This window comes from Bidens hawaiensis, unplaced genomic scaffold (assembly GCF_021521415.1).
Source record: "Bidens hawaiensis isolate Kalapana, Puna unplaced genomic scaffold, B.hawaiensis_p1.1 tig00042649_1, whole genome shotgun sequence".
Taxonomy (NCBI): Eukaryota; Viridiplantae; Streptophyta; class Magnoliopsida; order Asterales; family Asteraceae; genus Bidens; species Bidens hawaiensis.
In genome coordinates, this window is record NW_027497563.1 from 1,507 (window position 1) to 73,595 (window position 72,089).

At 37.6% G+C, this 72,089-nt stretch overlaps 4 protein-coding genes and 2 pseudogenes across 4 annotated transcripts; 2 read left to right on the forward strand and 4 right to left on the reverse strand.

The window, feature by feature from the left end:
* The first annotated feature begins 17,046 nt into the window (after nt 1-17,046).
* On the forward strand, nt 17,047-20,273 carry LOC143593760 (putative membrane protein At1g16860). The gene is made up of 6 exons (XM_077073279.1): nt 17,047-17,169; nt 17,508-18,186; nt 18,267-18,372; nt 18,963-19,118; nt 19,511-19,722; nt 19,800-20,273. Exons 2-6 carry the CDS (start codon nt 17,585-17,587, stop codon nt 19,990-19,992), a joined length of 1,269 nt encoding a protein of 422 aa, XP_076929394.1. The 5' UTR covers nt 17,047-17,169; nt 17,508-17,584; the 3' UTR covers nt 19,993-20,273.
* Nucleotides 20,274-26,011: 5,738 nt separating this feature from the next.
* Nucleotides 26,012-28,644, forward strand: LOC143593761 (RNA-binding KH domain-containing protein PEPPER-like). The gene is made up of 6 exons (XM_077073280.1): nt 26,012-26,326; nt 27,054-27,297; nt 27,377-27,534; nt 27,615-27,881; nt 27,973-28,167; nt 28,261-28,644. Exons 1-6 carry the CDS (start codon nt 26,072-26,074, stop codon nt 28,474-28,476), a joined length of 1,335 nt encoding a protein of 444 aa, XP_076929395.1. The 5' UTR covers nt 26,012-26,071; the 3' UTR covers nt 28,477-28,644.
* Nucleotides 28,645-29,898: 1,254 nt separating this feature from the next.
* On the reverse strand, nt 29,899-31,767 carry LOC143593756 (pentatricopeptide repeat-containing protein At3g14730 pseudogene; annotated as a pseudogene).
* Nucleotides 31,768-36,054: 4,287 nt separating this feature from the next.
* Nucleotides 36,055-36,741, reverse strand: LOC143593757 (uncharacterized). The gene is made up of 2 exons (XM_077073278.1): nt 36,318-36,741; nt 36,055-36,248 (listed from the first exon to the last, which is right to left on the reverse strand). Exons 1-2 carry the CDS (start codon nt 36,739-36,741, stop codon nt 36,055-36,057), a joined length of 618 nt encoding a protein of 205 aa, XP_076929393.1.
* Nucleotides 36,742-37,008: 267 nt separating this feature from the next.
* Nucleotides 37,009-38,924, reverse strand: LOC143593754 (uncharacterized). The gene is made up of 4 exons (XM_077073277.1): nt 38,585-38,924; nt 38,369-38,449; nt 37,807-37,955; nt 37,009-37,707 (listed from the first exon to the last, which is right to left on the reverse strand). The coding sequence occupies exons 1-4, from the start codon at nt 38,922-38,924 to the stop codon at nt 37,009-37,011; spliced, it is 1,269 nt and encodes a 422-aa protein (XP_076929392.1).
* Nucleotides 38,925-40,822: 1,898 nt separating this feature from the next.
* Nucleotides 40,823-41,470, reverse strand: LOC143593755 (pentatricopeptide repeat-containing protein At3g14730 pseudogene; annotated as a pseudogene).
* Nucleotides 41,471-72,089: the final 30,619 nt, after the last annotated feature.

Sequence of the window (72,089 nt, forward strand, 5' to 3'; positions counted from 1 at the left end):
CAAAGACGAATCAGTAGACGCCACCACATTAAGAGAAAATCAAACTGAAGAAATTATGGCGGCCCAAAACAATGAGCCAGTATGCCAGGCTGACTCTCGAAGGCTATGGCACTAGAGTGGCTCCACCCGAAATCACCGAAAATTTCGAAATCAAATCAAGTAGCATTCATATGGTGGAAAATTCAATTCAATTTCATGGTCTCCTCGACGAAGACCCTCTTTCTCATATATCTTGATTCCTACGAATCTTCGGAATATTTAAAATACAAACTTTTTGAGAAGATCTGATCAAACTCAAACTCTTTCCTTTCTCTCTAATGGGTAGGGATGGCAACGGGCTGGGTTCGGACCGGGTATTGGTAATTCCATGCCCATACCCGTTTGTAAAACCTTGTCCCATACCCGGCCCATTACCCGTTGGGTATTTGTCGGGTAATTACCCATAGGTTTTCGGGCATACCCACGGGTATCGGGTATACCCGTTGGGACTTTCATGTACATTTTTTTAATCATTATATTTATTTTATTCCTTTTATTCATACAAAAATTATTACAAATTTAAATATAATGCACTTCATATATAAAAGTGTGACAATAAATAAATAATATCATTTTAACTTTTATATATATATTTATATATTTTCTTCACAACCTATGAAATATAAAGAATTTTTCGGGTATACAAACCGGGTACATAGTGCGGGTAAACGGGTATGTGATTTTGGGTAATCGGGCCGGGTATCATCTAATCCCATACCCGGGCCGTACCCGCGAAAATTTTTAAAACCTAATCCCATACCCGACCCATACCCATCGGGTTTCGGGTATACCTGTCCCATTTGTTTCGGGTTTCAGGTATACCCGTCGGGCTTGGGCTTTTTTCCATCGCTACTAATGGGTCAAGCCTTAGAATGGATAGAATCTCTTACATCTGGCTCCATCACTACCTGGGACCAGATGGTTGAACAGTTTCTCCTCAAATACTTTCCGCCTGATAAAACTGCCAAATACCGAGCCAACATTACCGGATTCCAGACCGATGATGATGAGTCGTTACACGCAGCATGGGAGAGATACAAAAGTCTTTTGAGAAGATGCCCACATCATGGACTGAGTGTATGGTTACAAGTACAAACTTTCTTTGACGCACAATCCAGTCAAAACAAACAGGCCATCGACCAAATCGCCGGTGGAGACCTGGGATCCAAATCACCTAACGAAGCCTTTGAAGTCCTGGAAAAAGAAAAAAAGAAGAGTTTCGCCTATAACCCACCAAGATCTACACCAACTCACAAAGGAATACACCACGTTAATTCCAACACTCTTGTCACGGCACAGCTTGAAGCCCTTTCTAAGAAATTCGAACAACTTCAAGCCGAACTACCAAAAACCAAGATCACCTGTGACACCTGTGGAGGAACTCACAAGACAACTGACTGCAAACAAGTCATTATGGTTATGGAGGAAGTCGATTTCATCGCTCGTCATAACAACGCTTTCAGTAACAACTACAATCCATGATGGAGAAACCACTCGAATTTCAGCTTGAAGCCCTTTCTAAGAAATTCGAACAACTTCAAGCCGAACTACCAAAAACCAAGATCACCTGTGACACCTGTGGAGGAACTCACAAGACAAGTGACTGCAAACAAGTCATTATGGTTATGGAGGAAGTCGATTTCATCGCTCGTCATAACAACGCTTTCAGTAACAACTACAATCCATGATGGAGAAACCACTCGAATTTCAGTTGGAAGGAAGGAGGTAACACTCAACCCCTACCCGGATTCGAAAAAAGACCGATGAATCAACCCTTCCAGCCTAAACCCCAATTTCAAGATCAAAGTTCCAATAGCCATCAAAACCCAAGCTACTCAAAAATCGAAGAAATGTTAATCCAAATCATGACCAACAAATGAAGCAGAAATGAAGGCCGACTCAAGAGCTGTTGATATCAGCGGAGTATTGGTAAAACATGAAGCCGACCTAAAAAGTCAACAAGCATCATTACAGAATCTAGAAACTCAGATCGGACAAATTGTCCGACAATTATTCGAAAGACCACCGGCACTCTTCCAAGCAACACAATCACCAATACAAATGCAACAGCTAACGTTGTTACACTCAGAAGTGGTACAACCACTGTTGCCTCACCAACTTTAGAACCGGTTACGGAAAATGAGTCCCCTAATAAAACGCAGGAAAGACTAATCCCAACGGGCACCGTACAACCCAAGGAGCCAGTCCGAACTTATATTCCACCTATTCCATACCCTGGACGGCTGAAGCAGGAACGATTGGAAGCTCAGTATGGGAAGTTTTTTAGAACTCTTCAAACAACTCCACATTAACATCCCTTTTATTGAGGCCATCGATCAAATGCCAAAATATGTCAAGTTCCTCAAAGAAGTGCTGACAAACAAAAGGAAACTTGAAGAATTATCACACATCACCTTGAACGAAGAATGCTCTGCAGTCCTCCAGAACAAGCTACCAACAAAGATGACTGACCCAGGGAGTTTTACTATCCCTTGTCTCTTAGGAAATTTGTCTGTTAGCATTGCCCTGGCTGACCTACGGGCTAGTATTAACCCAATGCCATATGCGGTCTTTGCAAAACTAGGGATAGGAAAACCGAATCCCACACGCATGAGCATTTAGTTAGCTGATCGATCTGTTAAATATCCTCAGGGCATTGTTGAAAACATGCTTGTCAAAATTGACAAGTTTTTTTTCCCAGTAGATTTTGTAATACTAGACATTGAGGAACACAAAAGTGTACCTCTGATTTCTGGAAGACCCTTCTTAGCCACTGTAAAGGCTATTATTGACGTTTGCATCTGAAAACTCACTCTCAGGGTCAATGACTAGGCAATCACTTTTGACATAGGAAAATCTATGCAATATCTGCAACATCACGATGACACGTTATATTGTGTCGACATCATAGATTCTATCATAAGTTGCTATGTGCGAGATTCCTCTATCACAAACCCACTATAAACACAAGTCCTAACCGAAACCATCGCCAGACCCATTTTAGAAAACGAAAATCTCAATGCTAACTATCACGAAGCATCAGAAGTAGTATGTGAGATAACCGAATGTAATGAAAAATCAAAACCTTCAATTGAAGAACCACCAACCTTAGAGTTAAAAGAACTTCCAAACCACCTTGAATACGCATTTCTAGAAGAAGACGCTCAACTCCCAGTAATTATTTCATCTCACCTTTCTAAAGAAGAGAAAAACGAACTTCTTCAGGTTTTTAAAAACCATAAGAAGGCTATCGCATGGAAGATCATGGATATCAAGGGCATCAGTCCTACTTTTTGTACTCACAAAATCCTCATGGAGGAAGAATACAAACCCGTGGTCCAATATCAAAGACGTCTAAATCCCAACATGCAAGACGTGGTGAAGAAAAAAGTAATCAAAGTCCTTGATGCCGGATTAGTCCAGTTCAAGTAGTACCCATGAAAGGAGGAATGACAGTTGTAATGAACGAGAAGGATAAGCTAATACCAATGAGAACCATCACAGGCTGGCGAGTTTGCATTGACTATCGGAAGCTTAATGACGCCACAAGAAAATATCATTTTCCACTTCCTTTCATTGATCAAATGCTTGAACGTTTATCTATAAAAATGTTCTACTGTTTTCTTGATGGATTTTCCGGGTACTTCCAAATTCCCATTGCTCCTGAAGATCATGAGAAAACCACTTTTACATGTCCGTATGGAACTTTTGCCTATCGAAGAATGTCGTTTGGACTATGTAATGGTCCACCCGCCTTCCAACGTTGCATGGTGGCCTTGGTTTTAAATTGCGCGCTATATTACGCTGATGCGCTGTTGCGAGGTCTGGGGTGCATTAACTGCTGCGATGCGTTGGGGTTACATGTTGCACCAATATTGCGCTGGATTTCGCATATTGCGGCTTGCATAATGCGCTCTGATGCGCGCAACGTGTAATTAGAGATAGAATCGGACCTTTTCAATTGAAAACTGGGTGGATCTTTTAGTTATGAAAGTTATTACTTATCTAGAGATGATAAAGAAGTCTTGTATAGTCATGGAGGTAGTTGGTAGAAGAAGAATCGGCGTAGAAGGTTGGGAGATGGAGGAGGCGGAAGCTAAAGTGATATATAAACCCTAAAATTGTTATCATCTACTTGTACATCAAGCTTTTTAGTTGTAAATTTGAATTAAAGGCTTTTTACAATTTATTTAATACATTATATATAAAATATATTGGGCCTAACAATCAACAGAAATTTCACTGCTTTTACCCATGTTTCCAAGTTAATAGCTAAATTTTAGTTAGGTAAACAATCAGCAAAACTGATCATTTATGTTTATTTACCCATAATTTTATTTATTGAAAGTTTAAAAGTTAAGATGTTAAAATATCATGTATAGTTATTTTTTTAGAATTATTTTAGTAAAGAACGCATCAGATACGTGATGCGCTCGCATCGCGCATCGAATTTTAGGACATAACGCATCAAAGCGCTTCGCGCTATTTAAAACCAAGATGGTGGCCATCTTTTACGAATTGATCGAACACTTTGTGGAAGTATTCATGGACGAATTCTTAGTCTTTGGAGACTCTTTCGATCATTGCTTAAAAAGCCTTGACAAAATGTTAGCCAGGTATGAGGAAGTAAATCTAGTGCTCAACTGGGAGAAATGTCACTTTATGGTTAAAGAAGGCATCGTTCTCGGCCACAAGATTTCTCAAAAAGGATTAGAAGTTGATAAAGCAAAAATAGAAACTATCTTTAAGCTTCCGCACCCAACTTCAGTAAAGGCCATTAGAAGTTTTCAAGGTCACGCAGGATTTTACCGTCGTTTCATAAAAGACTTCTCCAAAATTGCTATGCCTATGACCAAACTTCTGGAGATGACCAAACTTCTGGAGAAAGACGCACCATTCGTCTTTTCTGAAGAATGTGTGAGTCATTTAACATAATAAAATACAAACTTGTCAACGCACCAATCGTGACTACACCCGATTGGACCCTTCCATTCAAAATAATGTGCGATGCGAGTGACTTTGCAGTTGGAGCCGTACTCGGACAACGTAAAGAAAAGCCCTTTCACCCAATTTACTATGTCAGTAAAACTCTTAACGATGCGCAAGAAAATTACACCAGAACAGAAAAAGAGTTACTAGTAGTAGTCTTTGCCTTTGAAAAATTTAGATCCTACCTAGTTCTTTCCAAAACCATAGTTTACACCGACCATGCCACCATACGTTACCTCTTCAACAAGCAAGATTCCAAACCCAGACTTATCCGATGGATTCTACTACTCCAAGAATTTGAAATTGAAGTTAAGGACAAGAAAGGAGGAGAGAATGTAGCCGCAGACCATCTCTCACGCTTAGAATGCCTAGTTTCAGAAAAACACCACAAGGAAATTATCAATGATAATTTTCCACATGAATTTCTCATGCATATCCAAGAAGTCATGCAGGAGAAGGATGAAAGTCCTGTGTTTGCCGACTTCGCAAACTATCTAGCTTGTAGAATCCTAAGAAAATGGCTATCTCATCAACAACGGAAGAAAATTTTCTCTGATCTTAAGTTCTACTTCTGGGAAGATCCGTACTTGTTTATGATAGGAGACGATCAGGTTGCTCGTATGTGTGTTTCTTGAAAAGAAGCCTTAAAATAAGAGAAATCAAATCTAATAGTTAGTAAAAAAAATAAAAGTTATAGATTTGCACAATTTATAAACAATAATTAAATTAAAAACTTGGATCGTTCTTAGAAACGTACCGTGTCCCCGGCAACGGCACCAAATACTTGATGTGCGTGCGCAGTGTGGTAAAATAGTAAAAGATGGGATATTAGCTTTCGCACAAGATCATGTTTTAAATTTATAAAAGTGATTTCTACTAAGACTAAACACACACAAAATAGGCAAGTGTACCTATCATATATGTAAAATAGTATTGGTAAGAACCAAGTATCGATCCGTGGACATAAATATTTCTAATTATTAACCTTTGTTGTAGTTCAATCATGTAAGATAATCATTTTGGGGTTGATTTTTAAACTTTAATAGAAATACCTATATATAATATATAGGTGACAAGAAGAGAAATTCTAAATGAGTAAATCAATTATATGAAGGTTACCATCTAAGATCAAGAATTCATTCCATTCTTCCTTGATGATTATGATGTAAATATGTGACAAACTTGCCCTAATAATATATGAAATAATAGCCCCTCATTTCTAAGTGAGCATATTCTTTGACATAAAAGAAAGTAGCATGCATATTTTCAAGTCCATCCTTGCTTAATCTCATACTACCACGAGAATGTCAACTTAAGTAGGCAAGTAGATTAGTAAATTAGAAAGATTAGGATTGACTTCCATTTCTCAAATACCAATTCTAACTACTTCGGGTGGTTATAGTTAGTCACACGACCTCCCCTTGGTTGATTTAATTAGGTTATAATTACACATTCCTTTAACATATGATTTCTCTAACTAGCATGATAACCAAAGCAATTGTGTTAACAATGTTATTTCAGAATTACCAACACTAGAAAAATATATCATAACCCATATCTCATCATTTCTAAGTACAATATAAGGATCCATATTTTATCTTGAATAAGTTATCAAGGTATTCTTTTTACCAATTTTGTCTCCAATAACATGAGTGAATCATGAATAATTGTTAATCATCAACCTTGATTTGTTGAATTAAAGTGATAAAACATTTTTCATCAAAGGATAATTGCAAAATAACCATGTACTTTACTAAACTAAATCACATATTTAATATAATCATCAAGTAAAACAAAGCTTCTTCATAGAAATTAGATGGTTATAAACATCAAAAGGGATGAAGGTAACAAACATATGATCAAACTAGAACAATCTAACCAAATGTGGATGAATCTTATTTCTTCAATTATGATGGATGATGATGATTATGATAACCTCCAAGCCTTCAAACTCTTCAAGACCTTAAATATGAGTGTAAAGTGGGTGTTTTTCTAAGAGAAACTCATATAGAACTCTATTCAAGCACACTTGTTGAATGCAACATGGTCCACTATTTATAGGCAGTCTGGGTGATCAGGCACGGCCCCATGTAAAGGAGGCATGCCCCCGTGTCCATCTGTCCTCATCGCATTTAACTGTCAGATCATAGATGATGACTTACCACGGAGGCGTGTTTCATGGGGCACGGCCTCGTGTTTTCGGTGTCTTGTTATATTTTCTTTTGTATTTTCTGAAAGGTGACCACGGCCCCGTGTCCCGCTGTCCAGTATTTTGTCTTTTCTTGTAGATTTTTGTTTACTTGCACAGGAAAGCATGGAGGCGTGTTCCATGAGGCATGGGGGGGCGTATTTCAATGTTTTCTTGGGATTTTTTGATTTTTCTTTGGCTTTTTGTTTGTTTATTCGTTTGAGTTTTGGGTTTACCTGAAAATAAATTTTAACATGATAAGTAGCATTTTGAACTACATTATTTGATAGAATTAAGTAGCAGTTTTTAGAGATTATTTGATGCTAAAAAGATGTATATATTTATATACATCAACCGACATTCTCACTGTTGGTGTATATGACGATGATCTTATCGTGACTGGTTCGAGTCAAGCCGATATTGAGAAATTTAAAAGTCAAATGAAGAATGAATTCGAGGTGCAAGATCTCGGAATGATTTCTTACTATCTGGGCATTGAAGTAACACAAAAGAAGCATGAGATAAAATTGAAACAAGAAGCTTATGCTAATAAAATTTTAATGAGTGCAGATTTAAGCGAGTGCAAACCGAATCGATTTCCTATGGAACATTGGTTGCAAGTGACAAAATATGAAGAAGGAGAACCTGTTGATGCAACCGAATATCAGAGAATAATCGGTAGCTTAAGGTATTTAACACACACAAGGCCCGATTTGAGTTACTAAGTTGGAGTTGCTAGCAGGTTTATGCAAGAACCGAAACAATCCCTTATGCAGATTCTGAAGTATATATTACAATACGTACAAGGCATGAGTGGATATGGTTTAACGTATGGATGTGGTAGTAGAGAGTTGGTTGGTTTTTGTGATAGTAGTTATGGTATGGATCAGTCAGATGGACGAGTACCACCGGAATAACGTTTTATTATGGTGGTGAATTGATCTCATGGCTCTCACATTAACAACAAATCGTAGTCTTGTCGTCATGTGAATCTGAGTAAATTGCGGCAGCAACCGCGCGCTTGTCAGGCTATATGGTTAAGGGGATTGTTAAGCGAGTTGACCGGGCATGAAGAAAGATGATGACGTTACAAGTGGATATAGATCCGCTATTGATTTATGAAGAAATATGTTTTTCATGGGAGAAGTAAGCATATCAATATTAGAGTTCACTTCATTCGTGAAGGTATTGTATGTGGTGAAGTCCAAGTTGAGCACATTAGTGGAGAGAAACAAAAGTCAGATATTTTTTAAAAAGCGCTACCGGAGTTAAAGTTTGAAGATATGAGAAAATTGCTCGGGATTGAAGATCTGTAAGGAACGAATCCATATTAAGCGGTGAATGATATATTTAATCCCGATTCGTTAAAGATAAACCTAGGGGTGGCTAGGTCGATCTTAAAGGGAGGATAAGGAGAAGATCAAACAAAGTTATCTTTTATTTAAAGTTTATTTATGTCTATCTTTTTAATTTTATTACTCTCCTAGTTCAAGTCAAACTCATATTTATTTAGTTTATAAATAGAGTTTTATTTATTTGAAGTAATAAGAAGTTGAAGTTTTGAAGTTAAATAAACCTTATGTGCCTTCCTTCCGATTCATTATTTATCCATCATATTATTTATTATTTCCTTGATTCCCACTATTGTTTTTAGCCCACTAATGAAGACAATAAGATTCAAGTCTAAACCTTTATTGTATTGATTAATAAGTTGTTGTGAATACTTGATTACAAATAAACTCTATTTATAACCAATTGAAGATAATAAGATTTCAAATCTAACCTTTATTGTATTGATTGATAAGTTGTTGTGTTTACTTGATTACAAATAACCCTATTTATAACCATACAATTACTTGTTAGACAAGAATAGGTAAAAAACTAACTCAAAACCCCATAGGTTTGTAAGTACGACAACTAGGTCCCCGCACTTACGCAAGATTACACTAACAACTAAAACCATACGTTACCAACTCTTGACGTCAAAAACCTTCGATTTTCGTGTTCAAGTTCAAGAACTCAATTAAAGAGTTTTTAAATCCAGTTTTTCTTTTTTTCAACAACGAGTACATATTGAGTAACCACACAATCATGTATATAAATGAAAGCTTTACTAGTTAACAAATAGGGTCAAGTTATTCTACAAAGGGTAATAAAAATGAGAAGTGTGAGAAACCATAAATAATTAACATGTGTCAAGTGTGGATCAAAAGGAAAAGGGTATAGAGGTAATTGTACATATTTTCTCTCCCCACATGCATTGCACATGTTAATACCCCCATCATTTTAGAACGTCTATAACTTTTTCGATGATATTTTTTTTAAAAAAAATTCATCATAATAACAATCGTTTTTTATCTTTAATATGAGTATGATTTTGTTATATAAAATTTAAAACAAAAATTACATCATTGTGTCTTTTCGCACATCATTGTATCTTTTCGCACACCATTGTGTCTTTTTTCGTCATTGTGTCTTTTCGCACACCATTGTGTCTTTTCGCATACTATTGTGTCTTTTCGCTTATCATTGTGTCTTTTTCGTCATTGTGTCTTTTCGCTTATCATTGTGTTTTTTTTCGTCATTGTGTATTTTCGCTTATCATTGTGTCTTTTCGCACACCATTGTGTTTTTTCGGCTATCATTGTGTCTTTTTTCGTCATCGTGTCTTTTCGCACACCATTGTGTCTTTTCGCTTATCATTGTGTCTTTTTTCTTCATTATGTCTTTTCTCACACCATTGTGTCTTTTCGTACACCATTGTGTCTTTTCGTTTATCATTGTGTCTTTTTTCGTCATTGTGTCTTTTCGCACACCATTGTGTCTTTTCGCTTATCATTGTGTCTTTTTGTTTATCATTGTGTCTTTTTTCGTCATTGTGTCTTTTCGCACACCGTTATGTCTTTTCGCTTATCATTGTATCTTTTTTCGTCATTGTGTCTTTTCGCACAGCATTGTGTCTTTTCGCTTATCATTGTGTCTTTTTTCGTCATTGTGTCTTTTCGTATTGTGTCTTTCAACTCATCATTATGTTTTTTAAATATTAAAATACCGTTGTGTAATAATTATATGTAAAAATAATGATAAAATAACAACAAATTATCTAATACATAAAACACAATGATTAATACATGTTACACAATAACTTGAAAAGTAACACAATGGTGTCTTTTATGATGTGTTTAAAACGGACGGGAATCTTGACAAAAAAGAGGCTCATGTGAATTTCTTGTCAGATCCGCGTGAAGGAAGGTCTACTCTCTGATGTCTACTCTCCGACCATCGGACATTCTTTTGTTTGGATGGGGGAGCATACTTGTGTAGACCTTACTGGGGTATCCCCTCTTGTCGGGTTTAGAGACACCGTGTTTGTTTCTAGGCAGGCCATGTTAAAGGGAGAAGCAGGGGAAATTGCAAAACACGAGAAGACGTGTGTTGAGAATCAATACACATTCATTCCTTTTGCTTTCGATACTTTTGGGTCTCTTACCCCCGATGTTGCTACGTTTCTGAAAAGTAACTCAACAACGCCGAAGAAAGATAACTTTGTCTTCAGTAGGATTGGTTTTTTCATTCAAAGGGAGGTGGCGATGCAACTTGTTGCTCGGTTACTTGTCTCTATATTATAATTGGATAATTTTAATTGTTTTAAATAAGACATTAATTTCATTAAAATAAATTATCAAAAACATACAGTAAAATGCAATATTACAACTTCGGTCTGATTTTAACGCTCAACTTTTGTTATAAGCCGTAATTCAAACAGTGAAAGACATTTTGAAACATTTATAAATTAATTAGCCAAAACGTTTTTGAATGCGCGATCCTAAAACCAAACCGATGATTAATTTGAGATTTTATCTACTTAAACCAAACAACCACATCTATTATCTATATTACATATAAAACATATTGGATGTCTATTATGGTAATTTAACAAAATCCGGCCAGACACCGTTAAATTTAAGTCCCCGGCGTAATCTGAATTAATTAATAAAATATTGTATTGGATGTCTACGGCGTTTCAGTCAGGTTTCTTTCCCGGTGACATTAATTACTCTTCAATCCATCAGTTTCTCTTCAATTACTACAACTATCTCCCTAACGTTTCTTCTCACCATAAAACTATCATGCCGTCTCCACAACATGAATCTCCAATCCCCACTTCCACCTTCGAATTATCATCTGCTCAACAAAATTAATGGTGTTAGAATAGAGCACTGGCTATTGGCGAATCCAAAGACAACCTCAGGTTCACATAATTTGCATATTTAGGGTTTACGGTGAAATTTATTTATTTGGGTTTCAATGAACGATCATAGGAATTGTTCAATTATTGTGTATTGTTTCTACGATATTGAAATTGTTCTCTGCGTACACGTTTATTTGATCCCAGTTTTATAATCGCAGAATTTGCTCCTTATGAGGAATAAACATACCAGAGAGCTTTGCTGTCATAGGGGAAAAGGTGAGTTAATTAGCTTATAATATTCTTTTGATTTTTTATTGATAATCAAAATATATGAATCTTGGTCTTAAATTTTTATTGATGATCAAAAGGTACGAATCTAGGTTGTTTTGGATGATAGATGAGAATGTTAATCATCAATCACAGGTCTTTTGAGACATTGTAACAAGGTTTTAAATTATTCATATTTTCTTGATTTGGTTATCATTTGTTAATTAAACCATAATTCAAATAGTTATTATGTTCATATTTTGTTAATTTAAAGGTAGTATTCACCCCGACTCATCTAGCAATTGTTATAGAATATTTTCTGTTGTTTGATAGAATAACGCTGGCCGCTTCGATCAGTGAGGATGAGAATCTGTTATCAACTCTAAAATATCTTTCTAATGATATAAAACTTGAAAAGCAAATTTATCTTTTCAGGTGCAATTCTTCTTTTAGCAACTGATAATCTAATATTATAATATCTGGGGTCAGCTATTGTCATACTATGATATGTCTTTGACATTATTTATATAATTAGATCGATCTTAACACGTATAAATATAGTAACTATTTATCGGTTACATCAAGTTTTTCATCGGGACTTGAAGCTAGAATACACATTGATAGATGGAAACCCTGCTCCCAGATTGAAGATATGTGATCATGGTTACTCAAAGGTAATCATGAATCAGTTATTATGATAATATTGACTTTGGTCTGATTTGTGAATGCTGTTTGGTAAAATTTCAGCGGAACACGAAGAGCTTGAAATTAGTTATTTTCATATTTTGGGATTTTATAGCTGAAATCACTGAAATCGTTTATCGATTTCATAATACACATTCAGAAGCATAATTTTCATTGCTAATGCTAACCAATCAGGGCTGAAATCTGCACCAAAATTTGAAGACGATTCAAGAGCTCCTATAATTGAACCAAGCATGAATTATCAAACTTCATCGGGGATAAAAAGGTGGTTTCAATTGCAAGTCTTTTATTTTCTTATAGTCATGTTTCTTGTGGTCTGGATCTTTGTTGTGACAGTTTTTATTTTTGCTTATCTGATAATCTACTATCTGAATTGGTTATTGATTTTTTGCAGCTTCTAATGGGGTTGTAATTGCTAACGAAAGCAAGCTCCCATTCATTTTAGTTGATGAGACATCGGTAAAGTACAAAAATATGCAGCAAAATGCCATTTTAATCACTACAAATAAAATGTATTTTGTGTTTTTTTAATCAAAATTTGATGTCAGTGGCTGTTATACATTGGTTATGTCATATGTGTAGAGCTGATTTTAATAATAAGTCAGTTAATTCAACAATCACTTCCAACTTACAGGATTACTCTATGAAATGCTGAGATAAGCAAAAAGACCTGATTCAAAATCAAATTGAAAGGTATGCAACCTTGTACTAATCTGTGCCCTTTTCTGTTGAATCAACATTTATCTTATAACAAAACTGCTCCTATTTTGCTTAGGTGCTGATAATGGATAAAGTGACTGTTAAATAATGTCATGTTCATGCAAGATGGCAGACATAACAGATGAAGGAGTTTCATGTAAGACATAAAAAGCCTGCTTCAAAATGTTTTAAATTCCTTGTTCCTGATATTATGTTTTAATTTTGTTATTTATTTCTCTTTTTGCAGTGGCGGAAGATATAAACAAAAGAAGACAGCCACTGCCCACTATGGATGCAGTGTACTACATCCAGCCAACAAAAGAGAAGTATTTGAAATTCTCACTCTTTTACATACAATATGTAATTTGAGTTTTGCTTGCAAATAGGACAGTTATTATTAGGCTTGTAAACGAACCAAATGAACGCGAATGAGGCATGTTTGTGTTTGTTAATTTAACTTTAAACGAACAACCAGTCAGACACGAACAGTTAACCGAACATGGTTTTCTTGTTCGTTTACGCACGTTACGAAAATGAACGTGTTCGTGTTTGGTTTATGTTTGTTCGTTAATAGCATGCACGAACGATGCGCAAACTTAACGAACGAACATAACTGAACATAGATGAACAGACTTAAAATGTATTTTGTGTTTTTTTTAATAAAGATTTGATGTCATTATCAATTTGTTATTCAGTTCAAAGAACTATTGTATAGGTTGATCTTTAAGCTTTATATGTTTTGAGCAAATATTTTGTTTATTGGGATTGCAGGTTCCGATTTCAATGGTCAACAACTTTTGTTCATTGATGGACATGAGAGTTAGTCATCCTCAATCGATTTTTCAGTTGTTTTGCTTCAAATGCCTCAAGTGAACACCACCGCCGCGTTGACTTAGGCCTAGGTGGCACTCCACAATTCCAATCTCAGACGATTACGCCGTCTCAGTAGGTTTTCGATGTTATTATTATAATTATTATTATAATTATTGTTATTATTATTAGTATTATTATTATTATTATTAGTATTAGTCAAGTAATCTGTCATAAGTTCTACATTGATCTTAATTGAAGTTTGTTAAGAACTGACCTAAATTTTGTTTGGAGTTGGAAAATAATTTGTAGTAGTAATGAATTTCAATTATTTGGAACTAATTTGGGCTAAAGTGTTCCATCACCTGTTACCACATAAGATTATCAGTTCCAGTTCCAAATTGAAAATCTTTGTTTAATGTCTTTGAAAATTGAGTTGAGGCACTTGCAGCCAAAACATTATTAGCTTGGAACTCCATATGTACAAAGAGTAATTCAAACAAAACAAGAACACACTGACATCTTAACAGTGCAATGTAAGTTTTAAATAAAGGAAAAAGAAACGTAGAAGTACACATTAAACTCAAATGCTGACTTTCAAATGCTCTAACTTCCAGAATAAAGGAAAACTAAATTAGAAGAATTTTACAGGGTTGAGCTTTTAATGCTAGAAATAAAAGTGTGTGAAAGTGAGAAAATGCGACAATTAGCCACGTCATCACTTTTAACTAATCCGATATGCTAACATGGTCAAACTCTAACGTTTAGAGCATACATGAAACCTTATATCTTTCACTTAATTGCTTGTGTGCATTCTTAATAAGTAGGATTAATAACTCAATAGTACGTTAATCACCCTTACCAATAAGGGTGAGCAAATGGTACCGATATCAATACGAGCATTTTGTTACAGATACCGGTACCAGGTTTTTAACAAAATCAGGATCGGGAAATTCGGATGGGTGCCGGTATATTACGAATTTGTGTCTACGGTACCGGCATCGAACCGAGCTTTTTCGATACATGTACCAAGATTTTAAGGAAATTAGGATTGGGAAATTCAGGATCGGTATATGTGTAATATTGAGCTCATTCTTATTTAACATCTTGTTTTATGCTTTTTTGGACAATTTTCCTTTTTTTTTGACACATTTTGGTAAACATGATGGTATCTTAGAGTTTAATTGGGGCATTTACCTCCGGTTTCAATTAGTGTTCGTTTGTATTTGTTCACATTTATTTATATTGGGATATTGGACTCTATCGTATTAAGGGATTAGTATCGAGCCCAATAGTTTATCTTCAATTGCTATCATGTTTGTTTAATCCATAAACATGACTAATAACAAAACTTTATACATTCACTATATGCAAACAAAAGTCCCGCTGCGATGCACAAATAACGTTGATACCATAACAAACCGAAACATTAAACATTGAATTTCCGTTGCTACCCCGCCGCAACGCGCGGGCTTTCATACTAGTTAATCGAATACAAATTGATATGATAATGTATCAAAGAAGTTGATAACTTTAAACAGCTGGCTCTCCTTATACAAGAAAAGAATTAAATAGTTATATATAGTTAGTCATTCTACTTTAGAAAAACAAATCGTGATCAAATTTTTCAGTAGTTAATTTTCCAACTCAAAATCTTTTAATGTATCAAAGAAGTTGATAACTTTATACAGCTGGCTCTCTTTATACAAGAAAAGAATTAAATAGTTATATATAGTTAGTCATTCTACTTTAGAAAAACAAATCGTGATCAAATTTTTCAGTAGTTAATTTTCCAACTCAAAATCTTTTAAAATTTTGAAACTATTAAATATTGAAATTTAATTAACATATTGTTTTGTTAAACTTAAGGTAAAATAGTATTTGGTTTCATTGTTAAATATTAAATTTGACGTCATGTTTGTTGGTTCTTATTTTATTTTATTATTTTGAACGGCTTGTTGGTTGGTTTGGTTTGGTTTGGTTTGGTTCTTAATGGGTTGAAATTATTTGGTAGAGGCGTTAGATTGTGAGAAGGTGAAGGTGGGTTGGTCGTTTTGGACTTCGGTGAAAAAATATCTAGCATTAAAGGTCAAGAAAGGTCCTTACACTTCTAATCATGTGCAGTAATAGTCCCTCTCATTATTTTTACATTTTTATATGTTTTTGATCTCGACTCTTACATATATATATTAGGTCCCCCATGTTACTTTAGCATGTGTGGTTTTGCTCGTATTCATTTCTAAACTTTCTTTCTTGTTCTCATCCTACATATTTTAGAATTTTTGCTACATTTATATTTCATAACAGTATTTTCAAATAATTTTATCATGTTTTAGTGAGCTAGTAATGCTCATGTTTAGGCTATTTGTTATGGTTTAACTAACAAGCTTAGTTAAAATGCCACATAGACAATGAACTTTAATTAACATATCTTTAACAAGCGTGTCATGGTTTAACTATACATTTTTAAAAAATAAAAAAAGGTGGACCGCCCCTTTGAGCCCATTTGGGCGCTAACACACTAACAGGAAAGAGAGAAAAGGTGGCGGTATATAAACATCGAGTTTGAGTGACGTGTTAAGTCATTATAGTAAAGTTGTCTCATACTCTTACGAATATTGGATATACACATTGTGTGAGTGTGCGTATACAAACTATTTAGTCAAACCTTATATATAAGCACGTGCGTCTGATGATGCATTTATTATCACAGTCCCAAATTGACAACTATGTAAAAAAAACCAACCATACTGAACATTCAAAAACTCGTGATCGTTCACACAACTAAGAATTGCAACCCTATCATGCTTAGCCGTGATCAAGCACAATACTCTCATCTCGATACAAAATTACACGTAATCAAATCTTATTAATAACACATTTACCATCTTAGTCATCCGTTACATATAAAACCAAAACCTACCACCCTAATCATTCAAAACGCACGACCATTTCCACATACCCTCGTCACGACAAAAAGGCTTCCTCGAACCAAACCCGAAAACTAATCTAAGAAACCCAAAGCAGAAACAAAGGATGGTTTTTGCCAATATCTGAATATAGAAGTAGGTAAACAAAAAGTGTGAAGGAGTTGCAAACCATTTAGTCCACAATAGAGAGTGCAAAATATGAGTGCAGTTTTAGCAAGCAAGCAAGAGTTACTTACAAATCGGTTTTGCAAACAAAACAAATAAATCCCCAATATAAAACCCTCTTTCTTTCTCTCTCTAAGTTATACTCTCTCTCATGATCAGCCATGTTTATTATACTTGGTCACAAGGTATGTACAAAGTACTAATCTTTTTGGTGCCTATGATTTATTCACCCATTTTCAAATCTACGGTATGGGTTTTGATCTCCGGTCGAGTATGTAGCTATCTACCTACATCATTATTATTATTATTTATTATTTTCAACTTTACTTTGATTTCGATTTCAATCAATTCACTGTTTTTAGGGCTAAAAAATTGGGGGGGTTTGGTGGGTAATTTAACAGTGCGGTATTATCTCCGATCTCAGATTGATGGGTTTAATGTTTTTGATTTGGATCCATAACCTAGGGTACTTGAATCTGATTTATATCTCATGAATTTTGGTTTATATTGTGTTTTTGTATAGGTTTTGATCATGGCTACAATCTTGTTGCTCTGAATTGAATGTTATAAGAAAATACAAGTTTTTGTGTGTACTGTAAAATGAGTTCGAGGTTTCCGTCTCATCAACTGAATAACGGGCTGTATGTGTCGGGACGGCCCGAACAGCCGAAAGAAAGGACACCGACCATGTCATCCACTGCAGTGCCTTACACTGGTGGTGATATTAAAAGGTCTGGTGAGCTTGGGAAAATGTTTGATGTGGAAAATGCGAGTTCCCGGCCGAGGAAGTCCGGGCCGATATCTAATGCCCCGTTGAGAACCGGGTCGTTTGGTGGCGGGAACTCCTCTCATTCCAACCAGACGTCGTCGAACCAGGGTAACCGTATGGGTTCTTCTGGGGCTGGTCCGGGTTCGTCTTCAATGAAGAAAGTTAGTTCCGGTCCGTTAAATAAACATGGTGAGCCTATTAGGAAACACTCAGGCCCGCAAGGTGGAGGCATGCCTAGTTCTCGACACAACTCTGGTCCCATCCCGGTTCTACCAACCACCGGGCTTATTACATCTGGGCCGCTGAACTCAACTGGTGCACCACGAAAGGGGCCTGGTGCGGATGGTGCAGTGACGGGTAAGTCGCGAACCACCATGGCTAAGAATCAAGCGGTTACTTACCTTCGTCATGAAGCCGGGCGATCTTTCTCCAGGTTGGTTTTCTGGTTCGGATTTTTTAGGTGTTAGTGGTTTAATTGTCGGTGTTGCTTTAATTGTTTTGCTAATGTGGCAGCTTGAGTGGATGTTGGGGAAGGAAATCTATAATTGATTTTATTGACGACTATCCTGATGCTGAACTTCGAACCGCGAAAAACGGACAGTTTGTCAAGGTTTCGGGGGTATGTTGATTTTATTTTATATAAATATATTACCTTGTACTGATTATTTACAAATAATACAACTATAGAAAATAGAAGTTCATGATAAACCTCAATTAAGATACTATAAAAAGGTATGTTTTCTTGTTATATTGGTAAAATATAAAAAAAGCATGCAGTAAAAGGCGAGAAAATTTTTTTTAAAGGATTTATTTTATCGAGGACTACAAATAAAAAACTTATATATGTATTGATATTCATTTCATTCCATGATGGTCTGAAAAAAGAAACTCTTTTTTTCATACTGTCATGGAATTGAATGAATTATTACAATGCGAATCAGTTTTATCTTGTAATCCTCAATGAAGTATTTCTTTTTAAAAATATTCATACCTTTTACTTAATGTTTTTTTAATATTTTACTAAATAACTAGAATATGTACGTTTTTATAGGAATCATAATTGGAGTTTTTTATGATCTTCTACTTTGTTTAGCTTGTAACATTTGCACATAACCAATACCTTTTCATAAATAACATATAAAGCATCGATAAAATTATGCTTCGTATTATATATAATGTAAATAAATGACAAATCTTGATTTCTTGAAGGTGGCTACTTGTGGAAACGTTCCTCTAGAGTCATCATTCCAGAGGGTTCCCAGATGCGTTTACACATCCACAAGTTTATATGAATATCGCGGTTGGGGTTCGAAACTCGCAAATCCCACACACCGACGTTTCACCTGGGGTCTGCGGTCCATGGAGGTTAGAATGTTTATTAATATTTATTGACAAAATATAAATGTTGCTTCTAGTTTAAACCATTGGTTGTCATTTGTCAATCATATTATACATCTTGTTAGGTTTGTAGGACACAAGTCTATATTTTTCTAAAGATTTGCATGTGTAATTTAGCTTTTGCATAAAGCAAACATACTTCTTTGAATTAATAAATTAAATATTAATACCAAAAAGAAGACATACATGTTGACTTTTTAGTATCATGAAGATTACTTCACTGATTCATGATTAATTGATTATTAAGATTCTAAACTTTCTGTAAAGAAAGATATGACCACATTAAAGTATTAAACTTTAGAGAAAGTAACACATCATTTATAAAATATTTAAGGAAGTTTTTGCATAAATATTTGCAGAGGCATGTGGTGGATTTCTATATATCCGACTTCCAGTCTGGCTTACGCGCATTAGTTAAAACTGGTTATGGGGCTCGCGTGACACCACACGTTGAGGAATCCGTTGTTCTAGAAGCGGACCCGTCAAACATTGAATCATCTCCACAATTCCTTACATGGTTGAGTGACAGAAACATCTCTAGAGACGATCGAATCATGCGCCTCAAAGAAGGGTATATAATATAACTTAACTTAAATATATAGACTTTACTTGTATTACTTTCTAAAAATATTGAAATAAAATTTTCAGGTATATTAAAGAAGGTAGTACCGTGAGCGTGATGGGAGCCGTGCACCGACAAAATAACGTGTTAATGATTGTTCCACCGTCCGAGCCTGTGTCAGCTGGATGCCAGTGGACCCAATGCCTTCTTCCTGTGAATTTGGAGGGAATTGTTTTGAGATGTGATGACTCGTCGAAGCTCGATGTCGTTCCTGTTTGATGTTGGGTAAGCAAAATTTGGAGGGAAGGCCGTATATCTACTTTGTTTAAAGTAGTTGTATAGTCTGTTTGTTTGTTTGTTCTTTCATCAAAGTAATGAATGGTGTTGTGTGATAATGAGAGGTAAAAAGGGTGACTTTTTAGACTTAAGATGAGTTTACAGTTTCCCTTTTTATTATTATTATTATTTTTTTTTTTTATTTTGTTTCGGAGAAATGTTTAGAGAATTTGCGTATTCAGATTTTTTATATTTCTTTATAATATACAATGAAGGCATAATATTATACCATTTCATGGGTTCTTGTTATTACCATTGCATTTTATTGTCTTTATTTCGAATGTTTTGTTGTTTTGTTGGTACTTGGAGTGTACCATTAGGGGAATGTTTTAAAGCAAAACTGTTATGTTTATACAAGTTTTGAAATTAATAAGGTCATATGTCACATTTTATAGAGATTAGGTGTTACTTAGCTTATTAGTAGTTAAAAAGCTGATTCCATTGTTAGGATGTAGGAATCTTACAATTTGTTTTATTAGATCATATTCATATAGTTGGTTATCTTCGATAACCAATTTGAAGCATTGGCCCTCTTATTCAAAGTGTTATAACTAAGGTTGCTTGGTAACATATAGTCAACATGCTCTAGGTCAATAATGATGTACATATAACGTTGCCTTTTTAATACATGTCAAGAGGCTTCCAACTCTGCAATTATTTGAGCATTGCCATTTGGATTCTAGGTATTCTAATTGGTTTCCATCACTAGACTAATAAAGCTCAACCAACTAGTAATCATTGAATAGAGCTAACTAACTGAAGAGGTAGGTCCCAGCAGAGCCCAGTTGGACCCGCAAGACTCACCTCAAAAAGGGACGTCTGCGCAGTTGAACCCGCAAGACTCACCTTCAACAGGGACGTCTGCGCAAAGGCTAAACTAGCAAGACTCACCTTGAAGAGAGACGTCTGCGCAGAAACCAACTGGATCCGCAGGACCCACCATGCTCAGAGACGTGACGTCCTTACGCGCAGTACGCAAGCTGTTCCCGCAGGAAAAGCCTCCCAATGGTCGACGTACTCCGCCTGTTCCCGCAGCAACGGATACTAGCCATCAGGGAAGGCTACCCGCGCAGCAAGGCTACACGCACAAGGCACTTAACTCTTAAATAATTCAGTAATGTCACCTGAAGGAGTGAGCAAGCCGGGAAAACTCCCGCCCAAATGAGCCAGTCCGTACGCTACTGGAGGATCTTTTGTACTGTACCTGACGAGGTATGGATAAAAGATTTGACCAAAGCTGCGACAGCTCACTGACAACAGTACAACGAGCAGCATGCTCTATTACTTAATGTCACTATCAGCCGCTGCCTACTCACCAACCTGTCGTAGCACGTGCATAGCCTGCAGTTGGTGGAAAAGGAATAGTACACAGCCGGCCTGGTCACTATCAGCCGCTGCCTACCCACCAACCATCAGCATGGCATGTGCGTAGCCCACAGTTGGCAGAACAGGAATACTATTCAGCCAGCTGTACCTTCTTGGAAACCTACCTTCGGCTATAAATACTCCAACACATTGGAATGGTAGGATCATCTTATCTTCTCTCTAGCTATTTCTCTTAATATACACTTATATTCAAAAGCAATCTAGTCTGATTCTCACGCCGGAGGGTGGTCACAAGGAGGTACCCCCCCCTTCTCAGTGACGAGCTCACGGTCTGTTTTGCATGTCATCAGAAGAACCATCTTTGCCGGACCTAACCCCTCGTGGGAAACATCTATTTAACCCCCAGATTATCCGTAATCCGCCCGGGGTCAATTAGTGTTTCTTCACTAACAATGTTCCCCTAATTTGATTGTGACACAAACAATAATTGTTTTGTTCAATACTTGGAATCTAAGCAAAAATCATAGCCATGAACGATGGATTTATAAATGTAGTGACATTGATATATTGTCGTAGGTTCTTTTTGTATGTTTCTGATTTTATATTTCCTTTTTTTTCGTATCAAATCAAAACATAAGCTTTGTTTTAGTACTAGAATAACCTAAATGGAATTAGGGGCTGTTTGGTTTATTCAGATCTGAATGAGTCAGGTCTGAATAAACCTCTGTCCCATTCAGCAGCAATAACAAGTCTGAACCCGTTTGTTTTTTTTAGAGATTTAAGTCTGAATCTGAATACCACATCTGAATGTTAAGAGGTGGTTCAAATGTCTGAAAACTGAATCATTAAGAGGTGGAGGCTAGAGACGAACCTCTAGTCGTCGGAGATGGAGCCTAGTTTCCGGGTTAGAAGTTAATGGAGGCCGGAGACAAACGTATGTTTTTTTTGGGTTAAGAGGTTTTCAGACCCACTAAAAGCTCTTACTGGTTCAGATGCTATTAAGACGCTGAACCTCTTAATGCCAGAAAAAAAACAAACAACCCTACGTCTGATTACGTCTGACCGAATCAGACGTTTTCCTCTATTCAGAGAAAAGAGGCAAAAACAAACAGGGCCCTAATTTTAACTATTCAGATGTTTTTCTGTTTGGAACCAAACAGCCTGAAGTCTGAATGAATCAGATGTTTACATCTGAATGGTTCCATTCAGATATAAACAAGCAGCCCCTTAGATGATGCACTCTATTAGAGTATTAGATGATAACCGTTAACCTTAAGAGAGAGAACTTATAACAGCCTATTTCCCATGAGATGTTTAATTAGTTAGGAAGGGTTTTATCATATACGTGTATTAGCTTGTATGTATGTATTATACTATTATAAGAAATTAAGGATGATTAGTTATATGAAGTGGATTTCAAACCAACTTTATTAAAGTATCATCTCACTTACATATGTATATTGATTATGTGCAAATTCACCTGCGATATCAATAACTTAAGCATAATATATGTAGAATAACTAGAGTGACAACATACTCGGGCAACACCTCACCATGTTGGATATGACATTTTGTCACTACCAGTGTAATCCGACAATGTGGTCCGTTATCCGACTTTTTAAGTTTTGACTCAAGCGCCAGTTTAATCCATGCAAATATGTTGGTTCATTAGAAACCAAAGTTTAACTTAGTAAGTAGTTATTTAAAAGCTTTAAAAGAAACTTTGGATCAAAAGAATACCAAAATAATGACTGTTTGGGCCTAAACTTATTTTAATAGTCAATTATTATAGACATTTAACGTAGATTTTTTTGGGCTACACAAATTTAAAATCTATTTTTTCCGTTTGCACGGTTCGATATATGGTTGATAACAAATTTGAAACGAAAATTGTTTTTTTATTAAGTTTGGTTTTATTGGTTATGGTTCGGTTATTCCGGTTTCCTACATACCCTTGTAATAAAGTAAAATCGATATGAGAAGTTTTACTCCTACAGGAATGCTTCCTCATGTATCTATGGAGACTTTTGGACCCCAAGCTTTTTAAAATTTTCCATCTAGTACAGATTTAGGACTCAGATATGGGCACATCATTAAGTCCCCCTAGTCTAAGTAGTGTAGTTCATATATACACAGTAGGAATTTATTTTTTTACATATCATCTAGAAAGTCTTAAGTTGAATATAGAATGCCTTATACACATCATTCCGAAGTGTATACTCTCCAATAGAAATAGAAACGCAGCATAAGTTGAAAGGATGGTGGGGATGTCATATAGCTAGCCTTGGGAAGTGATGGACAAAAAACGACTAAAGGAGTGCTTGAACTACTACCCTACATGTGAACAACATATAGATTTCACACGTATTTCGGATGCGTCTTTCTCCATTGTCTATTAAATTTCATTTCCCCTATATGATTAAGCTCTTGTACTTTTCATTTTTTTTCCTTACAACGCTTAAACTTTTCTTTTTCGTTGTTGCACAATCTAGAAGCCAAAGCAAGACTTGATGAGCAGCGATACAAGATGATTAAGAAAAACTTGAGGAGTCCCCTTTAATGAGAGACATAGCCCTATTATCATAAAACAATATCCGAGGGATCGAGAACATATCTTCTTGGTGGACCAAACAAGGAGAATATAATTCCTAGTCTAAATGGATGGATAGATGATTTTGATCTAAAGCTAAGCAAACCCCAACCTCCACCAAAGAATGGTTTTATATATGCTACATAACATAGAATCACATAAAAGTCATTTCACATATAAGAACAAACCATTTGTGAAACTATTCTTATTTGTTCACAAAAATAAATCCAATCAAAGCAATGCATCATATTAAAAACATATATATTTAATTAAATATCATAAAACAAAACCTATGATACAAAATTATATAACATTGAAAATACCATGGTTATAGTATAATACACCTTGGATCGTTAACAAACTCTTCAGGATTATATTCAAGTATCTTGTTTGTGACATGTCGGGTCTTAACACTTGATTTAATAAAGTGGCTAAGATAATCAATCATTCTCATGTATTAATTTTGGGTTGCTATATTCTTATCGTAGAGAGTTTATTAATCTCTCTACTTCTATTTTAACATCATGTTAAAATTTTAAGGCACTTCGTCTTCTCATGAAATTGTCTTCTCAAATAAGGGTGTTCATAGCTTCGATTTAAATGGTTTGTAGGTTTTTTTTTAACAAGCAAAAAACTGAATTTAAATTCGGTTTAGTTTTCATTTTAACCAAAAAAACAAAATATTAGTTATTTGTTAAATGGATACAATTAAGCTAAATAAGAATAAACTAAAGTGTAACTGAATTTGAGTAAATGAGAAAAAAAACATATATTTTCATTGTATGTTATTCGGTTTGAACCGAATTCAAATTTTAGAATGATTGTAGAAGTTGTTAGGCGCTAACATGTTAGTCGACTAGCGAGTTGCGAGCACTCAAACATGGTAAAATATAAAGAAATTAAGTTTCGAGAAATTGTATATATGCCAAATATCATAACTTTACTAATATTTTAACATATCAATATAAATCAAAAGGATGCATTTTTCAATATTAAAGTATTTCAAAAATTGATATTCATTCTTTTAACATTTTTGGCCGATTAGATTTAAGTGTTGTCATGTAACTCCGAGTTGACCATCGACTAGATCCGAGTAATTTCCGACTAGATCTAAGTAGTATGGGTTGAGTTGGATAAAATCCCCTTGGGAGAATACCGAGTAGTGAGTTATTGGCAATATGTTGACTTAACGCCTAGTACTCAGCCGAGTTGACCGAGTTTTAAAAAGCGAAACTGAAGAGAAAATTGAATATGCATAATTAAGTTGGGTTTAATCACATACAAACCGAAAATTGAACATCCTATCGATACTTTAATTGAAAAAAATATTAACAAACAAACCTATAAAATATAATAAAAAAACATTTATTATTACTAAATTAGTATCCACCACTTGTGGCCTAGTGATGGAAATGTTTGGTGTCTCAAGTGTACACTTAAGCTTAATCTCCGTTTGTGTCATTTTTTTTATAGATTTTGGCAATAAAGGATTTGAGCTAGGCCTTGTGAAGTTGTTAGTTTGAATCCTAAGCCAACCCGAGTTTTTGTCTCATCGTGAGTTACTCTAAAGACATGGGAGGCCTTGAGGGTGGGCAATGTGGGCGTTCGGCAGGGGCACGTATATTTCGAGGGCACGGAAATTTTAAAAAAATTCGATATTATATATATATTTAGAATGCCCGGACTTTAATAATCCCACTATTTTATTATACCCAAACACTTTTAGTCAATTTGGTATGTTATAAACTCATTCTATATCAAGATTTTGCTATTTTTTATGTTTATTACTATAACTTTAAACATAGTTTAAAAAAATAGTATACATTATTTAATTCGTTAATGCTTAAAGGGCATTTCTTTTTAGGCTTAGCCGGGTACGTGAATTCTCTAGCCGGTCATGTCCAGAGATCTCTGCTTTTATTACGACACAACGATCATCGAGTGAAGGCCAAGTTTCGAAACTGATAATAAATTAGTTAGTACGTAGAGGTTACAGTTACACCTACTTGAAAAGATCCTCTGTACAACACAACACAACAGATCCCTCTTCTCTTCGTTCGTCAAACCCCAAGCCCTAGCCTACAATCATCATCATCACACATCGTAATGACATCAATCAACGGCACCGTAGCCGAAACCCCTACCACCACCACCGCCGAGGACGTGGCACCGTCCAAAGTTCCACCGGAGAATAAGTGGCCGGGATGGCCTGGAGAATGCGTGTTCCGCCTCATAGTTCCGGTGCTGAAGGTCGGGAGCATAATTGGACGGAAAGGAGATATTATTAAGAAGATGTGCGAAGAGACGAAAGCTCGGATTCGTGTACTCGATCCACCTCTTGCTTCTACTCCTGATCGCATTGTAAGCTTTCGTTTAGTTGACTCTGTGTACAGATAATTAGGAGAATATATGTATCTATTGTTATTATTATGTATAACTAAGGTTCAATTAGGGTTTCGGATTTTGAAATTGGGTGATTGATTCGTTTATCAACACCTTTACCAATGTTGTTGGGAAAAGCTGGACCTGTAAACGAACCGAATAAACATGAACACGTACGTGTAATTAAGAAAATGTGGATGTTCATGTTGGTTCATTTCAAACTTGCACCAGCAATTCATGAACATAAAAAAGAACAAACTTGAACGAACATAATTGAATAAATATAAACGAACAAGTCTAAAACATCACAATTCATTCAAAATTACATTTAAATTATTGCTTAAAATTTACATGATTTATTCAAAATATCCATCATGATTCTACCAAATGAACAGACATAAATTACTTATTTTTATATAAATATAACTACTTTTGTAGTTATTAAAGTTTAAACTAACGTAAATAAACGAACATAAATGAACGGTCAAAATGCATTCATGTTCGTTTGTTTAATTAAATAAATGAACATAAAAGAACTTCATGCAAAACAGTTAACGAACTGCTCATGAATGTTCTGTTTGTGTATAGGCCTAGGAAAAGCACACATTACTGTACAACCAGTTTTTAAAGCCAAACAAATCTCAACAATCCGTTAATATGATCTGTATGAAATATATTTCTCATCAGAAGTATTGACTGTGTTTAGGTTTTGATAACTGGTAAAGAAGAACCAGAGCTACCTTTCTCACCTGCAATGGATGCTGTAATACGCGTATTCAAACGCATTAACGGATTTCCAGAAACTGAGGGTGAGAGTCTAGCATCCGTCCCGTTCTGCTCGATCCGATTACTGGTGCCATCAGTGCAAGCCTTGAGTCTGATTGGAAAACAAGGATCATCAATCAAAGCAATACAGGAAAGCACCGGCTGTTCTGTGCGTGTGCTTTCAGGTGGTGTGACTAACGAATCATGTTATTAGCAGTTTCATCATATTAATATTAGTTTTAATAAACATTGTTTATCTTTCAGATGAAGTGTCACTGTCAGCATTATCTGCCAACTCAGAAGAGAGGGTTGTTGATATGCAAGGTGAAGCTATAAAGGTTTTGAAAGCTCTAGAAAGCGTGCTGGGACACTTGAGGAAGTTTTTGGTAGACCGTAGCGTCCTTCCTCTCTTTGAGAAACCTGTAAGTTGTCACCATTAATGTTATATCGTTAGTTATAATTAACAATGGTTAATGAAGTGCATTATTATTTTATTATTCAGAACACTGTAACGTCAGCCACACAAGAACATCAAGTGGAGACATCATGGATTGACAAGCCTGTGATGCGTGGTACTAGTGGTCTACAGTCACACCTCGGTTTAGGTGGTGGCGGTGGTGATTATTCTCTTCCAATGAGAAGAGAGACACTGTTTGCTGATCGTGAACCGTTACATGGACTTTCTTTATATGGTCGTGACCCTGGGGCTGGGCTAACTACAGCAATTTCACCCGTACTGGCTCGAACCGGTGGTCCTATTGTCACTCAGGTCAACAGTTTATTTTCATAGCTTTGTTAAAATTATGTGTTACCGTGTTGTAAACTTGTAATAAGTTGTTTTTTTGGTTTATGTTAAGCAGGTAGCACAAACGATGCAAATACCTTTGATTTATGCTGAGGATATTATTGGGGTCGCGGGGACGAATATTGCATATATTCGTCGGACGAGTGGTGCGATTCTTACCGTGCAAGAAAGCCGAGGTTTACCCGATGAAATTACAGTTGAAATTAAAGGGACAGCTGCACAAGTCCAGACAGCTCAGCAACTTATTCAGGTAAAATGGAACCGTAAGGGTAAAATTGTCAGATTAAAATAGTGCTCATCGGTTTATTTACTTGATTTTAACTTGTTTGGTTTGATTACATAGGAATGTGTGAACGGTCAAAAAGAATTATCCATTGCAAGCGGCTATGGGAAACTGGATTCGGGTTTGAGGTCTTCTTACTCTCAGTTGGGGAATTCGTCATACCCACCGCCACCATCATCATCAGCTTCAGCGGCAGCCTATGGTGGACCATCGCCTTATGGTGGCGGGTATGGAGCCTCTGGTTTAGGAGGATACAGTAGTGGTTATAGGATGTGAAATGTAAGAGATTGAAACACAAATTATTTGTACTTGTTTTCTAGAAACCTATATTAAATGTACTAATTATCCTAAAAGAAGTTGGACCTGTTTTTTTTTTTGTCATCATTAACATTTGACGTAGGCCTCTCAAAACATGGAGTTTCTGTAAACTGAATTAATTATACGGATGGTCCATATTACAGTTGTCTCAACTTTCTTTTTCCATTGTTCCGAAAGGCCCCCCCTGGTTGTCGCAAATCGTTTTTCGTGTACCAATGGAACTGAAACAGGCAGAACTCAGTTTTCAATTACCTCTAATGACAAATAACAGGAAATAAATTGGAGAAACAACAATATGAATTGAAATCCAAAGTTAAATAAATGATCAAAACCAAATTGACAACCGAAGAAACATCATAAGATAACAAAATTGAATAATTGACCTAGCAGATAACAGAAATGAAGATGACATTCAAGAAGTTATTGACATTCAAGATTTTCGAGGGTTCGAGTAGCATATACACTAATCCAAAACAGACAAAGCCCTTTTACCTTTGAAGTTCTGTTGCTGAGATTTTAAACAAAGAGCAGAGAGACGGATCGAGAGTGGTGGTTGAAACTGGGTTCTTGATATCGACCCGTCAAATTAATCAGACCAGTCGACTCCATAACCCATGAAATAGTCTTTTGAAAGAAATGTAACAAAACTCTTTTAGTCTTGAAAAACCGAAAGTGTTGCAACTGAATGAATACACATGGGTAAAAATGTTTAATAACAGGTTCATTTGAGCCAACTTTAAATAATACAACGGGTCAGTTTGGGTATTCTTAAGAGTTAAGACACACAATGGATTAACACAGGTCACTCGTATAAACCTTTATATCTTAAAATAGGCCAAATGGGTCAATGCTACCCACGGCCATTGTCTGTCGCTACCACCACTCGTTGCCACCGACACAACTGCCACCCCTAATTAAGAATTTAGTATAGCCTTTGGCAGTTTGGCTCCAATAAATATGGTGTGGTATATTCTCCCACTCGTTTTCTTCATGGTGAGTTTAATAATCTCCCTTTCAAAAAATCTTATGAGTTATTGATACGGGTATTTGATGGGTCCTCAAACTCTCGTTTAAAGTGGTTAAAACACCATATGATTCGTACACACTGCACAAATAACCAATAGAGAGGGTGTTCTAGCCAAGTAGCCATCTACACAAGCTCAACATAAGCTAACAGTGAATAAGCATACAATATGCAAGAAACAGCGCAGGAAGCTCTTTATGTTTCCTTTGTAATCTTATTTCTTATAATATTCTATTTCCAAAGGCATTTCCTTTTTACCAAAACAAAAAGAAAAAAAAATCCTAATACAAACTTATCACAGAGAGTAAATAATTTGTAAAATCCTACTTAGAATATCAATCTCATGAAAGATGAAACCAAATGGTTTTAAGTCAAGTCATGTGACACAAACCCATGCTCATATACAACGAAGTAAGCTCACCATAAATCGACTCTTCATCAGGATGAGTCCGATCACCCGTCCCAAAAACATGCACCCCGTCTCCAAACTCGATCCAACTACACCCCGGCGTTTTCTTCACATTCTGTTGTCTCATATTAAGCCTCACATCAGACACCTCCTCGTACCGACCCAACGTCCAATACACATTCGACATCAAAACATAACTCCCACAATGCTCAGGTTCAAGATCAACTACTTTTCTAGCAGCAATTTTAGCAAGATTCACATCTCCATGAAGGCGGCACGCTGCTAAGAACGCCCGCCACACCACCGAGTTGGCATCAACCGGCATTTCAGACAACAACCCGTACGCTTCATTAAGCAGTCCCGCACGACCAAACATGTCAATCACACAAGTATAATGTTCAACCGTTGGCGAAACGTTGTACTTTGACTTCATCTGACTCAAAAATTCTTCCCCTTCTTTCACCAAACCCGCATGGTTGCAAGCCGATAACACCCCCACGAATGTCACCTCGTCGACGGTTAATCTTTTTTCACGCATTTCGTTAAACAAGCATAACGCCTCGTTACCAAACCCGTGCATTGCGTAACCCATGATCATGATGTTCCATGAAGCCGAATCTTTAACACTCATATGGTCAAAAACTAAATGGGCTTCTCGCATGCACCCGCATTTACCATACATGTCCATGATAGCATTGTTGATGTATGTATCATCAAACCTATCTTCACCGTCTTCTTTCCCCAAACCGTTTGTGATCATATATGCATGAATCTCCTTGCCACGCCTTAACGCTGCTAAATGTGAGCAAGACGGGAGGACAGTCGTGACGGTGACTAAATCGGGACGGAAAGCTTTATCTATTAACATTTGGTCAAATAGCTTTAGAGTTCCATCATGATCACCCGATTGTTGATGAACACCAATGATCGAGTTCCATGAATATATATCCTTGACTGTCATTAATTCAAATATCCCCAACGCATCAAGAAAGCATTTGCATTTTCCATACATATCGATTAACGCATTGCAAACTGCAACACCTGAAAAATAACCCATCTTGATCACAAACCCATGAACCGATTTACCATTGTAAAGATCCCCTTTTAGCGTAAGCACCGACAATATCCCGGTCACGGTGAACCTGCTCGGGACATTCCCGTCTGCACGAAGCTTCCTTAAGCACTCCAACGCGTTACGAAACTCCCCGATTTGCGCATACCCATTAATCATAGCATTCCATAGAACCACATCTCGGTCAGGCATTTCATCAAACACCTGGTGTGCATCCAGAACCAACTCAAACCTCAAATAGCCATGAACCACAGCACTACCCACAAACAAATCATGATCCAATCCAAATTTAAACACCAACCCATGAACCTTCTTCAACCCCACAACATCTTCACAACACGAACACGCCTTAATGACCCAAGGAAAAGTGTATTTATCCATCAAAACTCCGTCCACTCGCATTTGTTCATAAACATTGAACGCGTGTTTCGGCATGTCATTGAAGATGAATCCAGCAATGATAGCGTTATAAGCAAACACATTAGGGTCACAGGTTGACTTAAAAACTAAAAAAGCGTCGTGTATGTTGTTGCATTTGGAGTACATGTTGATGAGGCTGGTGATGGTGAGTGGTGAGTTGAGGAAGCCATTGATGATCATGTGGGAATGAAGCTTCTTGCCTTGGCTTAAGTTGGTTTGGTTGGCGTATGATTGGAGTGACGTGATGCATGATTTGAGGTTTGAGAGAGATGAGAACGTGCGAAGAAAGATATTTGGAGTTTTGGTGAATGTTGTTTTGTACATTTAAAATCGATATGGATGGATGGATGGATGGATGGATGTTGTTTAAGGTTAAATGAGTTGACACGCGATGTTTAGTACATAGTTATGTTGATTGGTCGGACATGTAATCTAACTAGAGTCTGGATGGATATATATGGAGATATACACATCAGCTAATGGGTGTAAACGAACCGATCGTTTGATGGAAAATTCGTTTATATTTTTCTGTTTAAAAAATGAACGAACACGAACAAATTTCATTCAGTGAGCTTAACGAACGAATAGGAACAAAGGCCGCGTTCACTCATTTGTGTTGTTGAACGTTCAGTGGTGTGTTCGTTCAGATTCATTCGTTAATGTTCGTTTACGTAATCACGTCCGTCCGGTTACATTCGTTTCTTAGAATTTTACTATTATTGCTTTATTTATTTTTTACTATCACAATTTTTTGGATATTATGTGGAGTACTTCTTTTGTTGATTTAATAATTATTATTTCCAAATCAATATATGTTTGTTTGTGTTCGATTATGTTCACTTGTGTCCTTAAGTGTACGCCTATGTCCGTTTGTATCCATTAGTGTCTGTTTAGGCTCCGTTTACAAAATTAATGAACGAGCACAACCACATAGGGAAACATGAACAAGCTTAATTCCTTAACGAATGAATCTCCCAAAGTTTCGTTCAGTAAACTGTTCATGAACTGTCCGTTTATCCGACAAAAATTTAACGGACAAACACGAATAATGTCTCGTCCAGCCTGTTTACAACGTTATATACAATACAATAGTACATATATTTACAAATAGTATAACTTTACGGGTTGCAAATCTTTGTATTTGCTGACTCCGTGCTTCTAGCTACTTGCTAAATTGCCTCTTCTGATACACAGTGATGTGCATGAAGTGGTGTATAAAATTTTAGCAAATAATGACCAAGCACAACGAGTAATAAAAACCTAGAATACCCTAAACCAAACCACTAGCAACAGACAAGTGAACCTATCGGGTGTAGAATAGCTATGGGAAGACCGAGAATATCGAACCCTAAAGACTCTTATTAAATTAGCGAGACTAGTTCTAAAAGCAAATATAAAATAATAATTAAGAAAATATATATCTTTGGATTTTTATTTATTTTATTTTAAAAACTAATAATTAATTAAACTAATTATTTAATTAAATTAAAATAAACTAGAAAATTAAATTACTGAATAAAAACTTTCGCAAATTCAAATATGAGCAAGGGTTACCTAGGCAAGGAATCCGAATTATGACGACCGGGCTTTTATCGATTACGCGAGATTGCTATGGAAACCGGGAATCTAAAGATATGAAACCCCTAGGAAACCTAATGGATCCCTAATCACTCTCAATGTGTCACCTAAAAGGAAATCCTAGAGATCACGTAACAACACCGGCTTATTAGTTCACATGTCAGTTCACCAATTATGATTAATTACCCTAGAAAACAGCTAACCCGTCAGTTTCACTATCTTAATGCACCTAAGTACACGGGGTGGTCTATGAACAGTCTAGAGGATATGAGTAAACAGTGAAATTAAGGCAAAAATAGGCAAACCTCTTGTCATATAATTTAACCTAAAACCATAAAAACATAGACAAACCCGACTACTTATCACCCGTCGGATATTTAAGTTAGTAAGAATATAAACTTCTAATAATATGCCAAAAATCAGTTTCTATGGTAAATGAGATCAATAAACCATAAACAAGTTGGAAACACACAGTCAACAACCCTAACATGCAACCTATAATCAAAAGACATTCAATCAAGCAACATGTGAAACATTCATTCAGACACAAATCAAAAGTAAATACACATGAGACACATCCAATAAATCTATTCAAGACTTTTAATTAACCAAAATCCAAAAAACAAAACCCGAAAACAGACAAGTCCAAAGCAATCAACAAAACATCATCACAAGCCTAGATAACTAAAAGTGTTTAGCCAATAACCATATTCAAAACAATAAAATATATATAAGTTCAATAATGGAGTTCATAACACAAATAATAAAATTAACTTGAAAGAACCGTGTTTTCTATCTCTTGCCTTGCGATGGACTAAAGCTCCCAAAAAGATGATGGCCTTTGAATTCTTGTTTCTCTCTGACTTCTTCCTCCGATGACAGAAGGGAAAATAATTATAATAATGTTATGTGATTTCTGCTTTGTGCGGCAGCCAAACCTCACGTAGGTTCTCACAACAACAACAACAACAATAATAATGTTCCTTATATTCTTTTTACCTTTTTTTGATACCTCCCGTAAGATTTCAATATATATATATATATTAATAATCTTGATGTTGATAGGGTTTTTTTTATTAATCCAAGGACCCACACAATTCAGCCCTAAATTTATTTCTCACGTTTATTTTCTTTATACATCTCAACTTGCAAGATTTCTTTTAACTCCATACGTGGTCCCAATGCCATGTGTATGGCACACCCTTTTTTTTCCTTTAGCTGTCTTCTGCTAAAACAAAACAAAACAAAACAAAACAAATAAAATGTATTAATATTTTTCAATTCTCAAGTAGGATGCTTCATGTGAGCTTTTAGCTTTATTAAAACATTTGTTAATAACTTTAAGTATATAGACACAAAACATATTCTTTTATATAAACTGGCAATAGATATGAAAGTTGTTTAACGTTTTATTAATTCTCTCAGGTTTAGTAAAAATACCTCATTTTAGCTCGTTGTGCCTTGAAACCTTTAAACTTTAAATATGAGCCAACAAGGAGTAATATTTAATAAAAGTCTAGCTCAAGTGCACTCAAAATAGTAGGGAATATATATAATAATATGTATATTTTTGACCACATCAAATATCCCCACACTTAAACTTTTTTACGTCCTCGAAAAATATATAATGCAATGGAATCATAATTCAAAGTCGATCTTCAAAACATATAAGTTAATTTTAAGCATAGATAAACGCAAAAACCGCAATTGCCGATATTGTTGTCCACCTAAACCCAACCACCAGCCTATCAAACCCTCAATTGCATTAAGCGTTTTAAAGTTCAAAAGCTACGGCTACACTCACCCCATCTCAGACAAAGAGAGCTAGAAGAGATAGAGTCGAAGCAGACTGGTTCGACAAATCACCATAAGCCAAAGACTCGTTGATGGTACTAAGTAGATGCACTCGGTGGAATTTGATGGATGAATAGTCATGTGAAGGCCTTACGAGCAATTCCTAAATATTATTGGACTTTGTCATATAAATCCCTAATTTGATATTTATTGACTAAGAACTTCGAGCCCCAATAGTGTATCCTCAGAGTCACTATCCCCTTGGTAACACGTAAACTTTCAGCCCCATCTAGTATGTGCATCTTTGGCCTCTTTTACTATTTTTGAGAATGCTTCTTTGCATTTTACAAGACATAATCTCTCACTTCGTTTGCTTTTTGGACCAATTCTTGGAATACACTTTCAAAACATACTTTTTTATTTCCTTTTCTTTTTTTTATATCACCCTAAATATATAACTATTTTCTAAGCTCGTAAAAAGATGGACATGTGGTGGTGTGCTGGTTTGAGTGCATCTAAGTCTTACCCTCTCAAAGTTTTTAGATTATGGTAATTCCCCCAAAGCATTGAAATTCGGTTTCCGTTTTTCAAATTATTAGATATATAAAATCTGCTAAAGAGGGCTATCAAAGCTAGTTTGGCCTACCGACACATCCCAAATTAAGTGCGCTATCTGTTATTTAATCTCATATATAGTAGTAGTTTTAAAAGATCGACCTTAAACAATAATATCATTTTCCATTATGCGCAAAAGAATTTTCAGGACAATTTTTTTTTATTTTTTTTTTAAATTTCAATTTTTTTTAAACTAAAAATGTCAGTTTCCCATCCCCACACTTAAATTTCACAGTGTCCTCAATGGAAGACATGAAAAAGACAAACATAAAGCAGAAGTAGAATAAAATAAAAGAACGCATAAAGAATTTGGAACAGACTCCCCTGGTAATATGGCAATGATCTTCGTATGTCATGTTCCGATAAAGCGACCGTATAGCATTTCATTCGCGGCCACATCTTTTGGGTCTCATCTACAATCAAATAAGCTCAGAACACCCCCGTCCGAATGGAGATTGAGTACGAACGAAAGTATCCAAACCTGCAAAACAAAGCTCAAAGCATCCAAAGCATACATCAAACAGACTCTAAAAACTTAATACTGACTCAAAATACAAAAATAATAGAAAACAAATAAAAGTTATACAAACTCTACACTCAGGCATTTTCCGAGGCCTATCCCTATCAAGCAGTCAAAGTAGGGATGTCGAGGAGAAATACATCTTCGTCGACTGAATCAACTGGCCCACCAATATAATGCTTTAACCTATGGTCGTTCACCTTCCACGCTCTCCCCTCATGATCAACTAACTCAACTGCACCACGTGGGAATGCTGCCTTCACTGTATACGGACCAACCCATCTCGATCTAAGCTTACCTGGAAATAACTTCAGACGTGAATTATAAACCAACACCCGATCCCCACACTTGAACTATTTCACCTTACTCAACTTCCGATCATGCAACGCCTTCGTACGTTCCTTATAACTCCATGATCTAGCGTACGCCTCATCTCTCAACTCCTCTACCTCATGAATTTGGAGATACCGGTTTTTCGAAGCTTGGGTCAGGTCAAGATTAACGGATCTCAACGCCCAATATGCTCTATGCTCCAAGTCAACCGACAGATGACATGCTTTCCCGTAAATCATCCTAAAGGGCGTAGTCCCAATAGGCGTTTTAAACGCTATGCGGAAAGCCCAAAGTGCGTCATCCAACTTGTCGGACCAGTCCTTTCGGTTCTTGTCGACAGTTTTCTCCAGAATTCGCTTCACTCCTCGGTTTGCGTTCTCCATTTGCCCGTTCTCCTGTGGATGATAGGCGGTGGATAATCGATGGGTGACACCATACCGTGCCAACGCCTTCTCCATCTGGGCATTGCAAAAATGCCTGCCCCTATCACTGATCAAGGCCTTGGGAGTACCAAACCGACAGAACAACCTCTTCAAGAATCCCACTACAACTCGGGCGTCGTTAGTGGGTAAGGCTTGAGCCTCAACCCACTTGGAAACGTAGTCGATAGCCACGAGAATGTATCGGTTCCCTCGAGAAGAGGGGAAGGGGCCCATGAAATCAATGCCCCAAACGTCGAAAACCTCACAAACCTGAATAGGGTTTTGGGGCATCTCATTACGGGATTAGATGTTACCAGTGCGCTGACACGCGTCACACCGTTTGACAAACTCGTGTGAGTCTTTGAAAATCGATGGCCAATAAAAACCAGAATCTAGAATTTTCCTAGCGGTGGAAGACGAACCATGGTGGCCTCCAGATAAACCCTCATGACAATGCCTAAGATTCTCACGGCCCTCTTCCCTACTCACACACCTCCTCAACACTCGATCGACGCCTACATGAAACAAATACGGTGCATCCCATATGTAGTGGCTGGTATACGTGAAAAACTTCCTCCTATGCTGATAACTCATGCCCTTGACCACCACTCCATCGGCCAGATAATTCGCAATGTTGGAGAACCATGGCAGACCCTCCTCTTCAGCACTTACGTACAACACTGGCTCTCTCTCAAATCTCACTCTCACCATCATCAACGACTCGTGGGGATATTTATCCCCAATGGCATCCTCTCGAATCTCCTCTATATTCGGATCCTCCAGACATGATAAGTGATCCACAACGACATTCTCCGCTCCCTTTTTATCTCTGATCTCAATATCGAACTCAGAAAGCAAGAGAATCCATCGTATCAGGCGAAGCTTGGCATATTTCTTGGCGAACAGGTATCTCAATGCCGCATGATCAGTATAAACGATGGTTTTGGACAGCACGAGATACGAACAGAATTTGTCGAACGCGAAAACCACTGCTAGAAGCTCCTTCTCAGTATTCGTTTAATTCTCCTGAGCATCATTGAGGGTCTTACTCGCGTAGTAGATAAGATGGAAGTGCTTGTCCTTACGCTGACCTAAAACAACCCCGACTGCAAAATCACTAGCGTCGCACATGAGCTCGAAGGGTAAGCTCCAGTTGGGTGCTATTAAGATAGGGGCGTTAACCAACTGCCCCTTGAGAAACTCAAACGCCTTCAGACAATCAGCATCGAAGTCGAATGCAAAATCTTTCTCTAGAAGGTGAGTCATGGGTCGGGTGATCTTAGAAAAATCTTTAATGAACCTACGATAAAAACCCGCATGCCCGAGAAAACTACGAACGGATTTCACACTAGTTGGTGGAGGAAGTCTACTGATAGTGTCGATTTTAGCTCTATCTACCTCAATACCATCTCGCGAAATCTTGTGCCCGAGCACAATGCCTTCAATCACCATGAAGTGGCACTTCTCCTACTTTAGCATCAACTTAGTCTCTATGCACCATTTCATCACCCTCACAAGATTAGAAAGACATTGATCGAATGAGTCCCCATACACCGAAAAATCGTCCATGAAACCTCCATGGAACTCTCGATCATGTCCAGGAATATCGCTACCATGCAACGCTGGAAAGTAGCCAGAGCATTACATAAACAGAAAGGCATACGTTTGTACGCGAAGGTACCGTATAGGCATGTAAATGTGGTATTTTCCTGATCCTCACGTGCGATCAGGATCTGGAAATAACCTGAAAATCCATCAAGAAAACAGTAAAACTGTTGTCCCAACAGACGCTCCAACATCTGATCGATGAACGGAAGAGGAAAGTGGTCTTTCCTAGTAGCGTCGTTAAGTCTCCTATAGTCGATACACACCCGCCAACCTGTGACAGTCCTAGTTGGAATAAGCTCGTTACGTTCGTTAGTGACAACTGTCATCCCTCCCTTCTTAGGAACGACCTGAACAGGACTCACCCATGAAGAATCGGAGATGGGATAGATCAGACACGCGTCGAGGAATTTGATAACCTCCTTTTTGACCACCTCCGACATGTTAGGGTTGAGCCTCCTCTGAGGTTGGAATACAGGCTTGTACTCATCCTCCATGAGTATCCTATGTGTGCAAAAGTTTGGGTTGATGCCCTGGATGTCCATGAGTTTCCACGCAATAGCCTGTTTGTGTGAATTGAGCACATCAACCAACCTCGACTTCTCATCATCCATCAACTGAGAAGAAATGATGACGGGAAAATCGGCATCACCGTCCAAGAAAGCATACTCCAGATGAGGAGGTAGCTCTTTGGTCTCTCCTTCGGCCCCTCGGCACTATCGGCAATCGTGAACACCTCGGGGTAGTCAGGAATTGAGCCAACAAGAATGCTTAGGTCGTGCTCCGGGGGAACATCAACCTCGTCCTCCTGATTAAGCAAATCTACTCCAGAGATGTAATCAAGATAGCACTCGAACTGAGATATGAACGTGTCAAGAAAGTAAACGGAATCGTCCTGACTACTGGAGTTCCTCATTGATTTGACGACATCGAAGGTGACATTCTCCTCCCCTACATGAAGTGTAAATTTGCCGTCGAAGACGTCAATAAGCACTTTAGCAGTACGGAGGAAGGGTCGTCACAAAATGAGTGGGACCTGATCGTCAACTTCCATGTCGAGAATAACAAAATCCACAGGGAAAACGAATTTATCAAATTTAACGAGTACGTTTTCCACGATTCCCCTCGGATATTTGACCGAACGGTCGGCTAAGGATAAACTCATGCGCGTCATGACCGGCTCGCCAAGGTTTAGCTTTCTATAGAGAGAATATGGCATAAGATTAATGCTAGCACCTAAATCGGCCAACGCGTAGCTCTTGGTCGAGCTGCCAAACAAACACGGAATTGTGAAGTGTGTCGGGTCTGCTAATTTCTCTGGCAACTTGTTTTGGAATACCGCAGAGCATCCTTCATTTAAACATACCGTCGAATGCCCCTCGAGCCTTTTCTTATTCGAAAGAAGATCTTTTAAGAATTTGGAACATTTAGGCATATGCTGGAGTGCCTCGAAAAACAGAAGATTGATTTTTAGCTATTTAAACATGTCCAAGAAATGTCCATATTCATGCGCATACTTCTGCCGCAGAAGACGAGCAGGATATGGAACTCGAGTAAGATTGACTTCGGGACTCTTCTTATCTTCAATCTTCTTCTCAACAACTTTCTCTGTGGGAGACTCACCGTTTGACGCGGTACTTCCTGGGAATCGCCTCTCGTGTATCCTCACGGGAGTCTCCATCTCTATTTCCTCGTCCACCGACTCCTCTTCATCTGCCAGCGACTGCTCTTGATCACCTTCTCTTCCACTACGGGTGGTCACCGCTTTCAACTATGCCTTCGGGTAAAGCTCTGTGCTGCCCTGAAATGCTCCGACCTGTTTATTAGGTAGCATCTGCTTCATCATCTCATCCACCGTTCGAGACATCTCCAAAAATGACAATTGTTGGTTCTTCTATAGGGTGTCGTGCTCAGCTAGTCTCTGCTGCGTGTTATTATCTCAATCAATAAGGTGAGAAAGCATGGTAGATTGCTTAGTTAGAAGCTCCTTAAGATCCGGATCCATACCGCTACTCCTTCCCTGCTGCCTCTGGGTCACTAACCTGAACCTGCTCCTGCCTCTGCTGGAAACCCTGAGCATTACCTCCCGACCTCCAATCACAGATGGAGTTATTTCTCCATCCCGAGTTACCATAGGCATTCGCTCCTCGATTTTGATTACCCAAGTAGTACACCTTCTCCTGTTGATCGACCGGACAATCAACTGTATCGTGCCATCCACGACAGATTTTGCATTTCTGAGCGATCTTCTTCAACTCTCAGATATCTTTCTACATTGCCTCTAAGGCAGCCGCTATGCTAGTATCATTCGTGGCATGATAAATGCCTCGAGCGGAAGAAGTGGTGGTTTTAGAAATACCTCGGGCGGGCGGCTCCTGCTGCTCGGCTAGGGCGAAACTCTCAAATAAAGACTCACACTCATCTATATCCAGCTTCTCTAACATGTTTCCTCCAGCTGACGTGTTGAATATCTTCTGCATCTCAAAGGTCAGCCCGTTATAGAATTTCTCAACTACGGCCCATTCGAGTAGACCATGCTGGGGGCATCTACTAAGAAGATTAACGCATTGCAAACCGCAACACCTGAAAAATAGCCCATCTTGATCACAAACCCATGAAACGATTTCCCGCAGTAAAGATCCTCTTTTAGCATAAGCACCGACAATATCCCGGTCACGGTAAACCTGCTTGGTACACTCCCGTCCGCACAAAGTTTCCGTAAACACTCCAACGCGTTACGAAACTCCCCTATCTGAGCATACCCATTAATCATAACATTCCATAGAACCACATATCTGTCAGGCATTTCATCTAACACCTGGTGTGAATCTACCACCAACTTAAAACTCAAATAGCCATGAACCACAGCGCTACCCACAAACAAATCATGATCCAATCCAACTTTAAACACCAACCCATGAACCTTCTTCAACCCCACAACATCTTCACAACACGAACACGCCTTAATCACACAAGGAAACGTGTATTTATCCATGAAAACCCCGTCCACTCGCATTTGTTCATAAACCTTTAACGCGTGTTTCGGAATGTCATTGAAGATGAACCCAACAATGATAGCGTTATAAGCAAACACATTAGGGTCACAAGTTGAGTTAAAAAATAAAAAGGCGTCGTGTATATTGTTGCATTTGGAGTACATGTTGATGAGGCTGGTGATGGTGAGTGGTGAATTGAGGAAGCCATTGATGATCATGTGGGAATGAAGCTTCTTGCCTTGGCGTAAGTTGGTTTGGTTGGCGTATGATTGGAGTGACGTGATGCATGATTTGAGGTTTGAGAGAGATGAGAACCTGCGAAGAAAGATGTTCGGAGTTTTGGTGAATGTTGTTTTGTACATTTAAAATCGATGGATGGATATTGTTTAAGGTTAATGAGTTGACACCCGATGTTTAGTACATAGTTATGTTGATTGGTCGGACGTGTTATCTAACTAGAGTCTGGATAGATATATTGATATACACATCAGCTAGTGGGTGTAAACGAACCGATCGTTCAATGGAAAACTCGTTTATATTTGTTTGTTTAAAAAATTAATGAACACGAACAAATTTCATTCAGTGTGCTTAACGAACGAATTGGAACAAAGGCCGCGTTCACTCATTTGTGTTGTTGAACGTTCAGTGGTGTGTTCGTTCAGATTCATTCGTTAATGTTCGTTTACGTAATCACGTCTGTCCGGTTACGTTCGTTTCTTAGAATTTTACTATTATTGCTTTATTTATTTTTTATTATCACAATGTTTTGGATATTATGTGGAGTACTTCTTTTTTTGATTTAATAATTATTATTTCCAAATCAATATATGTTTGTTTGTATTCAATTATGTTCACTTGTGTCCTTAAGTGTATGCCTATGTCCGTTTGTATCCATTAGTGTCTGTTTAGGCTCCGTTTATAAAATTAATGAACGAGCACAACCACATAGTGAAACATGAACAAGCTTAATTCCTTAACGAATGAATCTCCCAAAGTTTCGTTCAGTAAACTGTTCATGAACTGTCCGTTTATCAGACAAAAACTTAACGGACGAACACGAACAATGTCTTGTCCAGTCTGTTTACAACGTTATATACAACCCAATAGTACATATATTTTCAAACGGTATAACTTTATGGGTTGAAAATCTTTGTATTTGCGGACTCCGTGCATCTAGCTACTTGCTAAATTGTCTCTTCTGATACCCAATGATGTGCACGGAGTGGTATATTAAATTTTAGCAAATAATGACCAAGCACAACGAGTAATAAAAACGTAGAATACCCTAAACCAAACCACTAGCAACAGGCAAGTGAACCTATCGGGTGTAGAATAACTGTGGGAAGACCGGGAATGTAGAACCCTAGAGACACTTATTAAATTAGCGAGACTAGTTCTAAAAGCTAATTTAAAGTAATAATTAAGAAAATTTATATTTTTGGATTTTTGTTTATTTTATTTTTAAAACTAATAAGTAATTAAACTAATTATTTAATTAAATTATAGTAAACTAAAAAATTAAATTCTCGAATAAAAACTTTAGCAAATTCAAATATGAGCAAGGGTTACCTCGGCAAGGAATCCGAATTATGACGACTCGGGCTTTTATCGGTTACGGGAGATTGCTATGGAAATCGGGAATCTAAAGATATGAAACCCCTAGGAAGCCTAATGGATTCCTAATCACTATCAAGGTGTCACCTAATAGGAAATCCTAGAGATCATGTAAAACCACCGGCTTATTAGTTCACATGTCAGTTCACCAATTATGATTAATTACCCTTGAAAACAGCTAACCCGTCGGTTTCACTATCTTAATGCACCTAAGTACACGGGGTGGTCTATGAACAATCTAGAGGATACAGGTAAACAGTAAAATTAAGGCAAAAATAGGCAAACCTCTTGTCAGATAATTTAACCTAAAACCATAAAAACGCAGGAAAACCCGACTACTTACCACCCGTCGGATATTGTTGGTGCATGATGTCAGTAGTTCAGTATCTAGTGTCTGTAATCGTGTTAGTTTGATTTGTGTTGATGTTTTAATTAACTTGTCTCACAAATTCGCCTAATAGAAGCGAACTTGTGGACAAGCGAAGTTATCAACAACTTCGCCTAGCCTGTTAGGCGAAGTTGTCGATAACTATATATTCTTGTTTACGGCTTATTTTGTAAAAAAACGATTCAGTACGTGTAATCGGTGATTGAGATATCACGTGTTATTAGTTGCAATACAACGTGTCTTTTATGTATTGTAACGTGTGTTTGCTTGTGTTTAACGTATATCGCTTCTACGCTCGTATCGTCTTACGTAGGGATTCCGCACCTACGTAGAACGAGATATTTCCGTGTAGATCTGGCTGGGAACCTACAATTGGTATCAGAGCGTTTGCTCGTGATTGTGTGGTTCGGGATTATCACACGGGTGTTGAAATCGTTCCGTTCGACTATTCGCGGGACGAGTTTACGTTAAAATACCGGGTTTTTGTGTTCTACTCACCTCCCTCCATCAAAAACAACCCATTACACATTCGAATACCTCGTAATACGCCAAAATCAAACCTGCAAAAACGTTGTGTTCATCGGGCGAAGTTGCTGCCACTGTTTGTAGGGTTTAGGCGAAGATATAAGATTAAGCGAAGTTATCATTAACTTCGCCTACCTCACAAGTTCGCTTATCTTAAGCGAAGTTGTCATCAGGCGAAGTTAACATCAGGCGAAGTTGTGAAGAAAGCGAAGTTAAGGTCAGCGAAGTTGAGCATTCAAGCGAAGTTACTCTTAAGCGAAGTTAAGAATAACTTCGCCTACTGTACTGTTCAGAATAATAAACTATTTTTAGTCTCTTTGAGTGTTCGTTTGTATTTTTCCCAAAGATGACTTCTATAAATTTTACGGAACTGGTGAAAATGGAGGTGGAAGCAGGTTCAGCTACTAAGCCTCCGAAAATGCTTAAGGGTACCGATTTCGTTGCTTGGAAAGATCGGTTTGAACAATATGTTAAATATCAAGATGCTAAGATGTGGGTGTGCATTCAAGATGGATACATTCCACCAACGGCTTTGTTTGAGGGTCGTGAACAAATAAAGAAGTACAATAAGATGGAAGAGGAAGAAGAGAAGATGTATGAGGCTGAAAGCAAAGCTCATGCTGCGATAACAATGGCTCTTCCACAAGAGATTCTTCACACCTTCAGGAAATATAAAACCGCCAGAGAGTTATGGGAAGCGCTTGAAAATCGATATGAAGGTAATGTGGGGATACGTGCATCCAAGATTAAGCTACTCAAAACCCAATTCTCGGTGTTCAAGTATCTGAAGAATGAGTCACTTGATGATATCATCACAAGGTATTACCACTTGATGACCGAACTCAGAAACTATTCAATTGACTATAAAGAAGAAGAGATCGTAGAAAAACTTCTTGATGCTCTCCCACCGAAATGGGAAATGTACACTGTCTTGATGAGAGAGGACAAAGAGTTTGCGAACATCGACTTGGAAACAACAGTCAATAAACTACGAAATTTTGAACTTAACATGGTTCGAAAAGAGACACCAACTGATCAGGTTCAGGATCCGGAAATGTATGGTGCGAAAGTTACTTCGAGTTCAAGTTCAAAGTCAGAATCAAATGCTTACTACTCAAAGGGAGACTCAAGCTCTAACTCAACTCATGATGGTCATGTACTCTCAACATGGATGGTGATGTTTGCTTTGTAGCTGGTGGAACAAATTCTTCTAAACCTCAAGCAACAACTGGTAGTTTTTCTTCAAGTGTTCTGAACAACAACTACTCTCAGATGCCCATGAGCGTTAAATCTGCTGAACAGCAGTTTGCTCTCTATGCATCTTTCATTGCTTCTTACGATAATTACATCAAAGGTAAAATTGTTGACCCTGCAACTTTAGACGAAGACTATGATCAGATTGATGCTGATGATCTGGAAGAGATGGATCTGCAGTGGCAGATGGCGATGATAGTAAGAAGAGTTAAAAGGTTTATGAAGAAAACTGGTAGAAAGTTCGTTGGTGAAAGACCAAGTTTTGATAAATCAAAGGTCCGGAGTTATAACTATCAACAGAATGGCCACTTTGCTAAAGAATGCACAAATGAAAGAGTAGAACGTAGTCAGAACAGGCCAGCACAACCGAATGGGGGAAGTAATGAGAATAGGGCGATGGTATCCAGACAGAACGGGGGATACAATTGGAATCTGGAGGTTGAGGAAGTATTCGAACAGGCTAACTTGGTTAACATCGAAACTGAAGGAAACGACAGAGAGACAAGAGAAGATCAAGCTTATATGGCAGAGGTGAATGATCTGCTCTCTGAGGTAAGTTCTGAACTCCCTTGTATGCAATGTGAAAATCTGTCTGAACAGTTGAAAACATTAACTGATCAGTTTGTTAGTTTGGACTCTCAATTTAAAACGTTAAAAGAAGATCATCATTACACTAAAACTAGAGAAAATAGTTATTCAGTAAAGATTAAGGCTAGTGAAAAAGATATCAGAAGTCTTAAAGCAAGTCTTGCTGAAAAAATACAAGTAATTGATCTTAGCTATGAAGTGTTAGAAGAGAAAACCAAACTAATTGCTGAAAGGGATAAACAGATAGCTGATTACCAGGTGAAAGTGGTGGAACTAAACAGAAAGCTTGAGCAGTTTAGAAATTCCTCTGCAATACTTGATCACCTCGTAAGTGATCAACGTTCCCCAGTTAAAAGGGGAGGAATTGGATATTCTGAAGTTCCACCACCTTATAATCATAATTATACATATGATCCTAGCACTCAGAAATCTGTTGATGTTGAGATTAGTCAGACAGTTCCTGTCAAAGTTTCAATTAAAAAACCAGAGTTGAGTATAAAGGAAACGAGTAAGCCTGTTTCGAATGTTAAGATTTCTGTTCCAAGTTCTGTCTCATCAGATTCGGACAAGACATCCGAATCTAGTAAGACAAAAGAAGAGGTAGTGTTACTAAGACGTGGGGAGGAATATAAACTTACTGAAAAGAATTCCCCTCTAAACCCGTATGTCCCTCCATATGTTAGACAAACGGGTAGTAATGCAACCTCAACCTCTGAAACAACTGTTGAGACGAAAGTTGAACACAGGAGTTGCTTCAGATGCAATCAAATAGGACACCTGATTGCTGATTGTCCTCTAAATCAGAGATTAAGAGGTATGAGGCCTCCGATAACTGAGAATAAACCGAACAATGATTATTATAATGGTAAAAATGCAAACTCACCAATGTTCAGACATTGGACTAAACCAAGATTTCAAAGATGTCAATATCAGTTTTTCAATGCTAACAATCAAACCACTGGTTATAACTCATTTAATTCACGAAGGTTTGGTTGGCCTCATAGTCAATCTACAAGAAGGTATCTTTTTAGGACTTACAGAAATCATTCTCATACTAACTTTGGACAGCCAAAGTACAGGATGCCTTTTAACAGATTTAATCGACCCAAGACCAATAGGTCTTGGGTCCCCAGATTTTAATCCTTTGCTTTAATCGTGCAGGAACAGTTGAACAGGGTTGCAAACAATCTATGGGTTGTTGATAGCGGCTGTTCTCGGCACATGACTGGTAACAAGAATTTGTTACACGAATGGAACCTGTTCAGGGAGGCAGAGTAAGTTTTGCTGGAGAGAGTGGTGGTAGAATTACTGGGATTGGGACGGTGACTAATGGTAAAATGAAGTTAGAAAAGGTGAATTTCGTTGAAGAGCTGAAGCATAATTTGCTGAGTGTGTCTCAGATATGTGACAAAGATTACACTGTGCACTTTACCAAAAATGAAGCGATTGTACTGTATCCTGGTTTCAAGATACCAGAAGCATGGATAGTGATGAAGGCTCAAAGGGAAAAGAATACATATGTAATGGACATGAGGTCGACTGAGATGGCAACAGAAGAATCATGTCTTCTGTCAAAAGCAACTGAATCGGAGTCCGAGTTATGGCATCGAAGAATGGGGCATATACATCTTCGAAAAATGAACTACGTTGTCAAGAATGGGCTGGTGCTTGGTGTTCCCTTAAAAAATTTCAATTTTGAAGACCAATGCTTATTTTTCAAAAAGGGAAAGCAACACAAGAAATCTCATCACACCAAGAAGATCAATTCAATAGTCAGTACCCTAGACCTACTTCACATGGATCTCTTCGGTCCCGTAAATGTAAAAAGCCTAGGTGGAACATTATACTGCTTGGTGATAACTGATGATTTCTCTCGATACTCTTGGGTATATTTCCTGAAGACAGAAGATGAAACGATTCGGTTGGTAATTAACTTGATTACCAAGGTTGAGAATATCGTGGGGAGAAAAGTTAAATACATCAGGAGTGACAATGGGACAGAGTTCAAAAACTACCAGATGGAGATGTTTTGCTTACAGAAAGGGATAGACCACCAGTACAGCGCCCCGTATACTCCGCAACAAAATGGGGTGGCTGAGAGGAAGAACAGGACGCTAATTGAAGGAGCCAGAACCATGCTGGCCGATGCTAAACTTCCTGTGATGTTCTGGGCTGAAGCTGTTGCAACAGCCTGTTATATCCTTAATTGAGTTTTAACTGTTAAAAGATTAAATAAAACATGTTATGAACTTATGCATGGTAGAAAGCCTAACTTGAATGGTCTCGAACCATTCGGGTCTCCGTGTTCGATATTAAAGACGAACTCAAAATTTGGTGAGAAAGCCGACGAAGGTATTTTAGTCGGATATGTAGTTGGGACGCCCAACAGACGAGTCTTTAATCTATCGACCAGCAAGGTTGAGGTGGTGTGTAACACTGACATCACAAGTTACAAACCACCAAAACCAAGCACGGGACCCGCTGAGGCTTTCGACTATGATAAGCTTTTTAAATCTTTTAATATGCCTTCCTTGGAGTGTGCAGAAGTTGATGAGAGAATTGCTACGCAGATTCTTTATGATGAGGAAGAAAATTTTGTGCAACGACTGCAGTATGACGAAGATCAACCTTCCTCGTCAAGTGCTGTTGATACCCCTGCTGCCTCTACAGAAGACGAATTCTTCAATCCTTTTCACTCTCAACAACAATCGCCCATTGATGAACTATCTTCGAACCTGGAAGACAATTTGCAAGTCCGACTACTGGAGTTCATAAATATCACCCTTTGGAGAACGTGATAGGTGATCTGTCTGATAGTGTACAAACAAGACGAAGCTTGAATGGGGACACCTGTGTTTACGCAAGCATCAAAGAAACAGGTATCATTAACGAGTGCTTGTACACCTGCTTTATTAGCCAGATTGAACCAAAGAACTATCAAATGGCTCTAAAGGATAGCTCGTGGGTCGAAGCCATGCAAGAAGAGTTAGCCCAGTTCGAGAAGATGGAGGTTTGGAAATTGGTTGCAAAACCGAAGAATGTGCATGCGATTGGCACAAAATGGGTTTTCAAATGCAAGAGAGATGAAAAAGGTATAATCATCAGGAACAAGGCGAGGCTGGTTGTAAAAGGTTTTAATCAGCAAGAAGGATCAACTACAATGAAGTGTTTGCTCCTGTGGCAAGATTGGAAGCGATTCGACTGTTTTTGGCATTTGCTGCTCACAATGAGATGAAGGTGTTCCAGTTAGACGTGAAAAGTGCGTTTCTTAACGGTATAGTCGATGAAGTTGTGTACGTTGAGCAGCCTCCAGGTTTTCCTGACCCAGACTTTCCTGATCACGTGTACAAGCTAAGTAAAGCGTTATATGGACTACATCAAGCCCCTCGTGCCTGGTATGCAACCTTATCTGATTACTTGCTTGAGAATGGGTTTGAAAGAGGAAAGATCGACTGCACACTGTTTGTCAAGAGAAAAGGGGGAGATTTTCTTCTGGTTCAAGTCTACGTGGACGACATCATCTTTGCTGCATCAAAAGTCGCCATGTATCAGGAATTTGAAGCCGTCATGAAAAAGAGGTTTGAAATGAGTGCAATGGGTGAATTAACTTTCTTTTTAGGATTGCAGGTCGATCAGAAGAAAGATGGGATGTTCATTCATCAGACAAAATATGTCCAAGATGTTCTCAAATGCTTCAAGATGGAGGACAGGACTCCATTTGATACTCCACTTTGCGTCAACCACAAACTGGGTGCTGACTCAGACAGTGATGCAGACATGGACCCCACCCAATATCGGGCAATCATAGGTTCTTTAATGTATTTAACTGCATCTAGACCTGATATTATGTTTGCAGTTTGTCTTTGTGCTCGGTTTCAGGCAAACCCAAAGGAATCTCACATGAAGGGTGTGAAGAGGATATTGCGGTATCTCAAAGGCAAGCCTAAGCTGGGGTTGTGGTACACGAAAGGGGGAGACTTGGAGTTGGTCGCTTACACGGATTCTGACTATGGAGGTTGCAATCAGAATCGGAAGTCAACAACAGGTGGTTGCCAGTTTCTTGGAGGCAGATTAGTGTCATGGCTTGCAAGAAGCAGATTTCAGTCGCCATCTCTACCTGTGAAGCAGACTACATGGCAGCATCGAACTGCTGCTCCCAGGTTCTTTGGATACAACAGCAATTGCGCGATTACGGTCTGAATTTCACTCATACTCCTATCTGTATAGATAACACTGCTGCTATCTCAGTAACTAACAATCCCGTAAAGCATAGCAAAACTAAACACACTGACATTCGTCATCATTTTATACGGGATTGTGCTGAGAAGAAATTAGTAGTGCTCGAAAAGGTTGATTCGTTAGATAATTTCGCTGATTTGTTCACTAAAGCATTTGACAGAACTCGTTTTCAAAACCTTGTTTAGCTAAATGGGATGATCAATCCCGAGTAACCGTATTTTTAGTTTTTACTTAAAAAAAAAACGTCACTATCGCTTAGAATTATGTCGGTTGCTTCAGTTTGAAGGACATATCTTTGGATATGTTTGGTCCTCACTTCTACCAGTAGATTATGAGGATAGCCATTAACCAGATGACTGAAAGTGACCGGGGCGGTTTCCGATGTGTTTTATTCCTTCGCTGAAAATTAGTCGTTCATACTTTGTTAAAAGGACGCATATTCGTATGTGGTCGGTCCAGCTGATCCATTGGATCTTCAGGATAGCCGTTTACCTGATGACTTTGACTTGAACGGGGCGATAGAACTTCAAATATGTTTGAGGGAGATGAAATAATTTTTCAAGTCTACTACTTCGTAAGAAGTGTCTTTACAATGTTTATATGAAAATTGATCCAACCTTGGAAAGTGATACATAAACTATTTCTGTGTGCTTAACTAGTGAAGTTATTAGGCCTAAAAGACTCTAGAACAGTCATTGTATGTTATGGTAGCTTTTTATGGTGCGTAAAAGTAGAAGTGATACTAATTAAATTCTCTCAATTTAAAGGGACAACTCATCAAGAGTTGTATATGTCTCCATATATATCTTTCCGAATGATAGGCAGAAAAGTGATTACCCAGTCATACACGAGCCCGTGAGTGTTCTGATTTGCGAGATGATAGTGTGTCAAGAAACTGCAGTGATCCAGATTCGGGACTTGCAGTAGTCTACAGCTTAAGACTATGTAAGTATTTATAAAAAAAAATAAAAAATAAAAAAATAAAAATTATTATTATTAAGCCTTCTGAAGTCTATGATGTTATACTTATCACTCAAGAGGCAAGACCGAGAACGAGACGAAGACACTAAATGATCAAGATGTATTTACAGCTTAATAAGACACTACGGGTCGAGGTCAACTCGGGGTGACTTGGGGAAAGCCAAATAAGCTTTGAGAGTAGATAGGAGGCATCACAATCTCTGATGTGGTGTCCATTTATATTTTGAGCTAAATTGAACCTAACCCGTATCACTGAAGCGATGAAAACCATACTAAGTTGTTTACCTGCTTCCAACCTGTTTCTTTATATCATAATACAGCTGAACATGTATCCATGTGACAGTCACTTAATTAGTATGATTCCTGTTCGGATCTTTTCTAAAAACATGCTAGTCCCTGACAAGACTGAAATTTGATCCCGTGTTTTATATTTCTAGATTTTATTTTACTTATGTCGTTTTATGTTTTTATACCTGGTTACTTGGTAGTTGATCGTAACATTTTACTCTTTAAAGGAAGTTTTAAAAGTTAATGGCATAACGTTCTAATTATAAGGGCCTGTTGCGTAAATTTCATAACACGCGAAGTTATGTTAGTAGGCGAACTTATTAAACAGGCGAAGTTAAGGGGTAAGCGAAGTTAACCCTAACTTCGCCTGTATAACTTTGACCTTATATAAAGGAATTTTCTAGTCAAACACTTCATACTTTTTCAAAAGCCCAGCGAACTTAGCACCTGTTAACCCTCGGCGAAGTTGTCTTGTGAATCAAACCTTAATATTAATCAATTTCAATCCGTGTTAAGGTGTGTAGTGTTGTCCTAACTTATAATCTATGTCAATGGCGTTAATCAAAGGTTGTTTTGATCCGATTTCTGTCCCCGTTCATTCAAACCCTCAGCACCCGCTTTTCAAACTTATTTTCACGTGGTCGTAATTATCTTGATCGTCTAGATCTCCATAAAATCATGTGTTTAAGAGTCCACAATCATCAAATTATCAAAATTCATCTCGTCTGGCCTTCTATAACTTTGCCGTTTCAGTTCAGGCGAAGTTATTGTTTAGGCAAAGTTATTCTTAACTTCGCCTAAGGATTAACTTCGCCTGTTACTTTAAAACTTTAATTAATCAAGGGCGAAGTTATGATTGGGCGAAGTTATCCTTAACTTCGCCTAAGGCTTAACTTCGCCTGATGCCTTAAATTTTATTTAAATGTTAACCTGTTATCAAACGAAGTTATTGTATAGCACAACTTCGCCCTATGTCTAACTTCGCTTGCACCCTAATGTTTATCTTAACTTCGCTCATGGTAATAAGCGAAGTTACGATCTGCCTCGACGTTTCTCTAACTTAGACCGTTTGGGTTGCAGATATGGCAGCTGTTGCAGGAGCCGGTGGTGCCGGTGGTGACGAAGGTGGAGACAACAACCGTCAGTTTTTCCCGGGGCATAACAGGTACATCACGTTGGACCCGGATGCGAGCAGTGTAGATGATTATCGCGAGATCATCTCTTTTCTTATCCACTCGCGTATCTTCCACGCTATTACTACAACTCTGCCCATCTCTTTACCAAACATAGAAGATTTCTGGCAGACTGTTGAGTATGATTGCAGGGTTGAGCCACCAGTTATGCGTGCAACGGTTAACAATCAGGAAGTGCAGTTCTCTTCTGAGCAGATAAGGGTTGCTTTGCAGTTTGGGGATGAAACGAGAGATGACCCTACAGACTTCGTGGCTCCATTCAGAGATGGTGCTTTTCTAAGAATGGGCTATTCTGGTCCATTGGGGGATACTCAGAGACGCAAGGGGTTTCTGTTAGATCAATGGCGCTTTCTCATGCACGTGATGATCGTGTGCATGTCGGGCAGAAAGGCTGGTACGGATGGAATTGGTGCGACGATGCAGTCGGCGATGACAGCACTGACTTACAACAAGCGTTATAGCTTTAGTCAGATGGTGTTCTACGAAATAGACCGTCAAAGACAAGCGGTGGCGCGTGAGAGATTCTTGATGTATCCAAGATTCCTTCAAATGATCTTGAATCACGTGGCTCCCACGTTACCTCAGCGCCGTCCGATTAGATATGTGGAGAGTGTTAGCAAGAGGATCTTCGCCCAATGTAGATCGTCAAGTGCCAGAAGTAAACCAGAGCTCCGTCCTCGACATACTCCGTTATTTGGGTACTTGATCAACCCGGAGTATGTTGCAGCTCGTGGGGACGAGTTTCGGGATCCGGCACCGCAACAGGCTGGAGCACCTCAACCACCACCTGTGGTACAACAATCTCTTCCTGCTGCTCCTGTTGTGGCACCGGAGGAACACGTCGATCTAGAAGCTGCTTTTGGCGGCCAAGGATTTTTCGATATGGAACGTGTTGATCCAGAGGAAGAGGTACAGGCTCGGCTGCACAGGTTTCAAGTGTGGATGTGTCGCTGGCAGCTACGACTGTGGCTGATTCTGAAAGAACTGATTCTGATTCCTCAAACGATGATGTGGCTGAAGCAAGACAGATATTGATTACTCAAGAAAGAATTCATGGGAAGAGAAAGAGAGACACAGATGATAGTGAATCAGATTTTGAGGAGGATTTGCATCAGTTGGTTCGCCGGGCGAGAAGGGCGAGAACGGGTGAAGGATCGGGAGCTGGTGAGAGCTCGAGGGTGGTTCGTTTTTCGCCACCCGCACTGTCTGGTATGACTATGGTCCCTATATCATTGGCAGTTACAGGGCCGATCACCTCGGGCGTTCCCGTGTTGATTACCTCATCCTCCTTTGTCATACCACCCACTACATTTCAACTCCCGGCTCCAGAGATTGTGTCCTTGCCCCCTCCAACCCTTACTCCATCGGAGGTCGTTGCAAGGTTTGTTGAGTCGACGGTTGTTGCCACTGCAGGGTTGTCTGTTACGATACCACCTGCGGTTACGCTTCCACCTGTTTCTGATGTGCCGGTTACCTTGGGAATCCCTCCTCCGTACGCTCAAGACATTTCACATATGAGGTTTGATTTCGACGCAACCCTATCCGACTCGGAAAGAATAGCAGCTCTTGAAAGGGTCGTGGCAGAACAGTCAAGAGTAAATCTGATCCAGACTCACGCTATTCAGCGCCTCGTTGCAGAGAATCAAATTCAGTCGCCCCTCCTGATTGAGCATGGTAAATTTTTTGATGCCTTGAAACAGTTCTTGGCATCTCAGGGGGAGACAAGCTGTAAGGGTGACAAGCTGAGGACGAAGAAGAGAAACGATCGAGACGATGATCCCAATGCATCGAAAGATGCAGGTGGAGAGTTGCCAAGAACTGAACAAGCTCTTGGGACTTCCACAACTCAAGGGAGTCAACTGGTGCAGCTGGCGGATCGAGGGGTGATGACGTGGTGGTAGTGGATGCTGAGGAGGTGTTGAATGATGATGTTACAGGTGATGACGATGTGTTACCGTTTGAGGAGATTGAGAAGATTGAGGCTGATATTGTGATTGACAGTGAGGTTGAAGAAGGAGAGATTGTGGAGGATAACATTGAGCATGAAATTTCCGAAGTTGAAAAGTCAGATTTGGGTTAAGATACGGAATGTAATGAGACTGAATGGGAAGAGCAGCCGAGATGGAAAGAAGGCTACGCTCAGTGGTTCGTAAAGACTAAGAAACCGGCGGTCCCTAGTATGTTCAAGAAAAGTTACAACATCAAAGGATATGCTGAATCGAAAAAGGGGATTATTTGCTGGTTATATGATAAGCAGTTGTGGCTCTTTGTGATTAAACGCTATGATGGAGTTCAGTATTTCAAGAGATTGTTGAGGTTGTTGAATACTTTTCCTGAGTGTGAGGTGAGGGACTTAGCCAAGTTGGGGTTGATAAACAGGAGTGATGATAATATGGCTAGGATTAATGGGAAGATAGTCTGGAAAGAAAGCATAAAGGAGAAAAAGTTCGAGCTGTTGAAACCGCAGAAAGGAAAGCTAGTTGAAGATAAAGACAGAGGCATGAGAGCTGATGGCAAGCCTTGGATGATAATGAAGTATAATCCGATCCGGTGTCTAACAGATGTGCCGATGAAACAAATGCCCAAGGATGTGCTAAAGGATCTGAAATGGTGGTACGTTGATAGTGAAACGGCTGAGGCAGTGATGGAGGATGAAGATGAACAAGAATTACTGAGAGTGTATGATCCTATGCACTTAGTGAATTTGTCTCAAGCAGACTTGCAGGTGCTGAACGAGAAAAAGATATTTTACATTCCTGCTTGGAAGGAAGAAGCCAAGAAATACCAAAGAGTAGTTTCCGTTTGTGTACGAGAAGGCGTTCATTCTTGAAGACGGGAGATACGAGAGTTTTGGGATTACGAGACACGTGAATGAAAATAGAGATATGAAGCTACTGCCAAGGGGGAGTCTGTTGGTGCATGATGTCAGTAGTTCAGTATCTAGTGTCTGTAATCGTGTTAGTTTGATTTGTGTTGATGTTTTAATTAACTTGTCTCACAAGTTCGCCTAATAGAAGCGAACTTGTGGACAAGCGAAGTTATCAACAACTTCGCCTAGCCTGTTAGGCGAAGTTGTCGATAACTATATATTCTTGTTTACGGCTTATTTTGTAACAAAACGATTCAGTACGTGTAATCGGTGATTGAGATATCATGTGTTATTAGTTGCAATACAACGTGTCTTTTGTGTATTGTAACGTGTGTTTGCTTGTGTTTAACGTATATCGCTTCTACGCTCGTATCGTCTTACGTAGGGATTCCGCACCTACGTAGAACGAGATATTTCCGTGTAGATCCGGCTGGGAACCCACAGATATTTAAGCTAGTAAGAATATAAACTTCTAATAATATGCCAAAAATCAGTTTCTATGGTAAATGAGCTCAATAAACCATAAACAAGTTGGAAACACACAGTCAACAACCCTAATATGCAACCTATAACCGAAAGACATTCAATCTAGCAACATGTGAAACATTCATTCAGACACAAATCAAAAGTAAATACGCATGAGACACTTCAAATAAATCTATTCAAGACTTTTAATTAACCAAAATCCAAAAAACAATACCCGAAAACCGAGAAGTCCAAAGCAATCAACAAAACGTCCTCAGTTATTTTAGTTTATTAGAATATGTAAATTTAATATTTACTTTAAATCAATATACGCTTTCAATGATGCCACTTGCTTCACTTTATATATAAGAAAATTATCATTCAGGTGTGAGTTTGTGCTTTAAGTTAACAAATAACAAAAGCTTTGATCTAACTTCAATTTAATAGTACATTTAATTATTTTTTAAAGTTTCAATCTAATCTCACTATAGTCTTTCCTCTAGCTGCAAGTAAAAGTTAAAAAAAAAATAATCAGATGGTCAATAAAGTAGGACGAAGGAGTATTAAACTTAAAAGAAAAAGTTAAAGAAACTTCATTACTAGTTAACTTTAAGGTAGTGTTTGGTATGGAGTAATGGACGGTGAAATGGAATGACCTATTGTGAGGGAATGAAGAAAAGTGTGTTTGATTGATCAAAGTAATGGAATAACCCATTACCTAGGTCATTCCATTCCTTCTAAAACACCCCAATTTCATTCCATCCATACCCCATGTTTTTTTTCATTCCATCCCATCTTTCACCTTATATGACCTCCACCGCCCTCCCAACACCATCAACACTCACCACGACCACCACCCACCACTACCGTCGCTGCCACCAACCACCACCATCGTCGTCCACCGCAGCCGTTATCACCACCAACCATCGCCATCAGTGTTAACCGCCCATCACCGCCTCCCGTCCTGGCCCACCGTCACCGCTGCCCATCTCCACCACTACCACCACCGCTGCCACCTCCACCATTATTACCTCCATCACCCCTATCCACCACCACCCGCCACCTCCAACCACCATCACCTCCCACCAATGCCACGACCGCCACCTACCTCCCACCACCACCGTCACTCACTACCATTTTATTTTTTTTTCTTTTTTTTCCTATCTACCAAATAACACAAAGTAATCATTCATTTCATTCCCATGTGCTAACCAAACATCTCATTGGAATGGTAATAACCCATTCCATTCCTTTGTCCATTCCATTACCACGTTCATTCCATTCCGTCGTCCATTCCATTGCCTTATACCAAACAGACCCTAATTTTTTTCTTGTTCTTATTGGTATAATTAAAGAAAAATGTATAGATATTTCACAGATTTTCAAGAATAAGATCACATACCTGCTTTTTCCTTGTTATAAGTAACATACGATTCTAGCACCACATTTTGTACTAAAAGAGATTACTAATAAAAAAACTATGATGAAGGTACTTGAACACGAGCATCCATTGAAGCTTATTGATTTGCAAGTGAACGATGAAGATGTACAAGAATCTGATGATGAGGAGGAGAAGGATTCGGTTAAACAACATGCGCTTTCGTGTACTTGTAAGCGGTGCGGTGAAGATATCAATGAGTATTATAGGTACTACTATAAATGCATGGATTATTTATGTGACTTCTCTCATCATAAATTGTGTGTAGAGCTCCCAACAACATTAAAACACATATCACACCCACATAGTCCTCTTAACCTCGTTAGACATGACTACCTTTGGGCATGCTTTCTTTGTGAAAGAAACACGAGCATGGTGAGGTAGGCTATGTCTGTGCATTCTCTATTTATCTATAATTGATGTAAATTGTGTTTGTGGCATGGAAGTAAACAAAAGAAGGATCCATCATCCTAGCCACCCACACCCACTAGTGCCTCTCACCTCCAAACCCATTTTATGTGATTGTAAAGCTTGTGGAAAGGAACATAAAGGAGTCTTCTTTCAATGTACAATATGTTTTGACTTCGCCATACGCACTGATTGAGCTTTCCTACCTAAAAGCTTGTTAATTCATCATGCTACAAATAACACTTTCCACCATACCCATCCCCTCACTCTTTCTTATTCCTTCCCATTTGAAGAACAAAGAGAGAAATATTTTCCTACATGCAGAGTATGCGATGATAGTTTTTCCGAGATTAAGGCTCCATATTATTGTGATTACAGTCCTTATGGAAAGGAGAAGCTTTGGATTTACAAATGCGAGAAATGCATTTACTATGCTCATGTGGATTGTGCAACATCAAGAAAAGAGCCATTCATGTCTATCTTGTCTATTGGTAATTAGTAAATCTTCCTCTTATAACTTATTCCATTTGATTAGTTTTTATATGTTACATTAATTACTATCTAAGTAATAATAACATTTCCAATCTTTTAGGAAGAGGTCAAACTGTTTAAAATTTTGAAGATGCTGACCATCTAGATCTTCTCCACCTACCCTTTCACGATCAAACATATAGCATACCCAGGCATTTATACTCCAAAGAAGTGTATACCTCCAGTGAGGTAAGCCTACAAAACATCAATCATAAAAATGAGTTAATTTTAGTTGATACGGAAAGCATTGGGTCTAATGAATTAATCATATGCCATAACTCAATGAAAAAATAGAATTATTATGCAACATATGTGTCAGACCAATCATAGAGATAACATTCTACAAGTGTGGGGCTAGTGAAGATGAGAATTGCAATTTTGTTCTTCATGAATGGTGTACTCGGTTACCAACAAAAGTGGACAACCACCCAGGTCACCCACAACATACCCTCGTTCTATTGTCAAATATCCCACAAAAGTTTTTCAACTTATTCAACTGTGATGTTTGTCTCTTACTTTACAACGGTATGCTTATGGTTGCGTCATATGTCAATACCACGTTGATGTTAGTTGTGGGTTTGTGCCAAAAAAATCACACATAAATCTCACCCAAATCATCTTCTTTCATTGGTTAAGGAGGATTTCTATGAAGAACGTTGTTTTATCTGTCTTCTTCATATGACCACTTCACATTCTCTTTCATTATATGAACTGAGTTTCAATTGCAACATTTGTGATGTATATATACATCTGGAGTGTGCTTTGTTGTTGCCTGAGACAATTAGGCACCCTTATGACAAACATTTGATGCACTTGAGTTACTGTTAGTGCACGGTTTTGCGTCTGGAGTCTTTGTATTTATCGTTAATGTTTATTTATCAATTAATGTAATATTTAATGTTTATATTTAACCAATTCGTTAAGGTTAAGTCTAGTTCGATGGGAATGTTAGTGAACTAAGACTAGTTCGTTAAGTTAAGTCTAGTTCGCCAGGAATGTTAGCGAACTAAGACATTATAATGTATTCCCTCCTGATTCGTTAGGGGATGTTAACGAATCAGGGGGCGGTTCGTTATGTTAAATTATGTAACGAAGGGGAAGCTGGTTCGCTAGGGGATGTTAGCGAACCAAGTCGCCTTCTATATATAGTGAACTACTGTTCACTTTAATTTAAGTTTTTGAGAGAAAGTTTTGAAAGGCTTTGCTGTCCAGATCTCTCTCAAGCTTCACCTAAGATTATACAAACATTATTGATAACTTATTGATAATATATACACATATATACAACACTGAATCTATGTTAATTATGAGCTAGATCCTTACTCGTATTAATCTTATATATACAGATCTGAGATCTGTTTATTGTTATTGATTGGTGATACGGGGTCCAACAAGTGGTATCAGAGTTGTTGGTGCTCCTTTTACACTTGATTTGTTGTTCTAATTATTTCATTTTTGTTAGTTTTTGGTTTTGTTTGGTTTTGAATCAATTTGTATTTGATTTGGATGAATTATGGACGAATTAGATTGAATTCGTGTTGATTAAGGTATTGTTGAGGTTTGGTTAAGAGGAATTGAGGTTTGATTTGGATTTGAGTGATTTGATTTTGATTTCGGTTTAAGTCCGAAACAGGGGTTTGTTTTTGGCCAATTTGATTTGGTTAAGGTGTTAATCGATTACGAGATAATATGTATTGGATTTGGAATTTGATTACGAGGATTTTGATTGGTTATTTGTGCAATTTGGTTGAGTAACGAAGGTGTATTACAGATTTGGTATTGTTGAATTTCTGGGTTGATCTTCAAAATTTCTGGAAAACTTGTTTGAAGATTTGAAGATTTGAAGATGAATGTAATTCGCTATCTTCTTCCTGGTGATTCGCTATATGTTTATTTGTGATTCGTTATCAACAGTGTTACTTCGCTACCTTGTTCGTTAGCCAATTCGTGTAAGTTATTGATTCGTGTTATCTAGTTCGTTAACTAGATTAACTGATTCGTGTGGCACGTGTTCTTCTTGGGATTTGTGTCATAACAACCTTTGCCATGTGGCATAAGGTGTCAGAGTTTGTTACAAACGGTTGTAACAACCTGATTCGCTATAGTGTGATTCGTTAATCCACTGTAGCTGATTCATTAGGCATTCCTTAGTGATTCGCTAAGTTTATGTTGGAAATTCGTTATTGATTATCATCTGATTCGCTAAACTAATCCTGATCAATTAGTTTGGTCAATTCGTTAAGTTGACTTGGTCAATTCGTTTGATCAATTCGTTAAGTTGACTTGGTCAATTCGTTAAGTTGACTTGTGATTCGTTAAACCTTCATCACATTCGTTATCTGTTTCGCCATTTGGGTGATTCGTTAACTTTATTTGTGATTCGTTAAGTTGACTTTTGATTCGTTAAAACACTCATCTCATTCGTTAAGATACTTCGTTACTGATCAGTCTTAATTTTATTAAGGATTGATTCGCTACAACTGTTCACAGTTCGCTATAGCTGTTCACTAATTCGTTAAGATATTTCATTATTTGATTCGATTTTCAAAGATGGCTGGTATGTATGCATTAGCGTCTCAAAACATGTTGATGCAACAGATGTTGCAACTTGATACCGAGATAGGTTCACATTCTAAATGTCCAAGATTGATGAAGTTCAGTGACTTTGCCAAGTGGGAACCTCGGTTTCGTGCACATTTGGGATCTGTTCATCCTGACTGCTCATATTGTCTTGATGAAGTTTATGTTGCACCAATGATTGGTGATGATACTATTGGATATACTCCTAAAGCTGTTTCTCAATACTCACAAGAAGAGAAGAAAACTTTAGAAATCGAGATAAAAGCATATTCTACTTTGACTATGGCATTACCAGAAAATATCTTTCATCAAGTTGGTAGTATCAAGAGATGTGCGTCTTTATTTCAACATCTGCGTATGAGAAGCATGGGAAACACTGTTGAAAGTAAGAAAGTGATGCTCAAGTTTCAGTTTCGAAACTTTAATTTATTGAAAGGAGAAACAGTTGAAGAGATGACAACAAGATTTAGTCATTTAATTGCTGAAATGGACAAGATGAAAATGGAAATTTCTGAAAGAGACAAAATTGACACTATTAAAAGTGTGCTTCCAAGTTCCTACTCAACATTTCTAATGGTTTTGAAAGAGAATGATTATTTTCTGAATGAAGACTTGACGGCATTTGAATTTCTACAAAAGATCGAAGCTAGAGAATATGATCTTAAGTGTCAAATATCCTCCAAAGAAAATCAAGATCCAGCTTTCTATGGTGGAAGTATGCCTCTTAGTTCAACAATCTCTCCAATCACTGCTTTTCTTACTCATGCGGCAAGTGAAAAAGAATCAACAATGTTTAATGATCCAAAAGTTTGTTTCTACTCTGCTGGTAATTTGGGTGGTTCTGGAAGTTCAACTAATACAAATCCATTTGCTACACCACCTAGTGTTAATATGAAGGAAGCTGAGCAAAACTTTGCTTTTCTGACGGCTTTTATGTCTTCATATGAAAACTTAGTGAGTAGTAAAATTGCCACAAGTGATTTTACAGATGAGGACTATGATCAGATAGATCCAGATGATCTAGAAATCATGGATTTGAAATGGAACATGGCTATGATCGTTCATAAAGTTAAAAGATTCATGCAGAGAACTGGAAAAGATCTTCCAGCTTTAAACAAGAAGTTGGGTTTTGACAAATTAAAAGTAAAGTGTTATAATTGTCAAGAATTTGGCATTTCGCGAAGGAATGTGACAAGCCAAGAAAAGAATACACTGGACCTCGTGGTCAAAGTCAAAATGCTTCTACACCACGAGAAAGTGATGCTGAAAAGAAACCATCTTCTTCTACAACACAAGCAATGTTAGCAGATGGAACTGATTGGTCACAACGGTTACTATGCAATGATGTTCAATCAAATTTGGCTATGTTACATAAAGATTGTCAAGATGCTACTGGTAGTGAGATGTCTTCCGATAATGATTCTGGATCTGATTCTGACGACTCTTGCGACAAGCCTTCTGAATCAAAGTTTGCTTGCATGGCTAAGATCAATGAGGTTAGTAATTCTATTTCTACTACTTCATTTGTTAAAGCATCATGTGTTGACTGTGAATCTAACAAATCGAAGTTAGAAGCATTGAAAAATCAAAATGATAATCTTATAAGAGAAATTGCTTCTCTTAAGGATACTTATCGACAATCTCTTGAATCTCAAAGGAGATCTCGAGAAAAGATTGAAGCATTGTCGACAAGTAACCACGATCTCAAAGCCGAGTTATCTGTGAAAATGACCATTAATGATCAAAAGTTTCAGGAAATCTTGAAACATCGTTCTAAGATAACTGAGCTTGAGAATGAGGTTCTTGAATTGAAGAACAAATTGGGAAAATTTAGGAATTCATCTTTTCTGTTGAATGAAATTATTGAAGTATCTGGAAAACAAAAATATTCTAAGAAAGGTATTGGTTTTGTTGAAATTCCACCACCTTTTCATAATGATTATAAAATTAATCCTTTTGCAAGAAAAGAAGAGGATTTGATTCAAAAAGAATCTGTGATTTCTGAAAAACCTAAATTGGTTAAACCTGAAATTGTCAAATCCCAAGTTGCTCTTCAAAAACCTCATGTGGAAAGTAAAAAGGTCTTTGTTGAAAATGTTGATAAAGTAATTATTGAAGATGTGTTTGAACCTGAGATAATACACAAGAATAAGAACATTCCTAGTTCTAATCATATTCTTTGCGAACCTCAAGAGTTTGAGGAAGCTGTGTATGGTTCATTCAAATCTCAAATGAACAAGGAAGAAACTGTGAAAACCAAACCAGTGAGGACAAAGAAGTTAGTTAAACCAAAGATTTCTGACGAGGACTTAATGCGTTTCATTAATCCTCCGAGTTCTAAGTCTTCTTCGGCTAGAGTTTTTAAGTTAAAAGGAATGGACACAATGTTCACTGAAAAAGACATTCCAATCAGTATCATTAAACCTGAACTAATTGAGAGTGTTTTTGTCAATGAAACTTCAAAAATTCAAGAACTTGAACGTGTGTATGCTCAAACAAAAACTTCAGTTCAATCTGATCCATTGACTAAGGCAAAACAATTTTTAAAACAAGCTAAGAAGATTAACTTTGTGAAGTCAACTGGAACAGATACACTAAAAAGCTTTTCGAACTGTTCTAATTTAGATTTTTATTTAAAGAAGAAATCTGACTTATCTGATGAGTTTGCTAAGAGCATGACTAAAAATGTGAGTCATCATCAATCATCGCATCATTTATTCCAATTACTTCTAAACATCATCATGTAGACATGCAAACTTGTTTTTTATGCGGTCAACAAGGTCATGTTGTGAGGAATTGTAGTCAACAGAACTATCAGAATCTTCATCCTTTTATCAAAGACAAATCTAAACCAATTCCAGTGGTCAAGGAGATTCTGAAACGACCTGTGTCGTATGCTGATGATACTAATATTTTGTTCTCTGATGTGAATCCTCGGAAGGTTTTTCATATCAATGAGACACACGGTCAAATGAAACCAAAATTCATTCCAACTGAACCTATATGTCAAAACAAGAATTCAAACATTGTTTAGGCAGCTTACTTAAGATGAAAGTCTAGGAAGCCGGTAACTTATTCACAAGTGGCTGAACAACAGTTGAAATCTGTTAAGGTTAATGATCAAAGAGAAAATCAAAAGGTGCCCAAGACTGAGGCCTGGGCTGCCTTTTTGAACTAATCACTTTTGTTTATGTGTAGGGTTCATCCAAGACCATTTCTGGTGAAAACTGGATCATGGATAGCGGATGTTCTCGTCATATCACTGGGAATCTCAACCTATTAACCAATGTAAGAAATATTCAAGGAGGTTATGTAGCGTTTGCTGGAAATTCTGGGGGCATGATCACACACGAGGGTGAAGTTTCAAATGGTCACATTACGTTTGAGAAAGTGAATTATTGCGACAAGGTTGATCATAACTTATTGAGTGTATTGCAGATTTGTGATAAAAAATACACTACGATATTTACTGACAAAGAGTGTCTTATCTTGAAACCGGGTTATGTTATTCCCGAGGACATGGTTGTCATGCGATCACCACGATCAAATGATATTTATGTCATAAATAAGAATTCTAAGATATCAACATCGATCGAAACATGTTTTGTCTCTAAAGCAACTGAGAAAGACTCGATTCTATGGCATCGTAGAATGGGTCACATACATGTCAGAAAGATGAATTATTTAATGGCAAATGACTTAGTTGAGGGTGTCTCGTTAAAGAATTTTAAGTTATCTGATCACTGCATTTCATGCAAAAAGGGCAAGCAGAAGAAGATGACACATCCCTCTAAGTTATTGAATTCCATTGATACTCCTCTTGAACGACTTCATATGGATTTGTTTGGTCCAGTGAATCGTGCGAGTATTTCTGGAGACTGGTATTGTCTTGTAGTGACAGATGATTATTCAAGATATTCATGGGTGTTATTTATGAGTTCAAAAGAACAAACACCAGTTTTGGTAAAAAAACCTTATTACTAAGATCGAATCACTGTATAAACAAAAGGTGAGGAGAATCCGAAGTGATAATGGTACTGAATTCAAAAACACTATATTGGATTTCTTTTGTATTCAAAAGGAAATTCACATAGAATATAGTGCACCTCATGTACCTCAACAAAATGGTGTTGCTGAAAGGAAAAATAGAACTCTGATTGAAGCTGCACGTACAATGCTCGCTGATTCAAAGCTTCCTGTTCAATTTTGGAATGAGGCAGTGAATACAGCTTGTTATACGCTTAATCGAGTTCTAACAGTGAAATGACTCAAGAAGACAAGCTACGAGATCTTAAATAATAGAAAACCTAATTTAAAGTACCTGGAACCATTTGGGTGTCCGTGTACAATGTTGAAGAAGGATTCGGGTAAATTTGAAGAAACAGCTATCGAAGGGTTTTTAACTTCACATTTGGCTGTGTTGAAGAATGGTACCATGTGGACTGTCAAAAGTATACAACTCCTCTTCAAGGGAAAGGTCCAGACTGGATGTTTGACTACGATAGTTTATTTAATTCTTTTACGCCTTCGACTGAACACATCGATGAAGATCTGGTTCGAGCATACTTTGAAGATCATTTGGCAATTCCAAGATTTTCAAGTTCTAATGAAGTTGAAGCTCAACCAGATGCTCCAACTGAAGAATCTCCAATTGTTTCTCCAGTTGCTATTGATACTTTTTCGACTTCTTCTGATGATGATCTAGCTGAAATTCAAGTTATTGATCTTGACAGTGATAATGTTTCATCTCCCGAGATAGGTGAACATTACACTAACTTATTTGATAATGTTATTGTTCCTGAGAATCCCACTCTTCGGATTCATGGATATCATCCACAGGAAAATATCATTGGAGAACTTGATGTGGGCGTTCGTACACGTCATCAAGTTGCTTCGTCAAGTGATAATAACATATTGTGTGCTTACACTAACTTACATTCTTCGGGAATTGTGAATATTGCTAAATTCAATTGCTTTCTATCTCAAGTTGAGCCAACGACAGCTCGTAAGGCACTTGAGGATCCTTCTTGGGTAGAAGCTATGCAAGAGGAATTACAGCAGTTTGCACGATTGGGTGTTTGGGATTTAATAGACAAACCTGCTAGAGTTAAGAAAGCCATTCCGACTAAGTGGGTATTTAAGTGTAAGAAGGACGATCGAGGGGTGATTGTCAGAAACAAAGCACGTCTAGTGATGCAGGGTTTTCATCAGCAAGAGGGTATTGATTACACAGAGGTATATGCTCCAGTTGCAAGATTAGAGTCGATTCGAATCTTCCTGGCTTATGCAGCTCATAAGAATATCAAGGTCTATCAAATGGATGTTAAAAGTGCTTTTCTCAATGGTGAATTACACGAGGAAGTGTTTGTTCAACAACCACCTGGTTTTGAAGATCCTGATTATCTAGACCGTTTACCGATTAAACAAGGCCCTGTATGGTCTACATCAAGCCCCGAGAGCTTGGTATGGCACGCTCGACGACCATCTGACAGATAATGGTTTCAAACGAGGAACTGTTGACTGCACTTTATTTCATAAAACTGTTGGTGACGATCTTCTTCTAGTCCAGATTTATGTTGACGATATTATTTTTGGATCTACAAACAACACATTGTGTAAGGAGTTCGAGAAGTCCATGCAAACAAAGTTCGAGATGAGCTCGATGGGAGAGATGAATTTCTTTTTAGGGTTGCAGGTTCACCAGTCTGCTCATGGAATTTTTATTCACCAGACTAAGTATGTGAATGACGTCTTGAGCCGATTCAAGATTTCTGCCGGAAAAATCCCTTCTACTCCTCTTCCAGTAGGGCACAATTTATCACCGGATGAATTGGAGGATTCCGTTGATCCTACCCTATTTCGTGTAATGATCGGTTCTTTAATGTACTTAAGGGCTTCTCGCCCTGATATTATGTTTGCTGTTTGTCTTTGTGCTAGGTACCAAGCTAGTCCCCGAGTGACTCACCTGGCAGCGGTCAAGAGTATTTTGCAATATCTACGGGGAAATCCAGAAATCGGGTTGTGGTACCCTAAAGATAATACTTTCGATCTTACCGCCTACTCAGACTCAGACTATGGAGGATGCAAGATCAATTTCAAATCAACGACTGCAGGATGTCAATTTTTAGGAAACCGGCTTGTTTCCTGGCAGTGTAAGAAGCAGACAACGGTCTCCACTTCAACCGCCGAAGCTGAATATGTTGCAGCCTCGAGTTGCTGTTCCCAGGTTTTGTGGATACAACAACATTTTCGCTACTACGGTTTGAAGTTTCTTACTACTCCCATCTTGATTGATAATTCGGCTGCTATTAGTATCACCAAGAATCCCGTACAACATTCTAAAACAAAACATATCGAAATTCGATATCATTTTATACGGGATTGCTATGAAAAGAAATTAATCGATCTTGAGAAAGTACATACTGATTTTCAGAAAGCCGATCTATTTACCAAAGCGTTTGATAAAACACGTTTTAACTTTTTGCTTGGTTTAAATGGATTGACGACCCTCGCTGATATCCTGAAACAAGGATGACTATCTTTATTTTCTGTCATATCTTTCTTTTAAAATTTATTTTGGTTTTAGGGGGTGAAAATCTAGAAAATACAAAAAGAGTGTGTTTTCGTTTGTATAGATAAAATCCAAAAACATTAAAAAAATTAAAAATTCAAAAATATTGTGATTTCTGTTCTTTAATGTTTTTCCTTTAAATATTTAGAAAAACCAAAAACATTTTAAAAAATTTTGAAAAACCAAAAAGAATGTGATTTATGATTTGTACAGAAAAATCCGAAAATCCAAAAAGATTGTGAAGTTTATTTTGTTTATAAGAAAATTAAAAAAAAAATATTGTGTTTTTAAAGTTTGTATAGAGAAAAACCAAAAAGATTTTTGCAGACATTTTTAGATTATTTTCTCGCTGAAAATTACGTCGGTTATTTAAGTTTATGAAGCATGCTTGCATGTCTTGGTCCTATGATTCACTCGTGAATTGATGGTTAGCCATTTATTTATAAACTTAAGTTGACTGGGGAGATTAAATTTATTTTTTCTTTATTTTATGCTCTTCAAAATTTTGAGTTTTTGAAGCAAAAAGAGAACATGATAGTACATTGATTATCTTGACCTCAAATTCAACAAAAAGTAAGCTTAAAAGACTGTGTGCTTAATTGCATTGGTGCATTGGTAGGTCTTGAAAACAACCCAGTAGAGTAAAGTATGTGATATAAACATAAAGAAACGCCAAATTGAAAGGGGTGTTAGTCTCTAGCAAAAGTCTCGGTGAGGATGGCAGAAATGTAATAACCAGTCATACTTAAGCCTTATATTTGTTGATCACCCAAAAATCAAATAAAGCAAATAACAAGCGTTAAGATTCTGGACAATGTGAGTCTTTTTGCGGCTTAACCATCTGGGTATTCATAAGCATGAATATTTCACTCGCCTTCTAGAGCAAACCCAAAGTTATTAAACTTGATCACCGCTGTACTTCGTACAATTTAAATTACTGACTTGATCAAAATCCGCTGTTAGTCATACAATTGTTCCTCCCTTGCGTGCGTCTTAATACCATTAAGAAACGGACCCCAGGGGATACAATGTATGTAAGTCGACAGATGGACTCGTGCATACTTACTCACAGTAAAGGAAACTTGATGCATTGCTCAAAATTTCTACAATTGGTATCAAAATTTTGATCAACAATATAGTGGTTTAAGTCAAGTTGGGGTGATTTGGCAAAAAATCAAATTAAGCTTGAACCGTGATTAGAGGCTGATAGTTTCTGATATTCTGTGCTTTAATTGAACTATTTAATCATATCACAAAAATACTTGAATGTGTGTTATTAGATTTATGTGGACAACAATACCAATGATCGACTTATCGCCAGTCATAATATCGCTGAAATATAAAACTGTGATGGAAGGGCAATTTGGTCAATATGATTCTCTGCTCAAACTCATCAAAGATACAAAAATATGTACTGTTTTTGATAAAATCATTGAAAAATCAAAAAAATTGTCTATTTTTTTAAATACATTCTTTAATTTCTTATAAAATACCAAAAATATTTTCGTCTTCTTTGTACAAAATACTTAAATAAATTTAAGTTATGTTTCGGAAATCTGAAACATTCTTAACGTATTTGATTGTCGGGATAAAAGGGTTTCTCGCTAACCTAATTTATTTATTTATTTAATTCTTTAATTAATTCATTAATTTATTCATTTAATTATTTAATTTTTAAAAATTAAATAAAGGAGTTTATTTCGTTAAAATCCAATTCGTTATTTATGGATAACGAACTAGGTGATTCATAGCGAACTAGCTTCTGGTTCTCTAACCTAATTCGCTTCCGCACTCTGTAACGAATCATCCCTTCGTTATGCATATTTAACGAATCATGACACGAACCATGTCTTGATTCGCTACCTTTAATTTAACGAATCACGTAGCGATTCGCCAACATAAGGTAACGAATGTGTTAACGAATGGGCTAATTCGTTAACTTTAAATTACACGAATCGTCTGATTCTTACAAGTGTACCTAGGGTTATGTGCACTGTTATATAAAACAAGAAAACGAACAGTCTTCCACTGTTCGCCTTCTTTCTTCATTTTTACGAAACCTGTTCAAATTCTCTCTGAATATTCGCCTTTCTTGTTCGAATAATTCAAGGACATATTTGAGTTTCTAAGGTATAACTGATTATGGCGATATCATTTTCGTCAAAAATGGCTATGTGTTGATAGTTAAATTATGAAACTATAGGAGTTTAAGGGTTTATGGTATTTTAAAACCCATTTGTGTGTAATTTATGTTAATAACTGTATGTTTTTGATGTCATTGTGATCGGAATCATATTCCGATACCCTTGGTGGGCTTCAATCATGAATTGATTGTTGTTTTCTGGGTTAATTATTGTTCTGTGACATTGGTGTTTACTGTGAGTTCGTCTAATCTTTGTACTTAGAGGTTTTGAGTCTTATCTCATTCATCTTCGATTACGAGTGTTATTCCGAGTACAACGAGCTCATTAGCGTGATGTTTCGACGATAGTCATGGCCTAATTGTTTCTGGGTTCATCTTGTTGTCTGTCTGTGTTCATCCTAATTTTGACCTTGACTTTGTTAAGTCAAAGAACAAGTCTTAATTATGACCATTCATTAGTCTTAGCGAATTGGAACTGTTTCGTGTCCAATTCGTTAAGATTTTACACGAACTAGCTTAGCGAATAAGATGTAACACGAATCAGATTTTGATTCGTTTAAAATATAACGAACTAGTGTGTAGTTCGTTAAAATTAAATAGTGATTCGCTATGTTCAGTTCGTTAAGGTATTTACTTGATAGCGAATCGTCTGATTCGTTATCTCATTGTCACGAATCAGTGTGATTCTTAACGAATGACATTTATTTAAAAATAAAAAAATAAAAAAAATTTAAATTAATTTTAATATTCATTTAATTTAATTAAAGGACTTAAATCGTTTAATACGCGTAACTAGATTAATTACACATATCTTTTGATTATATATTGTGATATCTATTCTCATATTCGTTTTTATTTGTACAGTAAAACATGGCTGATCAAGAACAACAAAATCAACCGCCACAGGAACAACCTCCACAAAGACAACCACAACAACAAGATCAACATGCTGAAGTGATCTTATTGCCGTTCGATAAGAAGCACAAAATTTGTGCTTATGTTGAGCAAGATGTGACTGATTTGAGAACGTTTGGAGCTATGTTGACTTTCTTACGACGTTCGAAGATACATTATGCAATCACTGCTAAACCTAAAGTGTATCTTAGTATAATCAGGCAGTTTTGGAACATGGCAGAATTTGTTGAAGAAAATAATTGGGTTCGAGCTACAATTAATCAGATCCCTATTACGATTGATGTTGAGGTCATTCGTCGGGTACTTCAATTTAACGATAATGATGATTACCCGAGTGAATTTGACAGGACATTGGTTAGAGGTTTATTCACACGCTTGAATTATGGGGGTCATATTCGTAAGTCTATGTTGAACAAGAATGGGTTGTGTCCACCTTACAAGTATCTGTTGCATGTTTTACTTCATTGTATGAGTGGACGTCGCGGTGGTTTTGATGAGTGTAGACTAAGTTTGCAATCGGCATTTGTTGCTCTAATCCTGAACAAGCCCTTCAACTATTCAGAACTCATCTTTGATCATCTGAAAGAGCAAGTTCAGCAAACTCTATCGTCAAAGAAGTTCTTAATGTATCCACGCTTTTTACAACTGATGATTCAGGATCTGATACCGAATTTGGTGATTGATCGATCGTTGGTGAACGATGTTCTTGATATGGAACATATGAAAGCTGAAACGGTGCATCGTATGTTAATCTATAGAAAAGACAAGCCACAGGATAAACGGATGATTGGTCATATAATCAATCCGGATTACGTATGTCCTCCTAATGAGCGCTGGATCCATGATGATTCGGACTCCGAGCGTGAAGGGGGAGAAGGTGGGAACGATGATGGTGACAATGATGATAATGATGGTGATGGTGGAGCTGGTGAACGAGCTCTTAAAGAACTACAAGATGCAGTCGATGCTGCTCTAGCTGCCACCATGAAAGCTCAACTAGAAAGAAAACGAAAGGGGAAAGCTTTTGCTACTGGTGAACCATCAAAGAAGCCCCGTGTGTCTGCTGGGGCTGGGGTAATTATTGGAACTCCACCACCACGTCAATCAACTACTCAAAGCTCGGCGGTGCCGCTAACTACTAGCACTCTGATGCTTACCTTGACGACGATGATGGTGTCACATGAGAGGCTCGGTCTTATTCCTCAAATGGCGTTGACCGAGATACCGAGGCCTCCTGCTGTGTTCTCTACAGTATCTTCCACCACATCAATGAGACCTCCTCCTCTGCCAACAACTACTCTTCCTCAACCTCCGCCTAGTGATGTATCTTTTATGAAGATTACTCGACCTCAAGGACCTGTTCAACCTGTTCATCCAACTGTATACAATTTGCCACCAGGCCGTCAAACTGAAATGCTGCTAAATCTGCTACATCTATATGAAAATCAAATGGCAGCTGACCGTCAAACTCAAGAAAGACTCATGGAGAATCAACGACGAATGATGAGTTATATTTATTTCTGTCAGAAGGAGACTAAATCGTTGCGTACGATTGTTGAGTCTCAGGGGGTGAAATTAAAAGAACAAGAAGAGTTGATTTTACAATTAACTTGTAAAGAAGATTCCCTCAAGAAACTCAAAAATGACGATGATGATCTTGACGAATCTGATGCAGGAGGTGAGCCTAAAAAATCGCATGGTTCATCCTCTGGTGCAGGTGTTAGTGGCGCTGATGATTCGAACAAGCAGATAATTATCTATCAAGATCCAACAGCTGCCAAGCCAATTGAAAT

Coding starts and splice junctions, on each gene's coding strand:
- LOC143593760 (XM_077073279.1), top strand. CDS start 17,585: ATGAGTTCGAGGTTTCCGTCTCATCAACTGAATAACGGGCTGTATGTG. Junction 18,187..18,266: donor GCCGGGCGATCTTTCTCCAG/GTTGGTTTTCTG, acceptor CTAATGTGGCAG/CTTGAGTGGATGTTGGGGAA. Junction 18,373..18,962: donor AGTTTGTCAAGGTTTCGGGG/GTATGTTGATTT, acceptor GATTTCTTGAAG/GTGGCTACTTGTGGAAACGT.
- LOC143593761 (XM_077073280.1), top strand. CDS start 26,072: ATGACATCAATCAACGGCACCGTAGCCGAAACCCCTACCACCACCACC. Junction 27,535..27,614: donor TTCCTCTCTTTGAGAAACCT/GTAAGTTGTCAC, acceptor TTTATTATTCAG/AACACTGTAACGTCAGCCAC. Junction 27,882..27,972: donor GTGGTCCTATTGTCACTCAG/GTCAACAGTTTA, acceptor TATGTTAAGCAG/GTAGCACAAACGATGCAAAT.
- LOC143593757 (XM_077073278.1), bottom strand. CDS start 36,741: ATGGAGAAGGCGTTGGCACGGTATGGTGTCACCCATCGATTATCCACC. Junction 36,249..36,317: donor GTTGCATGATCGGAAGTTGA/GTAAGGTGAAAT, acceptor AGTTATTTCCAG/GTAAGCTTAGATCGAGATGG.
- LOC143593754 (XM_077073277.1), bottom strand. CDS start 38,924: ATGGATGATGAGAAGTCGAGGTTGGTTGATGTGCTCAATTCACACAAA. Junction 38,450..38,584: donor TCCAACTAGGACTGTCACAG/GTTGGCGGGTGT, acceptor ATGGATTTTCAG/GTTATTTCCAGATCCTGATC. Junction 37,708..37,806: donor CTAGTGATTTTGCAGTCGGG/GTTGTTTTAGGT, acceptor AATACTGAGAAG/GAGCTTCTAGCAGTGGTTTT.